Here is a 72,089-nt window from a genome sequence, read left to right as displayed (position 1 = left end):
TGGCTGCAGAACTGAAATTGTGCAGTAGTGCAGACGATAAAGTCTAAGGACTTTTTAATATAAGATACTACAGCCAGTGCGACAGACTGTCATTAAAAAAATTAATTTGGCTGTGGACGGACCACGGTGCAATGGAATATTAATTCTCATATTAAATAGTCACGATGGACCAACTGTCGACTGACGTTTCCACTTCTCTCTATCTCTTTGTCCTTATTTGTGATTAATATAGAGATATTGTACACATGATGTGTAGATATTGTTTAAATTTATGGTTTAAATACTTTGTGAATAGTTTCTAGCGCCGTCGTGTTTCAATTGTTTATTCATTCACTCACTTTTTGTGAATTGCGATTAACAGCCACTGAATGTGCTGAACGACTATTGGCGATTTTCAAATGCCAATTAAAGACAAAAAATATAAATGTCATGAAAACAAAATGAACGGACGGTGCGCCGAAGTCAATCCTGATGTACTGAGAAGTACGTCTGGAACCGTATCTGGAAAGTGTAGTCTCAGATTCAAAATGCCAAATTCTGTTGGCTGTAACTTCAAAACATTGCTTCAGCCGACTACTTAGTCCATCTGAATGCATCCCCGCCTTCATTCTTTCCCGGATCCTTACCGATGGCCTTCCTCCGTCGTTGTGGTCTGAAAATCCCAGGAGATGACGCACCGTCCGTGTGTGCAGCGACGGAGACTGAACGAGGCGGCCGCCTCGATACTACTGCGAGGTATCGATTGTGGTGACGCATTCGCCGCAGCGGACTGGAAGAGATACCCACCGCATCCTGTTCCAAATTCGATTTGTGCCGCCAGAATCAAATCTGGCAGACTGGGGAGACACCCGTAGAGACATGCACAGCTCGAGATACACCACGGACGGGAGTCCTCCCGATTCTCGTTCAGACTGCAGCTACGCGTGCCGAAATGCGAAAGGAAAACAAAATTGAGCGAGCCAATGAAGTGGTATGTGTTACTTCGTTACATTTGGTTAGTGCTTTCTACTTGTCTCCTATTATTTTATAAACAGACCACAGCGAAAAGAAAGGTACGGTCTCTTTTTTTGCCAAAAGCAGTATACGTAAAACGAACAGAACACTTAATTACAAAGAAAAGATACAAAAAGTAGATTTTATAAAATTATGACGGTACAATTGCTATTGTATGGGAGAGAGAGTTGGATATATAAAGAAAAACGACAGCAAAAGTCAAGCAGCTGAGATGAGATTCTTGAAGGAAGTAAATGGCTGCACAAGGAAAGATTTCATACACAAAGTAGATGTTCGAAATGTCTACGTGCTGTTAATGACGAAGGAACTGAACGGAGAGAGGTGGGAATAATATGCAAACAAAATCAAAGATGAACAACTGCCAAGGAAAGAGGTGCTGAGAGAGATCCCTGTGGAGGAACATCCAAACAGGAGGCAAATTCGTAGGACACATTTTAAGACACAATAACGGCATTGATACAATAGCAGAAGGAGGTATTGAAGGAAGAAATTTCCGGTGCCGAACTAGGATGTCATACACGCAGCAGATTATGAATAGCGTGAGATGCACTACATATGCAGAAAAGAAGAGCAAGACAGAAGAGGGAAATTGCGTACTTGCTGCAAATTAACCTCAGGTTTGGACACTAACGAGAAGAGAGGCAGAGAGGTAGGTCGACGAAGCAAACGATGAACACAAACTCTGTGAAGACGAAACAGGCACATGCTTAATCCTTGTATGTGAGCGCACGACGGTTCCGTTCGTTTAGTTTAAGGTCAGTATATTACTGTGCACGAGGGCCATAGAAAAAGAGGTTAATTACATAAATATTTACAGTTTTAATAAACATGTAAAGGGGAAGACGTTGCCAAGTCTGCTTCCAACAGAGGGAAATGCTGCATTGTATCATACTAACAATGGATATTTTTTATTATGCACTTAGTTAAATAGCTAGCAGTTGTCTTCTCCACTTCTGTCCTAATCTTCAGCCATATTCGGAGTGTCATTGTATGTATTATTGTTTGTGGAGCAATGTGTGTGTTGACGTAGCGTTCTTATTGGTGAGTCTTGGTGATCGCCGGTAGATTTTCCATTTACTTCTTTCTTCCTCAGAGATTCTGGGAGAAAGGTGCATACTTGACCGACGAAAATGTTGACATACCTACCCAACAAGTCGTGCTATAGAGCGTAAGTCTCATGAAAGGTTAAGAGACGCAAACAATAGACTCGTGGCACAGTCACGCGAGCAAGGCGAGTACTGCCAACTGCTAATGGACATGTTTTGACAATATTCTGGGACCAGAAAGGTGAAAGATAATTACAGATTTCAGTTCTTTAGTGCTCCCGAAGCACATGACCACTACTTCCACAACTACTACTACTACTACTACTACTACTACTACTCACTATCACATGAGTAATACATTACACTTCACAAAATATTAAATAACGTTTACAGGTTTACAATAACTGAAAGGTGAAATGCTTCGTATTTTGTACGTATAATTTGTTAGCACCCCTTAGCTGTCACTAGTTTCTATTGTGGTTTTCATTTATTATTAAATGCTTGTGTCGTGATTCACAGAACGCAGAAACGTCGTATCCTATGACTACGAGATCGGTGAGACACAGATGCTCAGTTTTACATTTCAGAACATTTAAACCAAGTTGCCAAACTTTGCACCACTTTGAAATCTAATAAAAATCTGACTACATATTTGTGTATTTTTTTCACACAGTTCTTTCTTAAAAATAACTGCATCATATGCGAAAAGTCTGAGATTGCTGTTAACATAGGACTTGAACAGAAAGGGACCCAACATACTTTCTTTGGGTACACCGAAGTTATTTCTACATTTGTCGATGACTTCCCATCCTCGATAACACGCTGCAACTTCCCTACTGAGAAATCCGCAATCCAGTAACACACTTCGCTGGACACCCCCGTATGATCGTACTTTCGATAGTAAGTGCACGTGTGATAGTGAATCAAATGCTTCTTCGAAATCACGAAATTCTGCATCTATCTGGCTGCCTTGATCAATGTGAGATAAAGTACGAATTGGGCTTCACAAGCCCGATTTTTTCGAAATACAGGGTGGTCGGCACAGAGGATGTTCTAATATTAAACAATAGTTTTTTCAAAGGACGAAAGTATTGTCGGCTGTAGTAACATTCAAACCATTTTTTGCCAACATCGTAAGGTCGATATTACATACTTAACATCGATGTTAGTAGTTCCAAATATTGATGTAGTATGATATCCAGCGATCATAGGCTGTGCTGACCATGCGCTGCTTCCACAAACTGCCTCAATTCCTTTCTGTTCTCAGCACTGTTCCCCCAGGTGTCTTCATTCCCCAGGGCTGCAAGGTCCTTCGCTTTGGTCGTTCTATGGGATATCTGGTGTTTGGTTTCCCCTCAGGCGCTTTTTCCACCTGTCTCTTCAGGCACACGGACTACATGGCCCGCCCACTGGATTCTTTAGGACTGTTGGCTATTCCATTAGGAGAGAGCTATCATCGTTCTTCCTCCACGTCCATTCATCTTTATCTAAGATCGGTCCCCATATCTTTCACATTGCTGTTCTCTCGAATATTAACAGTTTTTCCTTTTTCATGCTCCATGTTTATGAACCGTACATGGTTGCTGGACGTATCATTGTGTTACAGATTGTCATCTTAGTGTTGGCTGATACTGATTTTCATCTGAGCGTCTCCCTGATTCGCCACAGCTATTCTTCCATTAATGTTCGCTCCTATGCTGTTGTCACTGGTAAACCAAGATCCCAAGCACTGAAGTGGTAAACTTTCTTGAATGTCACGCGATCTATCTCACGAAATTTTTCCTGCGCTTGTCTTCTTCCTAACTGTATGAATTCGTTTTATCTCGATTCACCTCTAGCCCTGTCTTCTGTCTGTCTGTGATATTGACCATTTTCTCGTACATTTATTTCAACTCATGGTTTGACTCACTCTGTAGTACTACACGAACCAGTCATACTAATATGACAACCACCTACGTTCGATGTCAAAGTGCAAATACCATTCACAGACGACAGGTCGCAACAAAATGGTTCAAATGGCTCTGAGCACTATGGGACTTAACATCTGTGGTCATCAGTCCCCTAGAACTTAGAACTACTTAAACCTAACTAACCTAAGGACATCACACAAATCCATGCCCGAGGCAGGATTCGAACGTGCGACCGTAGCGGTCGCGCGGTTCCAGACTGAAGCGTCTAGAACCGCTCGGCCACACCGGCCGGCGTTTAAGTAGTTCTAAGTCTAGGGGACTGATGATCTCAGATGTTAAGTACCATAGTGCTAAGAACCATGTGATTTTGAACGGGATGCGCGTAACAGTGCAGTCGTTCTTGTAATATGGAAACGGAGCGATCTATCTAAAGAGTTTATCGAACGTCCAAAAGGACAGAGCAGTTGGCTTTCGGACCAAGGGTGAAAGCATTTCCGGACGGCCAAGTCTGTAAACTACTCGAGTGTTACTGTGGTTGAAGTACACCGTGATGGCAAAATGGCGCTATCCAAAACCGACGCCAAGACATTTGTGGTGCACCACGGGCCACAGATGACGGGGATGTACGACGAGTGCAGAGATGTGTACGGGCGAACACACATGCGACTGTTGAGTATCCGACCGCTGAGATGAAGCAGGGGCCCACCAACAGTGTCTCCTCAACGACCTTTGAACGAACGTTGCTGCGTGTCGGCCTCCGCTGTAGGCGCCTGTTTCGTGGACCCATGCCAACTGCTTTTCATCGGCGAAAGACTGAAATTCACACGCCAGCACAGCAACTGGACATCCATTGAGTGGCGAATCTTGGGTTTTTTGGATGAATCACTTTTGTGCTCCATCGATGTGAAACCTCTGAAAGCTAACCCTGTAACAATCGTCTAAAGGATCGAAGCCGGAGGAGCGAGCTTTATGGTCCGGAGAATGTTTTCGTGGCATTCCCCGGGTGATGTCGTCTTTCTGCAAGGACAGTGGATCAAATCACTTATGCATCCATCCTTGGGACCATGTCTACCCTTGTATGCAGTTTGCTTCTCCTCAGTACGATAGCAGGACATTGCAACGTCTGACACAGCTCGCACTGTATGTGCATGGTTGGAAGAGCACCAGCATAAGTTTAACTTGCTCCCCTGGCTTCAAACTCCCCGAATTTAATCACAATGGAGAATCTGAGGGACCACATCGATCGGACTGTTCGTGCCATGGATCCTCATCCGACAAACCTTGCGCAGCTGGCCACGCCACTGCATTTGGTATGGCTCCACGTCCATGTCGTTACCTCCAAGAACCTCATTCAATCTATTCCTGCTCGTGTTACAGCGGTGGGCGCTGGAAAAGGTTCTTGTCTGGCTTTTGACAGGCGGTCACATTAATTTGTCTGGACAGCGTATATCATCTGCATATGCCAGACAATTTAAATCTCTGTCCTTCTGTACGCCAGCCCGTTTCTGTGCCTACATTCCAAATACTTCAGTATCGATATCGAAACATCGATGTCTGAGCTCCCAACATCGAGGTTCGACTATCACTGAGGAGCCGTAGTTCCTTCTCTATGGACACGGCCAGTGATTAAATGTAGGTTCCCAGCCCGGTGTACAGCCGCCAGCAATTGTCTGCGCGGAGCAAGGGCTTCGACCTCGGCCACCAGCCACCCCGGTTGGCCCCCGACGTCGGTCCGCGAACCCGGCCCCCACCGCCTCCGCCGCCGCCGCCGTCGCGTCAATAATGCGGGGGCTCCCGCGGGGGCGGCGCCGCTCCATGTTGTCGCTGCATTTTTCACCACTCCACCCACTGTCCAATCTAATTTACCTCTACCCGAGATGGCTTTTTTTTACACGCGTTCTCTGGCCCGTTTTACAACGCGGAGGTCCGCTCTTTTTTATTATTTATTTAAGGAGATTACCTCGTAATTTACTTGTAGGCTCTCAGCTCTCAAACACTAAGCGGTAAGCTGCGCAGAAATGGAGCCTAGCCTCTGTTTACAAAAGCGACGTTCTTACGCAGCAAGAGGACTGGAACCTTAACTCTCAACTGAAATTCCCCACAACGCACTAATCCGTTCATGTATGTATGCATGTATACATGTATGTACATACTTATATATACTTATACATATATTTCGTCCTGTACCACTGGATCGATTTCAACCAAACTTGGTATACATACCACTAGTTAGAAAGAAGCACTAAGGAAGCAAGAATCACCTACTTCACATAGTTGTGGGTGTGAGGGTGGCAAAGGTGTACAGTCTGGGGCAATGTCAATCAAGTTTTATATATACCGGGTGATCAAAAAGTCAGTATAAATTTGAAAACTGAATAAATCACGGAATAATGTAGATAGAGAGGTACAAATTCACACACATGCTTGGAATGACATGGGGTTTATTAGAACCAAAAAAATACAAAAGTTCACAAAATGTTCGACAGATGACTCTTCATCTGATGAGAATAGCAATAATTAGCATAACAAAGTAAGACAAAGCAAAGATGATGTTCTTTGCAGGAAATGATCAATATGTCCACCATCATTCCTCAACAATAGCTGTAGTCGGGTAATAATGTTGTAAACAGCACTGTAAAGCATGTCCGGAGTTATGGTGAGGCATTGGCATCGGATGTTGTCTTTCAGCAACCCTACAGATGTCGGTCGATCACGATACACTTGCGACTTCAGGTAACCCCAAAGCCAGTAATCGCACGGACTGAGGTCTGGGGACCTGGGAGGCCAAGCATGACGAAAGTGGCGGCTGAGCACACGAGCATCACCAAGCGACGCGCATCTGTCGGACATTTTGTGAACTTCTTTTTTTTTTGGTTCTAATAAAATCCCATGAAATTCCAAGTATGCGTGTCAATTTTTACCTCTCTATCTACATTATTCCGTGGTTTATTAAGTTTTCAAATTTATACTGACTTTTTGATCACCCGGTACATGGCGCATTTCATTATTTGTATAAAAATAATGCGGGCGTAATATACTCCAACCACACTTAGGTGTGTGGATTTGGCAGGCTGTGCTTGTAAAAATATTCAATAACAATCGATATTTGTATCGAATCCTCCGTTTTCAGGATGGCTTGGCTCATTGGTGACAGTCCAGTCGACGTTTCACCACGAGGGGTAGGGCGGGGGTGGGAAAACGGTGACGTATCACCATATCTTTAGGGCCTGAAGCTATTTCTACCAAACTTTGCATACGTATCAGTCTCTATCTGGAAAGAAATTACTGTGACTGTAAAATACCCCTAGCACTGATGTGGCTGACAACGGGAACTGAAAAGTGGTGGCACAAGGCATAACTCAGACCGCTTGGAACTACTTTAACCAAACTTCGTATAGATTATACATGTAATAGCTGACCTGGAAAACGGTCTGTTTTCTGAAAACTTAATTTGTGGGAGCTACAAGAAATCAGTTGAAGATAAGACAAATTGATCGAGTAAGGACTGAAAAGTCCTGCGAGGAGACAATGAGAAGAAAAACACATAAACAACAATATGAAAGAAAGACCCAGTTGCTACGCAAGTACTCTTCAGGTGCAACAACGAACGCCATTAAAACATATTCTTTTATTATTAATATTTGCAGCCAATTTTCCTCAGCTGACACTTCATTACGTTTATCATTTAGGTAAGAACAAACATCGTCCGTCTTTTGCCACTGAGTTTTTGTAATACATTTGCCACGGGCTGTGGTCAGAAATCAAGTTTCAACCTAATGGTGGCTGTTTTCGACCTCAAAAATAATGATACCATTACCGTTATGTCTGAATGTATGTGACTGTGTGACGAAATTTTATACGTGTCCTAACGTTTGTGGAGATGTCCACTCTAAATTACCTCTACCCGAAACAGTTTTTTTTTACGCACGTTTTCCGGCCAGTTTTGCAACAGTGATGCCCACGCTTCTTATTATGCATTTAAGGAGATTACCTTATAATTTACTTCGGGGTTCTCAGCTTTCAGAACACTTAAGCGCTAAGCTGCGCAGAATCTTAGCCTAGCTCCTGCTTACAAAAGCGACGTTCTTATGCAGCGAGACAGTTGAAAACAAGTCTTTAACTGAAATTTCTGCACAATGCACTGCTCCGTGCGCACATATTAATTGGACAAATAACTTTGGAAAACGATGACATTTATTAGAAGTAACTTTTCAGGAGATACAGAAGGATCTGTTAGTCAGTTGGACTGATCGAGTAAGGAATGAAGACGGGGTCGACATAACAAATCTGCTTACGGTATTTATCAAAAGTATAGTATGTATGTGTGTATGCATGTACTTACATTCCACATCTTCTTCTGAACCACAGGATCGACTTCAACCAAACTTGGTACACATCACTATCTGGAAAGAAGTATTGTGCGGGTGAGAAAAGAGACAGGAAGGTATGGATCAACTGTAATCAAATTTTGTATGTACATGACTCATTTGTATTATTTGCATAAAAATACTGAGGGGGTAACATAACCATACCACCCATATGAATGAAGGGAAGAAGCTACGGCATGCAAAATACTCGATAACAAAAGGTATCAATCTCGAATCTATGATTTTCGTGGTTACTAGGCTCAAGGGACAGGCAACATTCCACCGAAATTTCTAAAATCATTGGAGGAAATGGAAACCAAACGTCTGCTCAGGTTCATTGACACGGGAGGCATACCATATTATCCACACAATTCCGGAGACAGCAACGGTGTAGAAGTGTGAGAATTATCGCACATCAGTCTCACAGCTCATGCATCAAGCAACTGACTAGAATAATGTATAGAAGAATGGAGAAGAAACGGAGGATCTATTTGGCTTTTTAAATGACATTCTGGCCTCCCTTGGCTGTAACATTATCTGTATTAAAATATAAAGGTGAAACGTTGTTAGGAAAAATCTCGTAAAGCTCCTGACCGATTTGCTTCAGAGTTTCGCTCGATAGTCTAACAAACATTCGTATATACATAGGCTATATATTTTGTAAACAACACTGTACAATATTATGATAAAACCGGCTCCAGGAAAGAAAATGCTGTGCTTTGGTAACGTGCGGTTTCGTTTGCTTCCTCGAAGGCGATTTTAACTGCGATAGCTTAAATTTAATAAGTAAATCGGTTGTTATAATTGGTATACGGCTATGAGAAATATATCTTCAGCTAATGGACCTGTGAGGGTAGTATCTTCAATGACATTATTTTGCGTAGTTTTAATCTGCAAACAGGTAGCATTACGAAGTTAACGACTATTCAGATTGCGTAGTGGTATTCTAGTCATTAGCCAGTAAGCCATAAACAAAACTGTGTTATTACGTTCTCACGAACTTTTCTGTTCTTTCTTGCAGTCTGTTTTAACACACATCTTGTACATTGTCATTAAAAAAATGTAGCCTGGATCCACCTGAATGTTTTTAAGAGTATTAAGTGAAAATTTAAAGTAAATCAGTAAGAGCTTTCCGAGATCTTTTTCATTCGTGTTATGATTTATTATAATTTCGAGTTCCATGCTTTCAAAGTGGACGATGTCGCAACGAGGGGCAAAAATTTAATTCTGACACAATTCCCAGGGATACCCCTGGTTAAGACGGATATCCATTTCCATACATGTGTAGCAATTACGAAGCATTTCCGGGTTCGCAAGTTTGTTTATACAACCCATTGTTTAAATTTCGGTCGTGTGGTCAGTATCAAGTGGAACTGATGCAAAACTGTGCTTCAGCCGAAAAAATATTTGATATCTTTATATGTCGTCGCCTCGTCCGTATATTGGGTATTTAATGTTCTCTTGTACATAAATGTAAGAGATGAAAACAAAACAACGTAGTTGTTATCTTCTTTCACATTCATCGAATTTTTAAACGCAAAAAGGGGTAAAATGTGCACATAATCTGTTTTCAACTCATCGATTCACCAAACAACTTCCAAGTTTCCTTGTTGTCACATCGTTATCTTCGATCTTGTTTCAGTTGGCTACTTAATAATCCAGAGGTGGATTTCTTTTAATACTTAATTTTAAGTACCACCTGGTGTGATGCAGAACGAACAGAACAGATGTGTTTATAGTAGCAGGAACGTGGGTTTTCCACCAAATCCAAAGCACTGATGAAACGTCGACCCAGAAAAGACTTGCCCAACTGTTCTAGAAAAAATTGCAACTGAAATTTCAGAAAATGTAACAATTACGTGACGTCTCTGCGAATGATTGGCAATGAAGAATATTTACGAGTGCAATCAATGCTGGAACCAAAGCCATTTTATTTTGAGCAACAAAAACAGCGATACAACAAATTAATTTGCATTTGATAAAGGCTACGTATTTCTACTTCCTTAGGTAAACCGAGGATTTTATGATTTTACAAAATGCTACGGTAATTCCAACATTGGTTGTACGCTATTAATGAGTCACACAAAAGAACCATCAATTACATTTTTTCTGATAATTTAGTCACCTACAAAAAATTCACAGCAATTCATGTACAAAATTTACGGCAACATTTTTCATCGCGTACTACAAGAAACTCTGCATGTAACACACACGTCCGCGATTCGAACGTTCTTTCTTTTCATGTGCTTATGAACGTTTGGTCATCAGCTTGAGTTAATAAATTGAAGAGGTTCTCACCAATCGTTTGAAAGCAGACCAGACGAAATAAATACGTGTTTTTATTCACATTCGTTGGCTCTACGAACTCACAATCGATATGTCACCATCCAACCTAACCTCGACTTTGAGCTACGCTGTATCTCAGCCGGCCACCACAACCTATATCTCAAAAAAATACACGGGCGCAAAAAAATCCCATTATTTTGATCTACGTTTCCACACGTATGCGGACGAAACCTACAACCGGTATTAGTTGGTCTAGTTCACTTTTTCAAACTGTATTAGAATACTGAAGAATATATACACAGATACTACTGCTTCCACGAGACTCCATCAATTAGTCAGGCATTAACACCATACGAGAATTCGAGCGAGGAGATTACATATCAAGGAAATTATTTTCGGCAACCGTCTAGGAAGTTTTTATACCCTCCTTCATATAGTCAATAGGATAACGACGGTATGCGTGCAAATTGAACATAACCAAATCAGCTAAGTTTGGAAATATGTGCCGGCCGCGGTGGCCGAGCGGTTCTAGCCGCTTCAGTCCGGAACCGCGCGACTGCTACGGTCGCAGCTTCGAATCCTGCCTCGGGCATTGATGTGTGTGATGTCATTAGGTTAGTTAGGTTTAAGTAGTTGTAAGTTCTAGGGGACTGATGACCTAAGATGTTTAGTCCCATAGTGCTCAGAACCATTTGAACCATTTTTTTTTTTTTTTTTTTTAAATTTGTGGTAAGGTCTTATGGGACCAAACTGCTTAGAAACTACTTAATGTAACTAAAACTAACTTACGGTAAGGACGACCCACACATCCAGCCCGAGGAAATCAGCTTAGTCTTGCTGATGATATTGCACTATTTGCATCTAGTGCAGACAAATTTCACATCGAGTAGAAGCAGACAATAAAATCAATTATAACGAGACTAAAATAATTTACAGTGAAACATCGAAAGGGAACAGTCTAAACTAAAAATACATTCACACAGTTTGATTAGCGGTTTACGTAGGTCTGAAACGAAACCAGTCGTGTTTTGAATATGACGATTCATTGTACAAGTAAGTAGTTTTCTAGCCACTGCAGGCATCAGCTGTAAGTATTACATGAATATTTTCTGGATCTTGTGCAACTAGCATCACGGTTGTTGTGCTAGCGAAAAAAAAAAGTGAAAACACACACACACACACACGCACGCACGCACACACACACACACACACACACATACACACACACACACACACACACGCACACACTTACGGGAGTTTGGCACACTTAATTTTACAGTAAATAGAGACTGAACATACAGGGAGTAAGAGAATGCTGGAACTCACATTTTGGTACACCCTCAAAAATTTTGTGCTGACATCCCGTGATTGTTTCTGCAGTGCCTGCGCGCACTGGCGTGTAAGCTGGTCAAAATACGCATTATCGAAAGTGTGTAAGCTGGCTAAAATGTACATGATCGAAATTCTATGCCTTCAGCACCACGTCTCGTAGCGTCTAGATGCACATGGTCCCGCAAATAATATTCCTGTAATAAATATACTCACCTGATGATAACCTGCAGTGGCTCAAAAGCTAGTAAATGGTACAATCAAATCTTACCAGCTCATTAGAAAACTTCATAAAATGCCAACTTAAATCACTTACAGTTCGTCATCCACAATAGGTATTATAAATAACTCATGAGTTTTCTGTTTTGGAGCACTTGACAACTACCGCATGGATAGCAAAAGAAATAAACGGAACGAGAGTAAAAAGAATGGCTTGGAGTGCTTGTGGTAAACTGAAAAGGGCTTTCAATAATAAGCCTCGAATTTGTTTGAAGCAGGAAGTTTTGAAAACTTCCGTGTTTCGCTAGTTTTGACTTGAGCAGTGACTTTAAACGCGAAAAGCATTTGAGGATTCCTCAGCGAAAAATTCAGAGATTCATACTGGGAAAGACAGAAAAACTAGGAAATATCTCAGACAACTGACTGGAGTGGGAGACGTAATTATGGCCTTAATGGGAACGAAATGGAGGTCAGCGGGAAATGTAGCCAGATGGATGTATGGTAGATAGACCAAGGAGGTATTCTGCTGAATTGCAAGAGATACGTAAAGAAAGAGACTACGATCTAATGACAGATGGGCAGATAACATTAAAAAACATGCAGGATTAGCATGGATGCTTATTCTTTGCGATGGTAGTGAATTGAAATAAGTGTAAGGGCGGCTTTTATCTAGCAATCGACGTCAAATACGAGATATTAATGATTGTGATGATATTTAACAAAGACGTTACACTTTATAACCTATAAGTATCGTCAGTAGAATGTATTACGTATTTCTCACACTGTCTGTCAATTGCCTTCCTTTTATGTTATCAAAACTGGTCGCTATTTGCCCAGAGGAAACTTAACATTCATTTAACTCACATGCACATTTCATTTCACTAACGTGCACATTTCATGCACGGTACTATCCATAATATTCCGAAAGCGATAACATCTTGGTTCAAAAAAATCAAAATACGTCCTGAGAAGGAATTCAGTTGTTTCAAATCTGGCACTGAGAGATCTGCGCTCGGGTCCCTCATTCTTCCGCAAAGAAGTTATCTCATTAACATTGTAGCGCAGCAATTCACAAAGTCTTGACTTCAGTAATTTTTGTCGCCGATAAAGTGGACTCTACAGTCATCACAATACCACCTCTTCACTGGCCACGACGCAGCATGTTGAGCAACAACGTGGATTTTAGAGAAGAGGTTGGAAGCTCTGTCACGGTCATTATACTACCGCAGACCTCCCTCTGCAGGCACCAAAGATGAGCTTTGAGCTTCATTGCCGAAGTTTACCAAAGCAAAAGTAAAGTGTGGCGTTAGCCAATACTTCAATATTTCATTTAATCGTAACTAAAATCGTTTTATATAATAACATAATCTACAATGATATTCCAATAGTGACAATTATTGCCACTTGTTATATGACAGAAAAATGAAACAGCATTCAAAATTGGCGTCAAAAATTTTTCGAGCTTAAAGTTTAGAAACGCACGAACACAGAACGCAACCGGCCTCAAAACTATCCGCCTCCAAACGTCAGATTTCTGCCGATTCGGAACGTAGGGTGGCAGACGCCAAGTTCAAGCCCGAGCATAGTACTTTTCAGCTATCGCCAGATCCTATGCTGGCCCAAGATTTTAATTTTAGTGCTGTTAAATGGTATGATTAGGCCAACGAATACCCCCATTTACTAAGGTGACCATATTTCTGGGTGCCGAAGCTGCGTCCAGTTTTGTAACTGCTCGGAACGCTCTGTAATTGTTATATATTATTAAACTTTGCAACGAACTAATAATATAACAAACATAATCTGTAACATAGGCACATTTGTACTTATTGGCTAATTACAATACACATATATTTTAAAAGTTAGTAACCAGAACTCAACACTTGCTGATGTAACTACACACTACGGTGTTGATGCTCCCATACATCTGTGATGAAGAAATTTAATTTAGCAGATGTTTTCATCCTATTAAGTTCAGGAAGTCAAAGAATGCCAAATAACTGTATTGCAAGTTAGCTTTCAAAGTCTCTACTTTCATTTGAGTTTCCTCAGATGTGCGTATTTTACTCATCAAAGAAAGGACACGCTGGACTGCTGCATTTGTACCGGGATGAACACAAATTCCACAATCTTTGAAATATTTTCATAAGGTATACATTTGGAGCTGAAGTGCTGAAACGTTTGTGCCCAACGCTTATCTGTGACAATGGTTTCTGTCCGCCATTTCTCTGTTTGCTGAGGTATGACAAACTGCTGCGTATTAACACACTCTTGAAACAAGCCATCATAATTAATTTTGCAGTTTCGTAACACATTTAGAAGAGACTCTTAGTATTTTTATATCTCATCCCACGTACATACGTAGTTCAAAAGAACTAATCTGTTGTCTGTAATGGCATTAAAATGATCCGTCCATGGCTGATTACGTAAAAACACAAGAACTTCAGAAACTTCATAACACGAGTTTTTAAAAATGTCTTTAATATCGTTGGGCACTTTCCTTCGATCAAAGAATATAATTTTAGTGATCCCTGGAAGTGCAAAGCTCTCTCCGTAGCTGGTACCAGTTTCAGAGCTTGAAGATCTCGAACTGGAAAGCATCATCAAGTAGACCGCGTGAACGCATTTCATAATACGGCGCGTAATGGCATGTTAGATTAGGAACCCGATATTGAAATAAAGTATAGATACTTTTACAATGCTAGAAATATAAAATGTTGTATGCTGAAACCTCACATGACCGAACTGAACTGATGGAACTAAATTTGATTTCTAAAAACTAGAACATTTAGGCGTCCTGATAGAAACCGATTGAAAAAAGGCGACTGGATTCCAAAAATCGGAACTGCTCCGGTCAAATCGGGACGTCTGGTCACTTTACAGTAACTCAATGCACTTTCTGTAAAACTTCCTGAATAAAATTTTTTTTAACAACGATTCACATTTAATAATTAAGCATTTTATGATTTTTTTTACCGCTAAATGTAATGCCCTGCCCTATACTGGTGTAGTGCTGAAATAAATATATTGTATTAACAGAAATACGGAATACTCGGGTCTCTAACAGCCAATTTCATTTAAATGGTAATTACATGATAATAACCTCGTAGTACGGGCAGAAAAGGCGAAAACATTCCTTCGTTATTGCACATAACGTAAAATCATGCTACTATACGAATGAAACACAAAACAGCGTATTTATACTAAGAAAGGGCTTTCGAGTATGCCTTCGACGACAACAAGAAATTATGAGAAAACAAACACATCGTAACAACCAAAGAAAGCGCACACTTACCTAAAAACATAATACATTTTGACTACATTTTGAAAACAATCAAGTTGACTGTTCATTTCACGTTATTTTCACACAGTCAGAAGCTTGTAGCTACATTTTTCAGCTCCTTCAATCTCCTCCAACGACAGAAATCGGCAACATGGTTGAATGCAGTCCACCAAAGAAATTCTACCGTAGATATAAGCTGGCGTAATGCACTGAAGAAATTAACAAAGACTAAAAAGATACTGACGCTATGGAAGAGTACGGAAAATTTAATGAATAAAGACTTCATTAGTTTCTATAGCAATGTCTCGGAAGTGCTCTGCAGCGAACAATAAATATTTGTTGACAAAAGTCAATGAACATGTTATTAATTAACATTCAGCAACTGAAGACATGTGCTGCAGACTGCCGATAAACATATGTGAAGTAATGCGTAACGCTAGAATATGTCCTACTGGATAATTTTCCTATATGTGTATTACTTCTGTGAAAAATGCTGATTATGTGGTGTACCCTACCCTACTACTACGACTTAACTGAAAGACTAAGACTATCTGAGTCGCAAATGTTGCGACGCAGTAGATTTATGCTTCGTCAGGCACGCTGCATACTATTCACAAACGCTGTTTACATTTCCAACAGCTAAAAACGACACCTGGTGGTTACGATTGTTTATTTCTGTTTCACACAAATACTAAAATTTACCGGTTGACGATAGCACATTGTATCATAATCGTTAGCCTGCAGCGGCAAATGAAATGGAACATTAGGATATACTGGACTATTGGGTTCGACTACCATTAATTCCCATACATAGTGATAGATGATAGTAACGAAAAGCATAATATTCAACTCAATAAAAAATACAATAAACAAGCTAACGATGCGTTCTCACTATAACAGATGTGCGATAAAATTCGTATCAGTAGTATTATAGCGATGATAATGAAAGAATGGCATGATATTGTAGCTAATCAATGATTCTGAAAAGAAAGCAACCGGACTTCAACCCAAGAGAACTAAAAAAAAGAGAAAATCTACCAAACAGCATTTTTTGTGGTACATATATGTATAAACTACGGAAGCATTCTGAGCAAAATAAATGACTGGTACGTGACCTGCGTATTGTCATTGTTAAGGAAGGATGTCCTCGTTCCAGCACAGCAGGTTTTAAGGGAAACAGGAAACCCACGAAGTGTAGTTTTACCTCAGTAATCTCCAGACCCATTAACAGACCATTATATGTGGGTGAAATAAATACAGAACTCATTGTCAATTAACGTTTGTTACCTATCTCACTGCTGTTGCCACACTTGGCGTATGGTTTTGCTCCTTGGCTCTATCGTCAATAATATCGGAGCTTAGGGTAAGCATTCCATCTCGTATCCCTCATAATGAAGGTTTTCTGAGACTAGTCATTACCATGGCATACTTTGTGACATAAATATATAGCCATAGCTTTTATATCCATATTTCACAGTTTTAAACCAATAACTGCTTGCAGATAGCAATTTAAAACACAGGGGCAGATCAGGCAACGAGCTAAGGTTAATTTTACCGCACAGTTCGGAAACGTAAGTATTTCGATATAGTTCTCGGCGCTAATTTCTTTTCACAATTTTCTCGCACCATTCGTGAGCTGACTTCAACAGAAAGTGTACTCTTCAAATACATAACTTCCACTTCACCCGTAAGGATCTGCGCGAAAATTATTTCCTAAGTCTCAATGCATTGTTTTCATTATAGATGCATCCAGATCGTAGTATGATCTAGATTTATTTAGATACCTTTAATTGCATTTTACAATTTATTTATATTTTATCAGACACTATCTGTATCACAAACCGCCACCGTTTGTTAAAACAATTCTGTTTTGTCTTGCTTTCGAAGACGATCAGCAATAACTTACTATCTTCCGCATGGATTTGTAATCCAGCTAAATGAACATTGGAAACAGAAACACAAAAATGGTGTTACTCGGATGGTGAATACAGCACGAATATACTCATGTATTATTCAGTTTATGAATATTTAATTCATGTATTGGAGCAGGATTAGTTGTGCAATCGCAAGCATAAAATTATTTTCCACCAATCCCCTCATTAACGTTAACGTTAATCGCGTGGGTTACAAACACAGTTGCAACATCTTTCTTACAAACATCGATGTTGCGTCATCGATGTACACACAGACAAGCATCGACATCAAAAACACATTGCTCTTAAAAACGATTCAACGACGTTTTTCCAATGTTTCGATATATTTTAGAAACATTAGGAAAAGCTCACTGAAATGATTTTGTTTTTAAGTAATACAGTAAGGAAGGTAACTTTGACGTCAGAGATGTCTTAAAACCCCAAGGAAATAGAGATAGTCAGCTATTTCTTCACAAACCCTCCTACACCTTTCCTGACTTTAACTTACACCAGGCGCAATGATACTGACTAATCAATTACGAAACTAAATAAAATGGATCTTATGAGGAAAATTCATTTGTTATGATCAAAACAATTTTTTAATTTAACAATTTTGACACAGAATTTAGGGAAAACAAGCATGGATAATCTACTCCCTAGAAGTCTGTTTCTTACATGGGTGAGGGTTGCTTGGCATAGACGGGGCGAAGGTGGGAAGATACACGTTCGCAATTTTTGCGAAAAGTGATTTCATGTTCTCCCAGATTTCAATACTGTCTCCTTTTATTGGTGTAACGGGAAACGACAGGTACACCTGAACTTCAGTGTCACTGATGTTTCCAGCAGACGTTGATGGCTTATTTTTCACGTTTTTGTGTGCCAACTACTTATATTTCCAGATGTCAGAATCTACATCTTCTTTACGCGACTCATCTGATGTGTCGTTCTTCATTATAGGTACATTAAAGTTCGGTAAATGTGCAATTACCTTTGATTTAGAGAAGGCATCTTTGAAGTGGATGAACTTGAGTCTTGTGTCAAGAGTTGCCGAAACTGCCAGAATGGGGCAACGTTCTAAGTTGTCGAGCCTGCTTATTAGTTGTTACATTATTTTGTTTTTAAACTGAACAGTTATTCTCGACTGCATCCCCAACACAACTGACTAACGAGACCAATTTGCTTACTGTAACGCAAGTGTCACCTGAAATTTCTTTTGTTAATTTTTGAAATGGTCGTATCAATTCCGCCATTTCTTTGATACACACACTATCTCGCTGCTAGAAACGGCAGGCGTAGGGGGTGCGGAGGGCAAGGGAGCCCCAGATTTAGTTACAATTATCACTCCCACGATGGACACTAACTCTGGGAATCATTCTAACCAAGTACGAATTCCATTGTGTGCAAACGTCAAGCATCATATATATATATATTTTTAATTTGGCGCACATTCCAAAACTTGTCACTTGCATTGACGCTACCTCTTATATGTTTGATAATACTTCTTATCAGTTTAGTGCTGTGCTTTGTATCGTCAATGAATTTCGTTACGACTAAGTTAATCCCGTGGGCAAAACAGGGGATACTCCTTTCTTCGCCAAACATATCCTGATTGATTTTGATAACAGTGCTGTCATTATCTATGAAAATAGCTGAACGTTTTTCAATTGAAACAGTCCACTCAGAGAAAACATCTATCAGTTTTTCACTGATATACAGTGATATGTGGTGTTCCGTCAGCTCAAAAACACCTAATGCCCTGTTGAGGAGTGGGACATGTCTAGCAAGTGAATATTAATGATCACAAATGATTAATTTTGCGTTGTTTGTGTCCAAATAGCATAGGAGACGGAATAGTTTTCAGTATTCTTTATGTATGTTTCCAAAAGACCAATCCTGGTTATTATTGTCTCTCGACTTCGCACCTTGTACAATGGACATATCTCTTTCATTACTAGTAAAAAACCTTGTTCTTCTACAATGGAAAATGGTTTATTATACATGATTATAAAATTCACAATAGCTTCAGTGATTTCCTTTGATTTTGCTCCATCCTGTGCAGTTATGCATTTAATGTTGTTTATGAAATCATCAACACTTAGCTGCATAGTTTATCAGAACTACGGTGACAATGTCTGACGATGTAACGACAACTGATTTTTCCAGCGAATGCGAAACTGGTATCTCACCACAAATATTGCAAGATTTGATCGAAACTGGCGTGTCATCACAAATGCTGGAGGATTTGGTCAAATAGCTGAGTTTTAAATCGTTGTTTGACGGTGTCTGATGATCGACTTTCCTTGCATAACTATTATCAGACATTGTGGTTATCCATTTCTAAATGACCAGAAATGCTTTTAACTCTTGACGCCTCGCTAGGTGGTACAGTAATCTTGCCATTGCAGCTGCGAGAGTAAATGACCACGAAGATTGGTCGTCCTGTTTGAAGCTTTTAGTTTATTATTACATATCTTGCACATAGCTTCTTTGTCACCAGGTTTGTTAAACAATTTCAAATTTTACTTTTAAATTTATTGGGTGGCAATGTTATGAATAAAGAAACAAAGTAGAGTTACCAGATGATAATAATCGTTAATAAATCTCCACCCAGCTGGCTAAGATGATAAAAGCTACCATAATATAAAGTGTGACAATTAAAGCATAATACTGCGTAAGATTAAGGGGGAAAATTGATAGAACTAAAATACTCCTTTGACGTCAGATATCCTGCACAAAATGGGGTCCCGGAAATATCTACCAGGACATTGATTCCTTAATCTAAAAACTGGGACTGTCTGTACAAACATACAGTTTGAAAATATTGTCTTCAGAATAAAACTTAGTTACTTAATGATAAAAAAATAATTACAGAGCATACATACATACAATTTACTTTAAAAATCACATTATCGGTGTAGTTATTAAGACATTATAATAAATAATATTACGTTCTCTGTAACATGGGCGAAGAAGGCATTGGGCTCCAAAAATGAAATTATCGAAATTTAATTTGTACGCGTTTACAAGGTGCTGAAATCGGTGCCAACGTAATAGTCATTTAAAAATTCTCATGTTTTGAAACCATGGTCAATGTTAGTGCAGCATGGAGCGCGAGGGAAATACGCCAACAATTTTTGGCGGTCATACTTCTCTCAGTACAGCCTTGGTGAGACGAAGCCGCATCAGGACCGTAGTTTTAATCGGTGTGTGTCGGAAGAAGTCAGTCAACATCGTATTCAGGCACTGCCACTCTTTGTAATCTAACAGTTTTATAAGACAATTTAATTTCATATTCGTCACTACTGTAAGAACGTAATCGTCCCACGAAAAAATATTATTTTCGTCCAGCATTTCTATCAAAGCAGATGATCAGTACGAAATGGAAACATTTCGTCTGTTGTTAGCAGAGATCAAGATGGAAATTGTTTTCCCCATACGTTTCCTATCCCTGCGCCGGTCATTGTGCTAGTTTCCCCATATTTGCACACCACTGAGCACACGGGACATAACATCGCACTCAGACTTTACTCTCTCTTATTACACAGTTTGCTGGTAACATGTAGATTCCTAGCGTGTATGCGGAAATGTTTAATTCCATCTCCAAACAACGGTTTCTGTAATACAAAAACGCATCTCTATGGAGATGCCACCAAAGAATTTACCTGACTGATTTCTGCTAGATGTGAATATTAATAATTCATCGGCAAAAGACCAATAATAACTTAAAAATCTTGTATATAATGGGTTGGGTTGTTTTGGGGAAGGAGACCAGACAGCGAGGTCATCGGTCTCATCGGATTAGGGAAGGATGGGGAAGGAAGTCGGCCGTGCCCTTTTAGAGGAACCATCCCGGCATTTGCCTGGAGTGATTTAGGGAAATCACGGAAAACCTAAATCAGGATGGCCGGACGCGGGATTGAACCGTTGTCCTCCCGAATGCGAGTCCATTGTCTAAGCACTGCGCCACCTCGCTCGTTGTATATAATTAAAGGCCGTTATGTGATCTACTAGAAATCCACTTTTTAAGATGCCCATTTTTTGAACCCCCATCCCCCTCCAAATTAAACCCAGATACAGATACGCCTATGTTCTACAACTTTGAAATTACCATCAATCCAAATAAAATACTACTAAAATTCGACACAAGCTTTAGACTTTCACCCAACTACCTGGTACAATTTCATTTTTATTTGCGTATGAAATCATCAACATTAGATTGCAAGTTACCCTACAATGTATTGGCAATTGATTTTTCTGGCGAAAGTGAAACTGGCATGTCATCACAAATGCTGGACGATATGGTCAAAGAGCTGGGTTTGATGGATGTGGTATTCTCTCTGTTTATTGAAGTGATACATACATGATGGACTCGTTAACGAACTATCGCAATGTCATCAAATGTTACGGCGCACAAGCACACACACAGATATCGGAATCGAGCACACACACAGGTACGGGAATCCGACAATGAGAATCACATACAGTAAGTCTTTATTTTGTATGCACTGTTTATTTAAACATTTGAACTGCAATTGACTGAGTATTAAGCAGAAGCTTAGTCCAGATTTGTCAATAAATGGTGGATATTTTCGCTATTAGTCTAGCACTGGAGAGTTGCTCCAGTTGACACCATTTCAAGTAAATAAAAATACTGGAACTTCATGTTTTACTTACCTGCTACTTCCGAAGTGCAAAACTCAAGAGGACAGCAGTAAATGTGGTACTGCACGAATTACGAGGCTTGACTTGTCGACGGCTAAGCATCCATGAACGGACTAAGGGTCCATTGTTGGATGATGTCGCTGTTTCCTGACTATTGTCGTCGATGCATCGGCGTTGTACCACCATTCAAAACGTCGATATAAACCTCGATGTTTTCAAAACTTCGATGTATCGTTGGCATCCCCGGTTACAAATGATGTGTGGCACTAGAAGCAGTAACAAGCAAACTGCAGTTTAGCTACCTAACTTTGTTCCTTTTCACTTATTTAAGTATCGAAAACAATGTCTGCTTCATTTCTTGAAGACTGACTTCCAAGCCGGATTGTACATCTATTCATTTCTTACCACCACAAACTGTCCATTTTGCTACGATAACCAGCTAACAAACTTTATTTCCCATTAAATATTTCAACATTTCTTACATCACTGTAGAGCATGTATAGGTTTTACGATGATAGAAGCGTCGTGTAACCGTTGATGTTACCTTCAAAACTTATGTCAGCATACTGATGCCAATGTGTCAACATTGGTAACCGTTTCGCAGTATTCGAAAATGTTTTAAATAAACTTTACATATTACAATATCCCAAAGAAAGTAGGTGTTGACAGATGTGAAAATTACCGAACTATCAGTTTAATAGGTCACGGCTGCAAAATACTAACACGAATTCTTTACAGACGAATGGGAAAACTGGTAGAAGCCGACCTCGGAGAACATCAGTTTGGATTCCGTAGAAATGTTAGAACACATGAGGCAATACTGACCCTACGACTTATCTTAGAAAATAGAAGACCTGGAAGAGCAGTTGAACGGTAGACTTAGAGAAAGCTTTTGACAATGTTGACTGGAATACTCTCTCTCAAATTCTGAAGGTGGCATGGGTAAAATACAGGGAGCGAAAGGCTGTTTACAATTTGCACAGAAACCAGATGGCAGTTGTAAGAGTCGAGGAGCACGAAAGGGAAGGAGTGGTTGGGAAGGGAGAGAGGCAGGGTTGTAGCCTCTCCCCGATGCTATTCAATCTGTATATTGAGCAAGCAGTAAAGGAAACAAAAGAAAAATTCGGAGTAGGAATTAAAATCCATGGAGAAGAAATAAAAACTTTGAGGTTCGCCGATGACATTGTAATTCTGTCAGAGACAGCAAAAGACCTGGAAGAGCAGTTGAACGGAATGGACAGTGTCTTGAAAGGAGGATATAAGATGAAGCAAAACGACGATAATGGAATGTAGTCGAATTAAATCAGGTGATGCTGAGCGAAGATTAGGAAATGAGACACTTAAAGTAGTAAAGGAGTTTTGCTATTTGGGGAGCAAAGTAACTGATGATGGTCGAATTAAAGAGGGTATAAAACGCAGACTGGCAATGGAAAGGAAAGCATTTTGGAGGAAGAGAAATTTGTTAACATCGAGTATAGATTTAAGTGTCAGGAAGTCGTTTTTGAAAGTATTTGTGTGGAGGGTAGCCATGTATGGAAGTGAAACGTGGATGATAAATAGCTTAGACAAGAAGAGAATAGAAGCTTTCGAAATGTGATGCTACAGAAGAATGCTGAAGATTAGATGGGTAGACCACATAACTAGTGAGGAAGTATTGAATAGAATTGGGGAGAAGAGGAGTTTGTGGCACAACTTGACTAGAAGAAGCGATCGGTTGATAGGACATGTTCTGAGGCAGCAAGGGATCACCAATTTAGTATTGTAAGGCAGGGCGGAGGATAAAAATCGTAGAGGGATACCAAGAGATGAATACAGTAAGCAGATTCAGAAGGATGTAGGTTGCAGTAGGTACTGGGAGATGAAAAAGCTTGCACAGGATAGAGTAGCATGGGGAGCTGCATCAAAACAGTCTCTGGACTGAAGAGCACAAAAACATTACATTGTCTACTACAGATTGTTGTAGCTTTAACAAAATAAACATATGAGTCATTCGGAATATAAGAAACAATGGAAAAAATCATTCACCAATTTGTCGGCAAAATGGTGTAAAGTACGTGAAATATTAGGGTACACATTAGAAAGATCAGTATCAAGACAAATGTTTCAAAATCCAGGAGTGAAGCAACATCATTTAACACCTTAAAATTTTTGAGGAATGTAAATATGAAATGCTTTCACTGCCGAAAACTTGCAGATCTAGTTTCCTGTGTTTGTAGAATAATACATATAGGGAAAATCGTAATGCCCGGAGAAATAAAATATAAATAATAAGGATAACACTCGAGGACACATATACATTGCAATTTGTGCTTCATGAAGGCAGTTTCCAAAAGACGCTATCTTATGCGTCCGCATTACAACTGGAGAAAGCTTTAGGATCAACAGAAAAATTCACATAGTTTTCGTAGGCACAAGGAAAGCATTAGACACGTCAAGTTGAATAAGAAAATGGAAAATCTAAAAATGATTAAAGTAGACTACAGATACAGGACAATTATAGAACTGTAGAAAGAACAAACAGCAATAGTAAAGATACGAAATACACCAAAATAAGTTAAATTCTTAAAGACGTTAGATAGGTTTTCGGATGACATAGGTCCTTTTGCTGATGGCATAGATCCACAAGGGAGAAATCTCCACAAAGAATCTTAGGGTTATGGATACAGTACTATAATAGTAAGGGATGAATACAAAACGACAATTAACTAAAAGAACAGAAACAGTCGTTTGCTCGAAAGAATCAGAAGAAGCAAACATTAAAATTAGAATAAAAGAAAACGAGCAAAAGAATACAGATATTTAGGAAATGTCATAACTGAACACATAAGACGCAAAGAAAATACGAAACAAAGAATTGGAGAAACAATGCCAATTTTCACGAGTAAAAAAAAAAAAAAAGCTTTGTTCACACAACGTAAGTACTGAAGTAAAAAGAAAGGTGGTTAGGAGCTGCATTTAAAGCATGACATTGTATGTTTTTGAAACATGGACAACAGAGGAAAGTGAAATGAAATCTCTTGAAGCATTTACATGGGAAGGTAACCAGAGGAAGACTGCGACTCTTTTTTTTACAAATAAATTATACGTAAAGCAGGAGTCTCTAATTCTTCCCAAATGAAGAAATGGGCTTCTAATAGATCCAGATGGAGTGCTGCCCGTCATTCGAAAGATGGTGATGAACATTTCATTGTACAAACAACTGCTTACCTCATCAAGAACCGCCAGACGTGGCGCTCTTCGACACAGACGGATCCGTACTGGGGACGCGTTTGAAGTGGGACGGAGTGCAGCGTGGGCCAGCCGTAGCCCGCCAGGGGCCCCACTTGCTCAAAACTGTGCTAATAACACCGGCCCACCGACCTTGGCAATGACAACGCCACGTCGCAGCCGCGGGCCCATTCGACGGACGGTGCTCCGCAGTTTTTAGCCAACACTTGTCTCATTAGGCGACATATCGAAACGAATAACGAGGTAACAGCAGACGTACATGATTCAATAAACCAGGCTTTAGGAGCTGCAAGACAGTATTCACGCTTTTCAGTTTGAAGTGAAGATATGTAAATAAGCCGAAGTGATGAATCGATTGTATCAAAACAAGACTCGGTAGTTTCCTCGTGAACCGCAGCGTCTTACAGGCGATATCTGTTTCCGTAATTGGTGTCGATTTACTTACAGGCGATATCTGTTTCCGTAATTGGTGTCGATTTACCACGGCGATTCGTCAGTCGCGAAAATAGTGACTTCATCTGCATACATCATCGTGAAGGTAGCGAATTTTGAGCTTCGAAAAGTTTCATAGAGAGATTCTACATCGCAGACGTCTGTCCGCTTACCACCAATGATTGAATCAAGAAATACGCAATGTGGCAGCCTCCATTGCCCAACAGTCTCCTCCACTTCAACACCACATTTCTAACTTCTTGTTCTGTTACTAACGCTGCAATCGTTTTATGACAAACTTATATCCCGTTACAAAGACATGTAGAAAGTACCTGGTGTTTATAATTAAAAGTACAGCTACTTACAGATGTCCAGTGTGAGGTGTAATTATAGTATGGCAGGAAAACTTGGTAAGTAGTCTAATGCGTTAATGGGGAACCGGTTTATGCTGGAATAAAATTGGTTCTAACTTTGGCCACCAGTGCAGGACTGGCACTGTGAATGTAAGAAAGAGCTATAGAAATGTTTCCTTATGTAACGGACAGGACGTGGGCAGGAAAGGTCAAACAAGTGACAAAGCTAAAATGTTGATTTTATTATTAACCGCCAATTACGCAGTCTGTTCATTGTAAACACCCGAGACGTCGACGACGAGATGCTGTGCAGCGCCATATTTGCACCTGGTGTCCAGAATTGGAACTTTTTTTCCAGCGTAAATCGGATCTGCATTGACGCATTAGCATATCTATCAAGTTTCGCTATCATGCGATAATTACAGCCCACAGAGGACCTTCGTGAGTAGCTGCACTTTAATTATAGCCTCCCGGTACAGAAAATCAAACTTGGTGACAGTATTAAACTTATGGCACGTTGGGAAAACTGACGCAGGAAAGACCAACTATGAACGGGAGTTGTCATGGCACCGTTTTATTTTTTTGGAGAGAGCTGAACTTCCAAGAACAGCTCATATCCAACACAATGCGAATCAGAAACACTACTAATGTGTTATCTGTTATGGGTTTGTTGCGTACATCAATAACCAGTTTTATACAGGGTGAGTATGATAGTAGCTCAAAAGTTTGTAAGACAAATACTGCATGGGACAACGGGGGCCATGATATGACGTTGCTTTTTTGTTGCTAGGTTGGTCGCGGCACAGATGTGAAGGTCAACCCCTTTTTTATGGGATGCTATAGTTTGGTACTTATTTTCTGATAGCGGCTATCGAGACGAATCCAATGTTGTGTAACAGTAAGGTCTTTGAAGGTCAACGGTGGTCACAAAGGTGGTATGAACGTCCATTTACAGAAGGTGTTCGAAGTGATGACCACTGGTGTCAATGCAGTGCTGCAACTTCTTATCATGGATTGAGTGGTATTCCTTATCACTTCGGCACTTATCAAGCACATGCTCTGACAATTCTTTCTCCTACATCGTGCAAATAGTAAATATTCACCGAATATGGCATATTCATCTAACATGCCATTGACATGTAAACACCATTCAAGAATTTCGCAATACAACATTAAGAGGTGCAGTAAGGTCGATATGCTTCTCATTTATGGAGAATGCCAATGAAATTCAGTGAGAGCATCAGACTTAAACGCTGAAAGATATCCTCAACATACTCACCATACACATCGTACATTTAAGTACGTGTGTGATAAATTGAGAACAACTGGATCTCTAACGCATCGGAAACATATCCGGTAAAGGAAAGTTACTAGCCGGCCGTTGTGGCCCAGCGGTTCTAGGCGCTTCAGTCTGGAACCGCGCTACCGCTACGGTCGCAGGTTCGAATCCAGCCTCGGGCATGGATGTGTGTGACGTCCTTAGGTTAGTTAGGTTTAAGTAGTTCTAAGTTCTAGGGGACTGATGACCTCAGCACTTAAGTCCCATAGTGCTCAGAGCTATTTTTGAAAGTTACTAACGAGGAAACGGAAATTGGTACTCTTGCCACTGTAGTTCGAGATCCTTGTGTTAGTTCGCGTCAAATCGCAAGGGAATCTGGCATGAGGCAGAGTAGTGTTGTTTGTGTTCTGCATCGCCATAAATATCTTCCTTACCATATCAGTCTCCAACAAGAATTAACTGGTACAGATTGTATGCGTCGCATTTTGCCGACGGGCTCAACTTCAGATTCTGAAGGATGACAGATTTATTAATTTAATTTTATTTACTGACGAGGATACATTCACGAACCATAGAAATGTTAATTTGCATAACATGCATTATTGGGAAACTGAAAATCCATGTTGGCTGCGGTAAGTTGCACACCAAAAACCGTGGTCGGTGAATGTATGGTGTGCGATTCTGGAGGACAGAATTATAGGCCCCTATTTCATCGAAGGGAATCTTAATGGTAGGAAGTACACCACATTCGTGCAAGAAACATTAGGTCTGTTATAGGAGGAAATACCCTTAGGAACAAGGAACAGAATATGGTATCAACACGATGGATGTCCGGCACATTTTTCGCTGATGGCTAGAAATGAGTTGCAGAGACAATTCCCATACCATTGGATTGGATGCGGGGGAGATGTGTCGTGGCCTGCTCGTTCGCCTGACTTGACGCCTCTGGATTTTTTTCTTGTGGGGATTCGTAAAAGACATTGTTTATAAAGACGTTGCAATTACACCTGAAGATATGCGAGAGAGAATTGTCAGAGCATGTGCTTCGATAAGTGCCGATGTGATAAGGAATACCACTCAGTCCATGATAAGAAGACTGCAGCACTGCATTGATACCAATGGTCGTCACTTCGAACACCTTCTGTAAATGGACGTTCATGCCACCTTTGTGACCTTCGTTGGCCTTCAAAACCGTACTGTTACAATTCATTGGATCCGTCTCGATAGCCGCTATCGAAAATAAGTGTGAAACTATGGCATCCCATTTAAAAAAACAAAGTTGACCTTCATATATCTGAAGCTGCCCCTCCTAGGATAAAAGAAACCAACGTCATATTATGACCCCCGTTGTCCCATGCAACTTTTGTCCCACAAACTTTTCAGCTACTGTCAGTTACTTCCGGAGTTATTCTTGGAGGCAACATGATGCATTCCAAGACGCTGTGTCAGGATCTCATGACATGATCCAACTGAAATGTTACATTCTTGCGCAGTTTCTCGAACAGTCAGTCTTCGATTGACAAGCACAGTTTCGTTGACGTTCCTGACATGAGCGTCGTCAGTAGATTCGAACGGGGTCCTGAATGAGGGTCATCTTTAACTTCCGTTCGGTCATTTTTAAACCGCGTGAACGGTTCGTAACACCAAGTACGGCTTACGCACTCGTGACTCATCACCGCAGGCTTCCTACATCATTTGGTGCGTCTCTGTAGAGGTTTTCTTTAGTTTCACACGAAATTTAATGGACGTGCCTCCTCCTCTACTTATGCCATCTCGAAATTCGCGAAGTGTGCGACACATTGCTCTGGTCAATAGAGCACTGAACAATTACTAACAGACATACAACAATGAAACTGCCGGCAGTTACATATTAAACGCAGAGGTGTACATGGACGTCATCCGCATTTTGTTCCTGCACACCATTAGCGCGAAATTACAGAATGTTTTTTTGAACAGATCTCATGCACTGGTACGCAAAACTTAAGGACGGAACGAACTTTCGCGTGATGTGTCACTGCTACGTAGCGTAGCTCGATGAAAATGCAACATTTTTACACAAAAAAAAAAAAAAAATGAAATGATCATATGGTATTGTTGGCCGGGAGGCCACATCAGGGGGGACTTCGGACGCTGTATTGGATGTCCTTTTAGTACACGCCACTTCGGCGACTTGCGGGTGGATGATGATGAAGGACACACAACACCCAGCCCAGAATCGAACCCAGGCCCGCTGCGTGGTACGCTCGGAGACGGACACAGAAAGATATGCTATCGTGTAGAACACGAGGTAACTGAAACAATGAGACGAAAAGAAATGACATTTTTACTCAGAGTTATAATACTGAAGTTTCAGAACGTGTCGTGCCAAAAGAACAAAACTTAGCAGAAAGTACGCAAAATTTACTCTGTGTCAAACGGCTAATACACTGGTGTGGAAAACTTGGGGACGGAAGTAACTTTCGCACAAGATGGAGCTGTCGGGACAAGGGGATATTCGGCGAATGGACTGGCCTGCTCGTTCCCCCGATTTAAATCCAACCGAACATACATGGAGACGTAATGCAGAACGTCCACGTCCACCAACGATCTTCGAACAGGTGTCAACCGCGCTGGCGAAAGGATGGAACGCCCTATAACAAGAACTCCTTAACAACGTTGTGGCCAACATGAGGGCACTTTGCAGAGCATATACTGCCGACCGTGTTGATAACATATCCTATTAAGAACTATGTCCTACTTTCTACAGTGACCAGGGGACCGTCATAAATCGCGGTAACTTAAGTGTGCTTATTGTCTTTGAATAAAAGTGTCATTTCAGTTCGTCTTATTGCATATTTCTTTCCGTTGCCTTCTGTACTATACTGTAGCAGTTCGTTCTTTGTATGGTCCAAATTGCATCGAGCTATGTTACTTAGCAGTGACATGTCCTACGAAAGCTATTCTCGTGTTTACGTTTTCAACTCCAGTGTAACACAGCAGTTATATATTCTTTTACATTTTACTGGACAGAATAGAAGATGTATGTTGTTGTCGGGAGAGTCATCTAACCACTGTCCAACGAATCAGTCACTGAACATCGTTCAGCACTTGTTCCAGCAAGACATAATACAGCCGTTTGATTTGATTGCCAAGAAGCTGAGGCCGGCGTTGTTTTCGCGAACACTGATAACTGGCTCTCTGTATTCCGATATTCACTTCTGATGAAAATAAATACTTGTAACTAATCATTATCATTATATCGATTGTCCGCCCCGGTAGCTGGGTGGTCAGCGTAACAGAATGTCAATCATAAGGGCCAGGGTTCGATTCCCGGCTGGGTCGGAGATTTTCTCCGCTCGGGGACTGGGTGTTGTGTTGTCCTAGTCGCCGAAGTTGTGTCAGATCGAAAGACTTTCACCCGGCGAACAGTCTACCGGACGGGAGGCCCTAGTCACACGACATTTTTTTTAATTATATCTGTTTATAGGTGTCGGCTACACACTCAGCCGCTACTTCGTTTATCCACACTTATAGGATCAGGTGATTACAGCGACATCCTACTCACTGAGCAACAATAATATTACAGACTCGATAACCGATCACGCGTAATCTGTGTGAGTGCTTAATGAATAAATCTGATTAAGGAAACGTGGGCCCCTTCAAAGGCAGGGTGAGTTCAGTTCCTGCACTGCAAAGCAAGCAAGCAGCCAACACATAAACGTCAGGAACTATTCCACAATTAAAAAAAAGAAAGTATAAAAAGAACAATCTACAATTTCCTGATTGAAATACAGCATACTGATTTTCGGGAAAACTGTTTTTATACTTTCTCAAGACGAACAGTAAAATTAAGACTTGAAAGACATAAATCATATCACGGAATGGTCCTATCTTTTTAGACGGCACTCCATTGCAATCCATTGTATACATAGCCAGTTCGCACCGAATGTTTAAGTTCAGCTCGCAATACCTTGTGGTGTTTTCTTCTACAAAATAATTATAAGATGTACAAATCTTCACTGTGTGTGTGTGTGTGTGTGTGTGTGTAGGACGCTCAACAACGAGAATATTAGAACCTTTGCTAGAATATTTTGTATGTCTTTGTTCCAGTTATACACCGCAGTTGTAAGAAAGACGTAATTAATTTCCGTCTATGATAACAGTCTTCAAGATCTACAAAGTAAGACGGGCAGCCTACTGTCAAATTTGGCGAACTACAAAGTGCAGCAGAGTTACAAAATAATACAGTAAGAATATTTTATACGCAAATATTTTCCTACTTGAGCACAATCACTTTTCTAGGACATACAGCCAACATCTGTAAGTATGGTAAAGTCAGAAAGTAATGAAACAGGACAGCTAAGTGTACAAAAAGTGAGTATTACATTTGGTACAGGTACGCTGAATCTATACATTACCTAGTCAGCAAGTCTGAGCCTAATGTGACAAAAGAAGTAACGCTAAAAATGCGCGAAATACAAACTCTCTTAAACTCAGTCACTCTCACACGTTCACTCAGATTCATCTATACAGTCGTGCCCAATGACACACAATGTAAAATTGCTGTCTTTGTCAATATTAAAATATACTGGTAAAATCATATCTAATTCTATATGAACCCTCTAAATGCCAAAAAAAGAAAAAATCAAGAGCCATCCAGGATATGTGTCAGAATTCTAGTTCGACACTTCGCAATTATTTTTATTTTTGCTATTTCAATTTTTCAGGAATCATATTCTTTCGCTATCTATGTTATTTTTTGTAGATTAAGTCAGCTAGAAAGGCATGCTAGAGTCGAGCTTGAAACTATTATAACGTGGTGAAAAAACAAAAGTATTTCCAAATTCTTAGCACAATAATTCATTCCTTTCCTAGCAACGTGCAACATGTGCATATAGGATCTCTGCAGGGAAACGACTAATGCTACCATCTGTCGACGAAATGTAGGACCTAGTGCCTAACGTATTTAGTAGTGCCCACCGTCCTGTTCTGAAGACAATTGTTCACGACTGACCAAATACAGATAACCCAAATCATAAAATCTTTTGTCTCTTGACGTTAACTCTGTCACAGTTACCAAAGACATTTTTGACTGCTCCAACTCTGTTACTCAACATACATTTTTTTAAAAGTCGAAACAGAGACGCGGAAATTTTGCCACGGGGATAGTTTATTTTAATCTGTTTGGTTGTACTAGATAATCCAGGATGGTTGCAAAGATTGCTTGGAAGTCCTCGCACGAGTGAGAACATTAGCTATAAATCATTTTAGGTTGTTGGACGTTGTGGTCAACATTTCGCAGCTGCTTAACATACATGTTTACGCCCCTTGTTTCAGTCAAATCTTATGATATATTTGCAGAATAGCAGTACTGAATTATATCAACGAAGATGGTTATCACCGTAGGACTACCATATGCTGGAGGCAACGAAACGTCAGTTTGTGATACTTATACAAAATGGTGCGACTTACACGGTTGTCTTTGTTTTATTTTTTTAATTTATGGCAAGAGAGTAGCAAAGCTGCACTCTCAAGATAAATCATTTATTTCCACTAAGATTTTAGCATTGTCGAAGATTGTAAGGGATGTTTATACACAGCAACACAACCCTTTAAGAATCTACCAATAGATACAAACCAGAACGAATTAAAGACTTATAGCCACTAGGGTGAAATGCATCTATACTCCTGAAATATGGAGCTGCATATGCCTTTTAATGTAATATTATGCGGGATACGTATATTCCCAGAACGGTTTGAAACACTGGAAGGTGATTTTCGGTAAGATACATAAAATGGTCATATGACGTTATGTGAATGTATGCGAAGGGTGCATGCAATTTGGTACATAGGTAGTACTCAAGAATTACGAACCGAAACGCTGAAGCAACTTTTTATAACATGAAAATATTAATTTTTTAACTGTACTCAAGAGCTCCAGAAAAGAGAAATGCAGTGGCACAATATTTGTTAATACTTCCTAAAAAGCCTTCTGTAAAACAAATGTGAGCAATGTTTCAACTATGATGGTCAAGGTATCCGTACGAGCCGCATTCAGCGATGTTCACATTCCAGTACTTACAGTCAGTTTTTGTTTACTGTGATACCAAGTTCAACTGAATAGCGGGTGTGTTTGTAAGCTAGCCAAAATGTGCCCAATCGGAATGAATTTGTCATGGATACGACGAGGAAGTGCAATAACCACGATCCTTGCGCCTCGCTTCACATGGTCCATAAAATAATGATGCTGCAACACCTGCATCTGATGTTGAGCCTGCAGTGGCTCGAAAATTAGATAGTCGAACAATAAATCGTATCAAATTCAAAACGTGACTCGTTGTATATAATACCCACATAAACCGCTCCCTATAAATGGCAGAGTTAAGTGAGTGTAAAGATCGCAGAAAGAATGGTAATTGCACTTCAGTAATACCCTGCATAGTAACGGTGTTCAAATCAGCCTCCAGTTTATGTCAGCCTTACAGTGAAAATTAATGACAGTAGACGGCAGTTGTAACTACCATAAATACTTGCTGACAGTTGATGTGAAACTAAATTGACTTTAACAAATACGACTCATAAATGTGCTTTTGTTGCAGCCACACTATTTTCTAAGGATCTCCTTTCTGGAATACGCTAAACAACACTTTTTTTCTTATTTTGGTGTTCAGCTGTGAGACCACAGTGTCCGTGCGTCATATCATGGCTGCGTGATTCACAAATATCTTTGCATTTCGTCAGCACGTAAACTGCATTTACTCATGCCTTTAATTAGTGTTATGTACGCAGTTGGGACATTTAAAATATGGTAAACGTGGATCGAACATTCCTGCACGAAAATACTCCGTCACTGTGTGCGTGACGCCGCAAATCACATACACAACTCTGATATTTTTTTTTCAATCAATCTTCTATTAGGTTTGATGCTGCCTACCAATTACAGCCCATGTGTCCTGTAGATACAATGTGTGTCTTTAAGCCAGTGGTTTTCATTTCCTTCTGTGTCCTCATGCCATTGATCATTCCTGATTCTTCCGCCTTTTAAAGGCAGTTTAGTCACTCTAAGGGCCCCCAATCTCTGTTCGCTTCTTAACCCATTTTGATAAGGCCATTGGCAGGACGGGGTGACTCCTTATACCAGAAATCATCGGCAGTCCGTGCTGATGTTTTTTGTTCAAAATTCAAGCACTGGTTGAGACTGAATCGGAGACCCACTACGTTTAGATTGCTAATAAAAGACTCTATCCCCTTTCTTTTCTTTTCTTTTTTTCTTCAAACTAATCTTATAGTGTCGAGAAGAGTGTTGTATCTGTAGGTGCTGTTCCTAAAAATACATAATTTTTCCTAATGGGTACTGCAGTTAAACATAACAGAAGCTTTCGAAATGTGGTGCTACAGAAGAATACTGAAGTGGACAGTTGTATCAAACCAGTGTTCGAACTGAAGACTAAAACAGCAACAACAACAACAACAACAATAACAACTAATTTTAGTTTCATATAAGGAATGTGCACTAGAGTGTAGTAGTAGTTTCCGCTATTTTATATAGTCTCCGTTGCTTCTAGATATGAAGTCGTGTTTTTTGCAGCATTTTGTAAATATTTAAAGTTCTACACATTGAAGTACTGCGTAATATATTCAAGCTATTTTGAATGTATTGTTTATTCATCGTTATCAGTATTTTATGGCAAGTATCGTTCAATATACTTTTAAAACGAGTTCTATAGCGTGGAGGTGGTAAAGACATACAAAACGTGCACCATTTTGTACCTTGAAACAGAAGAATGTCTTTTACAATGGAATAGGGCTCATCTGCAAGTTGACTGAGTTTCGTAATGTTTTAACTGCTTTATCTGTTTTGACAATGGAAAACTGTGTTAGTTTCCAATAACTTCTATTTCAGAATGTATTCAACTCGTATCTGCTTTCCGATTATATTTCTGCTTAATTTGATTTGCCTACTGATTATTGGTGTGTAGCAGAATAATAATGTAATATATAGCCTACTAAATACAGTATTGATAAAATTTTCTCGATTGCACCGCTCATAAATTTCCATAGGTTATTTATTCCTAAGTACATGCCCACATTCAACCTTGGTACATGTTTTTACTTTTGGAAAAACCTAAATTTTGCAGAGTATATTTTTTTTTTATTTTCAGAAGAAGGCTGCAGCACATAAAAAGTGAATGCCATCATTTACAAATGGAATAAGGAAATATATCAAATTTCTATTACGGAGCTGGCAAGAGTGTCCCAAGGTGCAAGACTATCCTCTACTGAAATACACAGGGACTGATGACCTTAGCAGTTAAGTCCCATAAGATTTCACACACACACACACTGAAATACAACGAATTACAACGTTTTACAAATGTTGGTGCTCAGCTTAACCATAGCCAATATATCCCTCAAATTACATTAAGCAAGGAATTAATAGTATTATTATTATTATAGAGTATTATAGAAACTGGAGAGTATTGGCAAAGGACCGAGAGAGATGGAAGGAAATTGTAGAAGAGGCCAAGGCTCATCATGAGCTGTAGAGCCAAGAAATAATAATAATAATAATAATAATAATAATAATAAGGCTGACTAATAGCAGTGCACATATTGTAATCATGAGCATAAACTTTTTTACAAAACAACATAAATTGTTTTTAAATTCTTCTTCGACAACGTTTCCTTTATGCTATGGTTACATGTTATTTGAACTGCTTAGAGAAATTTAACAGCAGAATTGGAACAATTTCTGCAAGAATTTTTTTCCTAGCGCGTAAGTATGAATGAAGGAAAATAATCGTGGACATTATAAGAACATAAAACACACGCGTTTGGCATGTTCAAATGGTTCAAATGGCTCTGAGCACTATGGGACTCAACTGCTGTGTCATAAGTCCCCTAGAACTTAGAAATACTTAAACCTAACTAACCTAAGGACAGCACACAACACCCAACCATCATGAGGCAGAGAAAATCCCTGACCCCGCCGGGAATCGAACCCAGGAACCCGGGCGTGGGAAGCGAGAACGCTACCGCACGACCACGAGATGCGGGCGTTTGACATGTGGAACGAAAGATGGATACCATGTGTAATCTGAAAGGAGAGCAGTCGACCCAGCGGACTACGATTTTACTTCTGTAACGACTTGTTACCGCGTATTTTCTTCTTTTTCTCTTGATCATTCACTCATAAATAAGTACATATTTCATGACTCAACTCAACCTCGCCTGAGTGCAACTTCACGTGGCACAAACGCTAAACTGAGACCACCAATGCCAACGAACATGATAGGTGTCCGATCTGTGAACGACAGTGATGAAGTGTGGTAGGGGGAAGAGTGAAAAGTACGAGCTTAACATGACTACCGCCTGTTGGACCCAATATCTGCGCATAAATATGAATGAAGCAAATTAATCAACGGCAGGAAACACGCGTAACGTGAGTGATAATTACACACGAAGCTGTTTTCGCGATCCGCTGTGTCTCGCGAGCGTATTGATAGACGAATAAATATATAAGGGCCTACACCACAACGTTTTAAAAATAAAAGAGGGATTCCAGTATCCCAAACTTAAGTTGAGACATAGAAAATGACTTATCATTAGACGATCATCGAGCAGGGGTGGATGTATACAGCGAATGTGTAAACTCCTCCTTTTTTAAAAAAAATAGTAAAAAACGCAAAGATAGTTTCTGACATTAAGATCACTCTAAGAATATATCACGAACAGCAGCGGAGAAAGCTAATTTTCAAAACTGAAGTTGACCAGAAACAGGCCTCAAACCTTCATGTATAGAAGACAGGCTCAGTAGTTTGGTTGGAAAAATATTATGAGTGGCTTCAGTACTATTAACCTATTTTATTTATTTAACGTATGGCAGTAAGGCATAAATGACGATACAGTTAGTTAAAACTGAGCATAATTATAGTATTCCTTTTTGAGTCTCATTGATTTATTAAATCATTGCATAGTAAATTTTACATAAATAAATAGTAAATATTAAATGCGTTACAGACTTTCAGTTCGAAAATAGCTCTAAAAAGGATTTTTGTAGGTTAGCATCACAATATTTTTCCTGGTAGGCCTACATACAGTTCAGCCTATAGATTCTAAAATATGTCCCTGACCGTGACAGTAAAATTTTGATGCTTTCAAGAGCAGAACTATAATATGTAATGCATGTCATTGCACAGTGGGACGTTGCAGTTTGTGTGGAATAACGAGGACAGCTGTCAAATGCCACTAATGAAAAGCAGCATAAAACCAATCTTGTAGTTGATGACCGAACTTACATTTATGCAACAAATTCAACGTCAAAAAAGGAAGGGAGAGTAGGTTTTAACGTCTTGTCGACGACGTCACTAGAGCGCAAGCTCGGGTTAGTTACTGTTAGGTTGCTGTGGAGATGGTTGCTTGCTATGGAGATGAGTGCTCATCATGAAGATGGTTGTTCTGAAGACGATTGGTTGCTATGATGATGATGGTTGGTTGCTCTGGAGTCGATTGGTTGCTATGCTCTTCGAAAGGAAGTTGAAATACACATCCTAATTTTACTGCTAGGCCAAGAAATTAGTACTTTTTTTTAATACATTTTTATTATATTATATTATACATTTATTATATTATACATATATTATACATGATATTATACATTTTTATACATTAGGAGGAAGTCGGCGGTTAATTTCATTATTTATTTCACGATTAAAATTTAGAGACCCTCTGAGTATAGATAAATTACATAATGTCAGTTGTTAATCTCTTTAATAACAACGTATTGTCACGACACGAAGAAGTGCATGCACATCTTCGCACTGGTTTACACACATTTGAACACTGTTTTCGTGTGTGTAACTTTAGTCGTCATAATCACCAAATCAAAATAAGTATGGCAACACATTTTGTATCTCCGCTAATTTTGGTTCAAAACTGTAACCTCGTTCGCAACGTACTTAACCATCCACGTGCCATCTCACAACTTCCAGTAACTCTCGGTAGGTGGCAGCACTATAGGCGACTCCTCTAAATGGCGTGAGCAAGTACAGCCGTCGCTGAATTTCCTTTCATGGATAACCAGACCATCACAAATATTCACTGGCGATTGCAGTATCTCTAAGTTAAAGGAGGTTAAGTCGCTGTGCGAGGCATCTGTTGTCAAGACATCCCACTCGCAGCCCGGCCTCACACAGCTGTATATTTGCAACGAGCGAACACTCTTTCTCGAGAAGGGGCGAACATTCTTATTCGACATGACCGACGAATAACAGTCAAGCAAATCAGTGATCAACGTGCCTTATCAGTTGGTAGTATTAACACACTTGTTTACTAGTTAGCGTATTCAAAGGAACCCACTAAGTTCACGAAGACTAAAATGAAGAGGAAAGAAGGAACATCTTTGCCGAACTGCTTGCTCGCTATGAGGTAGACGGTGACATTTCTGGTCAAACATTGTAACAGGCGATGAAACATGGATTCACCACCTCGAGCCTGAAACTAAATCGCTTGTCCATACAGTGGCACCACACAATGTCTCCTTCGACGAAGAAGTTTAAAGTAGCACCCTCAGCTGGTAAAATCATGACTACAGTCTCTGAAGGGATTATTCTGTTGGATGTCCTCCGTCATGGTCAAACGATCAACTACGAACTCCATTGAGAGACACTAAAGAAACGGAAGGAGCGATTAAATGTGTTTGTGGCCACAAAAATGCGAATGCACTTTTCCTTCTCCGCATTAACGCAAGGCTACATACGAGTCATCGCACCCGAGAAGAGATCACAAAAGTTTGGTGAACTGTTCTTCGTCATTCACCCGTTACACCTCGGATCTCGCAGCTTCTGCAGCAAGAACGTGGCTGTCACAGAGACAGGAAGAGTGGTGCTAAGAAGGCATGCAGGCTCTCGCGTAAGACCAGAGAAATGAACAGAGATTACGTTGAAGAACTGTATTTTATAATCAAGGAACTGGGGAACAATATGGCGTATTTAAATCATGAATAAAATCATCCTGCTTTGAGAAAAAAATATGTTGCATTACTTACTGAACGGCTCTCGTAAAAACACGATACTCACGTATTTATCGTAATCATCCACACGGAACGGTTACGACAGTGATTGGAAGCCGTCGAAGGAGCAAGTACAAAGATGTGAATCACACAAACTTATCTGGGAGCATCCAGTCACTCAATCAGAACGAGAAATGTGTGGGAAGAGATGTATGGGTAAGATGTTTTATAAATTTATGAATGTTTCTCAAGAACTGTTTCTTCCAGGAATTCGGAAGAGCAAAAAAACCTGCTGTTTAGCACTTGGAGAATATTTCGTGAGTTCGTATAGCTTCTCGATCAATAATAAGCAACTGAGATATTATCCACAAGGAAAAACAAGCAGCTTCTCGCATTCTGGGGTTATTATGACCTGTTATTAATGTTCTGTATATTACATAACTCAGACGGGTAGCGGATTCTACAAAAGATATAATGAAGTCCACAACGTTCTACGGCAGCAACAAGAATTGAAATACTGCACAGATGCACTGGCACTAGACCACAAATTCGCTAAAACAAAAGCAGAAATTGAGGCATTGCACAAAGTACAGAGCGGACACAGTTGATAGATAGAGCGCCCAGACAGGAATGAATTCGTATAACGAATTAGAGGTTTATGTATAGTCAAGGAAATATAGTTGCATCTGTTAAATTAACAAAAATGGAAAACTAACATTTTCACAAATTTATAAGTCATTTTGAAGCAGGTATGAAATATAAACATCAATATGTAAAGAAGCTTTGTGCAGATTTCGACGCAGATTCAATTGAGGTGAAGACAGTCTTTGTCGGGAAACGTCAGTTCTCAAACAAAAAATTTTATTGTAAATTCAAGGTATTAATTAGATTTATGGGAAGTTTCGAAAACAGGGCATTAATATACCGCAGTACGGTGTGCAATCTTCCACTGCTTAATTTGTGATAAATTTTCAGACACAAACGTGTTTGTAGCTTCTCGAAACTACCTACGTTCACTTAATCTGCATTTGGTGATTGAGTGGTCTCATATAAAGAAGTCTGTACCGAAAATCACTGCGGGAAAATAATACTGCAAACTCTTCACAATTTCCTACAGGATGTGCGTAGTAAAAATACAAAGAGCACGAAATATTTTTGAGACATCAGATTTTTTGATAGCATTTGCAGGAACAAATCAATGAAATCAATGAAATAAGATTGTGAAACACGTAGTTTACGCGAAGGAAGAAATTGTTCCAGTATCTAATGAAGTATTGCAGTCTCGTGCTTGTATGGTCATTCCCGACTTCAGAGATTGTTATACTTGTAAACAATGACATACGTTTTATAATCTTAGATGGTTTAATCACGTGCAGTTCGATCGAAATGTCTTGTCTAAGTCCAATATGATGCAGACTGCAGAAATCTACAGACTCACTGCAGTTCTGTTAGGACTATGGTTCTATACTTCTCCTTTTTTTTAAAAAAAGAATACAATTTCACATCCAAAGACCAACGTTCCTACTCTAGGCGCAAAACCAGCGATAATGACTCAGAATCTGCTGAGTCTTTCTTCCGAAGCTTTTATATTTATAGTGTCAAATACAGTAAGTGAATGTAGTCGTTGATTAACCTACCCTCGGTGTGTCAGATCTTTTCTGGGGTGAGTACGTAATTAAAATGTAGCTTTTTTTCCGCTATTGAACCGCTGGGGAGCATCGTTTAAAGTTACGTCCTAATGAAGAGATTTAAAATATAATCCAAATATACTGTATACAAACTGAGATTTATGGGAATTGCAGAGACAATTAAAGATCTCATGAGGCTCGTAAAGGAATTCTCTACTGCCGCACGTTGGAGATCTGCAGAATAACAGAAATGAAGCTAACATTCCGGCTGTAATGTCTTCCAATACGTTCCACGGAACAAACGAATAGTTAACCGCAGCACTTAAACAGCAGGAGTTCTGACAAAGTCCGCCGTTCTGAATGTTTGGAGGAACGTAACGGAAACTGTACGAGTTGTCGTTGAGTCTGTGAGGCACTCTCATTCTTTTTCACTAGGATCATTTCACGCCAGTTCGGATGATTTTCTTAGGTGTAGTCGCACCCTGTGTATGAATATAACTCTGTTCCTGTCTGATTAACTTTCTTATAATCAAAACGATTAGGCAAAGTGAAAAAATTTACTATTTACGTAATTCCAACACTGTGTTGGCATCAGGATCAGCAACTCGATATACAGGGTGATTCAAAAAGAATACCACAACTTTAGGAATTTAAAACTCTGCAACGACAAAAGGCAGAGCTAAGCACTATCTGTCGATCTGTCGGCGAATTAAGGGAGCTATAAAGTTTCATTTAGTTGTACATTTGTTCGCTTGAGGCGCTGTTGACTAGGCGCCAGCGTCAGTTGATGCTAAGATGAAGACCGCTCAACAGAAAGCTTATTGTGTTATTGAGTACGGCAGAACTGAATCGACGAGAATCCGCGGGAAACAACTCAGTATGAACGTGACTCGCCTAAGGTGAACGTTTTCTGTGCCATTTCAGCCAATAAATTTTTTGGTCCCTTTTTCTTCGAAGGACTACAGTATCTGGAGATGTTAGTGAATTGGCTGTTCCCTCAGCTCGAACAAGAAGTGCAACAATTCATATTTCAGCAGGATGGAGCGCCACCACATTGGTACTTATCTGTCCGTAACTACCTGAACGTCAACTACCCGAGGCGATGGATCGGCCGCCAGGCAGCCCGTGACAGAGCACTTCATCACTGGCCTCCAAGAAGCCCTGATCTTACCCCCTGCGATTTTTTCTTATGGGGGTATGTTAAGGATATGGTGTTTCGGCCACCTCTCCCAGCCACCATTGATGATTTGAAACGAGAAATAACAGCAGCTATCCAAACCGTTACGCCTGATATGCTACAGAGAGTGTGGAACGAGTTGGAGTATCGGGTTGATATTGCTCGAGTGTCTGGAGGGGGCCATATTGAACATCTCTGAACTTGTTTTTGAGTGAAAAAAAAACTTTTTTAAATACTCTTTGTAATGATGTATAACATAAGGCTATATTATTTTTCTTTCATTAAATACACATTTTTAAGGTTGTGGTATTCTTTTTGAATCACCCTGTATTTGTATTTTATTAATTAAGGTTTCCAAGAGAGTAGCAAGTTTTATTACTGACTGTTTGGCGGGCGTTCTCTTTCATTCTCAAAACATTACCTAAGCTAGAAAGTACAATGTTATTAACAAAAAATGAAATACTACATTTTCAGACACTTTGTGTGCACAGATTATAGTAATGCAACAAATATTTTATGACATACCCGCATTTGTAACGTTTCACTGTACATGATACATTTGTTTTTACATCACGTAAATATAACAAATCTCAATCTGAGTGCGTTACGATTGTCTTGGTACATTATAATCTCTGAGAGACGCAGAGAGAGAGAGAGAGGGGGGGGGGGGAGAGAGAGAGAGAGAGAGAGAGAGAGAGAGAGAGAGAGAGAGAGAGAGAGCGATATGAACGCATAATGACCAGCAGAAGGCGCCTGTCAAATTTTTATATACAAACAACCAAACACCCTATCGAATTCTGATTGTATCAAGACATTGTAATATAGTCAAATAACATTTGTTATATTTATCTGATGAAAGAAGAAAGGCATTATGTAAAGTGAGACATTACAAACGCAGGTATGCCACAAAAGATTTATTGCACCGCTATAATCTGCCCACATAAAATGTTTGAAAATGTTGTACTTCGAATTTTGTTAATAACATTGTTCCTTCTACTGTAGATACTGGTTTGAAAATGAACTAAAATGTTCGAATCTAGCGCTAACAAAAATATTATTTGCAACTCTGACGGAAACCATAATTAATAAATTACAAGTATACTATTTGTTAATAAGTATTAAAACCACAGTGTTTTGGGTTGATTGCTAACACAGAAATAAAACTGGAAGTTTTTCTGTGAAGCTGATGGTGCACACTTTCTAGTGTGCTACTTACCCGTTTCTCAAGCTGCAAGTAGTAATTATACACGATCATTAGGGTTAAAATTATTTCGTTCATAATGGCCCCAACGACAAGAAAATTGTAGAACAGTCTCGAATCATTATCATTTTGCTGCCACCTGTCACTTTTCTATCTTAATACAGAATATCGTCTACGAGTCTTCATACTTCTCATCTCAGTGGAGAAGTCAGGCTTATCGCTATAATCAGAGATAAAAGTATACCTTATGAGGTCCAGAACAGACAGACGAAATGCTGCTACGAACCTGCTTTATGATTAGAACACCAAGGTATCTTCCTACATGTCTACTACTTGGAAAGGTATTGCCTCAGGCAATCAGAGAGCCATCGCATGCATTCACTTACGAGGAGACAAACAATGTAACGTGCAATCCAAACCACGTCACGTTGTAACAGTTTTCACATGCATCGTACACAAAACGTACAAGAGACTACTATGGCTACATTTTTACAAGCTGTGAAATTTTCGCTAGTGAAGACGATGACCCAGGAAGTATAAAATGATCAGAAACAAGTTGTTGCCCGATTATCGCTTTCGGCCCATAATGACATTCTTTATATCTGTCAGGAAAATAATAAGTTACAAGACAATGGAAAGGTACTAATTTCAGACATACAGAACACATGAGACTAAAAATACGACGCAACATACCTGATTAAAACAGAACACGCCTTACATTATCTAATACGATTAAGTCAAAATGACGTCGTTATAAGATATAAAGGAATTAGCTTCGCGTCCCTGGCACTGTGGCCTGGCCTGTACTGTATTATTATACGTCTTATGAGGATGACCCTTTGGCTTAATCGCTTCAGGATAATGTGTGGTTTCTTCTGCTTTAATCAGGTATGTTTCACCACATTTTTAGATTCGTGTATTCTACATTATCAGATTTGAAGATGCTCATTGTAGACCGAAATCGACAGCATGACGACAATTTCTGATCACTGACTGGCACTAAAGAAGTTCTAAAATAATGGCAGAATTCGTCAACGGAGATGTTTGGTGACCTAGATATCAATAAGCGTATTAATTAAGTTATCGCACCTAGCGTAATCTTAATGCGCACACATGGTTAAGCACTTTTGTCTCACCATTAGAGTGTTTTTTTTTTTCATCTCTGCAAAGTCAACTAACACAGACATAAGTTTAAAACTACTCAAATCTAACCACAACCACAGAAGAAATCTTCTGAGTATAAAGGGCAATAGCAGAAGCTTAACATTTAATAAAGCTATACACCACCAAGCAATGTCAGACTGACACATTAAAGGAGCTACGCAAACAAGACACACGCACTCACACAAACATATAAATAAAAATTGACACGGACACACACACACACACACACACACACACACACACATATATATATATATATATTCTCCTGACTAGCCCTAATAGTACAATTTTTTCCTCGTGTTTTCCACAATAAATGTATAGAGCTGCAACCAACGTGAAATTACGCCAAAAACATATTACTGGTTGCACTGCTGACATAAGGATCTGATCATACTCCTCAAATACGATAGAAGATTTTGAATAAATCTAATTGTAAGGTAATTCATAATCAAAATGGCTCTGAGCACTATGGGACTTAACTTCTGAGGTCATCAGTCCCCTAGAACTTAGAACAACTTAAAACTAACTAATCTAAGGATATCACACATATCCACGGCCGAGGCAGGATTCGAACCTTCGACCGCAGCGGTCGCACGGTTGCAGACTGCAGCGCCCAGAACCGCTTGGCGACCCCGGCCGGCTAATTCATAATCCACCGTCACTTATTTGTAGTGATATGTTACTTATAACCCGTCTTGATTGCAAAAATGTTTATTCACATGACCGGTTTCGGTTCCTCTAGAACCATCTTCGATCTGAAATGGCAGTGATACTAATCTACCATTTCACAAATGCAAACCTATTTCATCCTATCCGATCAACATCAAATGTACCAGAACATAGATAATCCGTTGTTTATCATCAAATTATTTGTTAAAGTTAGTTATTATTGGTTTTTCCGTCTTAAGGTTTACTGTAGTTTAATTTAAGATAATTTTACGTCAGACGGGTTTCGCTTTAATTAATGAGCTATTGCTTTGTTTAGGCTTTTGTATTAGCAAAATATCCTAACGTGGTATCGAATATTGGTGGATGATTTCCTATGCTGATGCGAGAGTAAAGGATTGTAGAGGTACTGTACATTGCTATCCTCTCAGGTCAACGGAATTACGGTAAAGGTGTGACCTGAAACTCGAACTTAATATAAATAATAATGATATTTCTTTACACAATAATTTATGCATAATCTTTATTTTATCGGGTGCCGCATTGAACAAATAAATACAGATTTATCGGTATCTTCAAAGACGGATTTGAAATATCTTTAACAGTCGGGCACATCTATGACTTAAGAGACGAGACAGATGTTGCAACTTTGTATTTATCAGATATGTTCAATGAGGGTGACTACTAATACAGCACATTTGAATCCACACACGTCTGTGTTCTGCCCTTCCACAGCTCAAGACATTTCTGTATGTCTTTTTTCTACAGGCTTGACAAAATCATGTTTGTAGTAAATTGGCCGCTAAATGCCAGTGTGTTTTTACATATTGACGTAACCTGTCATCACTTGAGGATACAATTCAAAGAAATGTAGACTTTTTCGTATGGTGTGTTGTTAAATGTATTTATTCATGATCATGATTTAGACCTATTACGCCATTCTCAAGTGACAGCTTACTATGAACTTAGTGAACGTATACTCGTTCCTTTTAGAAGGACACTGTCTTCGTATCAAATATTTTTACATATTCGATACGCATAATAAGATAGGAGTCTTCGCCATTCATCTATATTACTAAATCCCTAAAACAGTAAACCGATCCCAGTTGCCGGACGCCTATCTGTCTTGAGTTTCACTATTTCATACACTCGTTGCCCAAATTTAAAAATTTCAAATGTCGTCACAATCTACTGATTAAGAGGTGTAAACCTGCTTTGAAGGTTTAAGGCAAGAAGTATTAAAATTAAAAACTCTGTATGTGTCCTGAGACAATGTTAAGTCACTGCGCACAAATTATCCAGACTATATTCATCAGTAAGCTACGAGAGAACTTCGCGACTTTCAATAAACTTTACACAAAATTTCAAACCTTCTAGAAACTTTTTTCTTGCTGATCCACCTCCCTTACCCCCACAAAATAATGAAAGGAAAAAGACTTATTTCTTACCACATTTTCGCTTTTCATATAGTAGAACTTGAGTGTAAGGCTTGACATTTTAATTTATAACTTCTTTACTGCGATGTGCGCTAAATAGTATTGTTAAATTGCGATTTAATGATCTTGCTTTTATAGCTTTTGCCGAAAAGAAACTGTTTGACACTATGCATTATTTGCCAAAAGGTCTTACGTGAGTAAATAACGCGGTTATCATTTATTTTGTTTGCCAGATTCGTTAACACTAACTAATAAAACTAATAAAAGCAACATAAATAGGGTTTTGCGTATGAAACCAAAAAGGTTTTATACGCTTAACGTTCAATATTTAACACATTAACTCATCTGAATGTCAATTACACGTTTGAAATTGTTTTAAACATGGTAGTTCGATTCCGTAAAGAATCGAGCGTAAAAGGGGGTGGGGGGAGGAGGAGGAGAGAGGGTTACTAAAAAGGGAGACTGCTGTATCTTGGTACACTTCTCAGACTTTCGCCTAATGGAAATTTAATACGTTTTCATATTCCATTTTTAAATGATTGTGTTCACTTTTTCAGTGCTGCCGTCTTTTACTGAAACTACAAAAATTACTCTGGAAAATGAAAGTGTTTTCCAAATCTGGAAAATTGTTCCAAGGTACAACAACGTTAGGCCTATATTCTACTGAAAATTAGAAATGTTGCAATCGAGAAAAACTTGTCAGTAATGCATTTAGTTGTCCGTTACATTATTACCCTGCTACACACCAGCAATCAGTTTGTGAAATCAAAAGTAAAGAGAAACATTATCCAAAACCAGTCACAAGCAAAACACATTTTGAAATAGAAGCTATTGAAAACCAACAAAAATTCCAATTTTCAAGGCAGAAAAAAAAAACTGTTTAGACATTAAAGAAACTCATTTAATTTGCAAGTATTACGTGTTCCATGGCAAAAGACTTCCTTCTACTTCAAGGTAATAGAGGGGTGCGATCTATGAAGTATAGATCAGCTGTTCACATGTTCTGTAAATAGTTCTAAAAATAAACAGCTTTTAACACACCACAAAATTCCGTACCTGAAGAATTAACACTATATTCCAAATACTTTTTGTATACTATACAGCACTTACATGCGTATAACGCGAAATATTTAAAATTGCTGCACAAAACACAGCCTTATGGCTAACATCAACGAAAACTGCAGAAAATGGTGAAAACTTCTTATGGCGGTCTCAAGTGCGCCTTCTTTCATGTGATTCCAAAATTAGTCACTAGATTGAAATACCGATAAAAAAGCATCATGTGTTCCTAGGTACACCATTCTGTAGTTACAACAGTCTCTCCTTGAAAAGAACGCAGCACTTCATGTAATAATTAATGTTGAATTCATGTCATCTGAAGACTAAATTTTCACCATATGTGACATTCGTCAAATGTCGATTGTTACCAAATACGTTTGACATTAGTCCAGGTGGCAAACGTTGACGTTTCTAAGATATTACAGAACTGTGGACGTAAGGAAACAGAAAACAACACGATTCAAAGTCGAAAAACAGTTGCACACTAACACTTTTCGAGAGGCAGTTCCTCAGTAATGAGGACCGTTCCTTTTTTCTATTGTTGAAGTCATACGTTTATGGGGAACATTATAACAATCTCTTTTCTATTTCGAATGCTGACCTGTCATATTACTTTTCCTTATTTCTGTTTGTTTCTGTTACTACGACTAACATTTAGATGGCTGTCTATCGCTAATCTACTTGTTGTTTTCCTATTACATACTTTTCCATTCTCCGTAGAGTGTTCCTTTATTGTCACATGAATATAACCCATACGTTTGCGTTATTTCAGAGTGTTTTTACCATAGAGGTAAAAGAAGGGAGGTGGCACTACAGACTTACGCTTACATTGTTTGAAGCCAGAGTGGGCGGGGCTTGCCCCATTTTAAGTAGCCCAAAACTACTGCTTACGACTGCTTTTTGTTCAAAAGTAGAGAGCTTACATGAATAACATAGTGTCATGAATGCAATTTCGTTTTTCTGATCTCGATTGCATACTTGCCCTAGTAATACGTCACATTTCGCCTCTTTAATGTAACTTATTTTTTTGCTGCTCTATTTCGGATAACCAGAAACAGAAGGAAGTGATGTGAAAAGCATGCTGTCGCAATCCATTTAAATCCACTTTTACATATTTGTATCGATAGCAAATGAAACTGGAACTCCGAAACCAATGCTTGCTTGCTTACTGGTATCGGTACAGCTTCTTGTTTGTTTCATTTTCAGCTTTCAACACGTATGCACAACATTTTTAGTGCTCACGTTTGCAAAAAACTTACCTAAGTGATCTATGCTAGCCCATAAACGTGTGCAATGAGGAAAGAAGCGAGGCATGCTATCGTATTTTATGCATGTCAACAAAGTGAATGATTATTGAAATGTCAAAGAAACAAAACGGCATAGAAATATATCTCCATGCAGAACAGAGTTGTTGTTTTATTATTCTGTCTGTTCGGTAGTCTCACTGTAGTTTGCCCATCTTCTCACTTTGACGTCTTACCTATGATGCGTCATTCAGGGCGTGGCCAATAATAGCAACTTGCAGGGTAAAAACGACTATATAATTTTTTAAACACCTTCCAGCAGTGTGGAATGCTTTAAATGTGAGTAAGGGAATAGTCTCAAACGCTTAAGACACCTTAAATTGGATATTTTGCTTTAATGTGTATGTGAATAACTTTTTAGTAATGACAGCCTAACCTGTGTAAGATGGAGGCCTACCTTACCAATAGTAGCCTATTTGGTTATGTTCCCGGAATATTTCTCGACAGTTTCTCAGAAATAACCAAACGTAGCACAATTGAAATGTACGTCTACTTTGATCATCTGTTTGATTTTACTTTTGAATTTCATTTTGATGATTTCAAAGTATATAAGTATATAAGTAAGCTTTGTAAGACACCGGTAGTTAGTTGCTTAGTTCCATGTTCCATGTATCATTTACGCAATAAATCGTAATGATATGGAACGAGAGATCATATATTGACATTAATTTTTTTGTAGATATGCCTCCAAGCTGATCATTATTAGTTTTTACATATTTTATTTAACGACAGACACATGTTAGTCATTAACTCCTACCCATCGCCATTTTCACATTACAGTAATAAATAATCTTTCACGGAGTAGAAGGCATTACCAAAGAGAAAAGTTTTCAGTCTAGTTTCAAATTTTACTTTGCTGTGTGTCAGGCATTTTATATTAATGGAAAGTGATCAAAACTTTTGGTTGCAGCATTGTGAACCACTGTTTGTGTTAAAGACAACCATAATGTAGTGTTATGAATGTCAGTTTTTCTCTTTTAGCATTGTAATTACATACATCACTTTCCTGTTGAAGTGCGGTTGATTATTTACAACAAACTTCATGAGGGAGTAGTTGTACTGTGAAACGGATTGATTGCTACTCACACGCAGAGCACAAGGCAGAAAAGACGAAAAAGGTGTTCACAGAAATTTGCAACCAAAGCCTTTTGTCAGAAAGGAAGCGCAGCACACATTTATACACACAAAACTCATGCACAGATGTCCGCTGTCTCCGGCTGTTCCACCCAGAATCATTTTTAAGGGGGGAGGAAATGTGAACAATGAATAATAATTATCGGCGGGAAGAATTTAGGGCATAAGATGCTGCCCCAACAATCAGTGCGGTTACGTAGCGGTGTGTTGTGCTGCAATGAGTCCGTTGATACAGTGTGGCTCGGATGCTGGAGAGTTTGCAACTTGGAAGGCAATGAAAAACACAGGAAAGAGGAGAAGGAACGGACACTGAGTAAAGTAAGGCAAATCTAAAGTCAAATGACAGAAATGAAATCATTACAATATAAGTAAACAGTGCAACAATAATTCATGTATAAAAAAGAAATTATTGCATGAATTGCTCCATTTACGAATGAAATGTGATTCCTTTAAACTCCAAATTATGATCGGGTCGATTGGTACACCCGTGAACAACGCAATCTGGCCATTTTTCGTGAAACAACTACGTTTCCAGAAAATCAAAGCACCCAACACTATCGAAACAGGCCACGAGCGGGTCGGAGTGATGCAACGCGGAAGTATCACCGCAGTTTACCATGGAGGTATGAATGCGGTGAACCTAATATTTTTTCCTACTTGAGATGGCGGATATAGACTTCAAGTTTGTGACGTAATGACACCTTCCTTCTTTTTTTGCCGCCATGTTATTAACTAACTCTTATATTATCTTTAACTCCTATTATTATTAGGGTTACTAAATCAGTATGGTTGCAAATATTACTGCTACAGTAACAGTAACACAACAGTGACATACATTTGTAGGCCCTATTACTACTTTCTTCGCCCCGACAACTATTACTACTAAAACTTAAGTTTCAAATAATAATATTGAAACGTACTTCTGCTATAATTACTTTTCGTAATGTTTGGATAATGGAGCTCCAGAGCATAATTAAGTCGTATACTGATTTGCGTCGTTACCCTTCATTTGTCTTCGCTGTGGTCTGAGATGCACACACACACACACACACACACACATACACATTGTACTACGGTCGCATTTATCTAGTTTCCCTAGTTTCTCTGTACGTGCTGTACCATATCAAGCAAGATAGGAGAAAAAAAATAAGTAAACAGAAAAAGTAACAACAAGTGACTGGAAAAGTAAGACACAGAAAATGACACAATTCGAGGTCGTTTTCGAGGTCAACATGCAGTTGCACAATAAACTCGCTTCGAGAAGTAGTTTGTTAGTAGTGAGGGCAATTCCACATCTCTTGCGTTGAAGTGGAAGTCGTACAGTAGTAGCCTGCACGGGAGGAAACAATCGAGCGCTACTGCGCACTGTCAAGACAAATTTGACATAATTCAGCTGGCATGTTTGAATATGACTTAATGAGCAAAAGTAATTACGCTGCCAATAGCACAAAAATAAGCGTTTCGTTATTTTGGGATAAACACTATGCACCCGTTAGCCCACAAGATCATTATAGAAAGTGACACTGTTACACCTTAGCTGAAACAGCACTGAATAATTTTCTGTAAGTCTTCCGTGGTCGAACTTCGTGCGTATACGCATTACATAATACACTCGGTATCTCATTCAGAAGATCGCGTTACTACGAGCGTATTTCTCATTATGTGCTGTTTCCTTTTACATCGTAGGACGGGAATGCCACTGATTAATGATTAGTTTTCCAAGCTTAATTGGTTTCCATTAATCACTTCAGTCGGAATACAAAACGTACGTACAACAAGGCCAAGGTCGATTAACTCTACCATCCTCGTCAAATAAGATCTAGTTCTCTCTCTAATGATCTCGATGTCGACGGGGCTTTAAATTCTGACTTTTATCCACAGCCGTGAATTCATGAAAGGCAAATAATGCAACGTAAATCAGCTACTGTTTTTGTATCAATGTACAAATTAATTTCCTCTATCTAGCAATACAAGAATTGAAGATACAATTCATAACTACAAAGGAAAAGCACAACATTGTGGATGTTCTCTAGTATCTGTGTAATTCATTATTGGTCTTTCGCCCTTCAACCTATCATCAGACTTTAACCACAGTCTACGACAAACAATCGCGAAAGTCTAAAAGAAAAAGAAAAAAAATTCAGCCTTTTGAGTACGCTTTAGCTGTCTAAAGTTTTGACAACTAAAGCGACGCTAACACTTCAACTGGCTAGTGTGTAGTAACAGAAAAATGGTATGACATAAACAGAGAACTTGCTAATATTATTGGTGTTGATTCCATATATGTCAGTCACTATACGTGGCGGTGACTTTTCTAATACGGAAAGGAAAACGCAATTAAAGTTAATATCACTTCTCCTGTTAATGCCAACACATACTAATGAAATCTCAGTGCAATACAACGTATTCGGTTCATAGTAGCAGAGTAGCAATCCTATAATCGAAAATCGTTGAACTGTGACCTGATGTGTTTCAGTTAGAAACAAACTGTTTACGAGTGCATACCCATGCTTGGCACGTACTATCTGAATTCTGATGCTTTACGCCAATTGTACTTCGTTTAACAAATTTCTTTGGGGATTTTGTACTCATTTTAATACATTCAATACTAGACACTTTTTATACAATTTTGGAGATATTTTTTTAGTGCTGCTATAATTTATAGCGGAAGAATTTACTCCAAAATACGACCTCATTTGCGTATTGAACGCGCTTCCACGCTTCATATAAAAAAATACACAATCGTTTCGCAGTTTATTTGTACATGCTAGCCACTTGGCATCGCTGCAGCAGCGGTCGCATAAAAACTGCGAGACAAGGTTCTGCGAGAGATTCGTGACTGTCATAGACTGTGATTTGATTATCGTTGTCAAAGAGGATGAAGTAATGGCGAAAATAATGACAAATATGTTAGGCTTTGACAGTTAGGAACAAACACTGAGTAACTGTCATCTTTGACAGTGCATTGATAACATTAACTGAAAGTATTAAACAGTAAATAAACATTTGTTTTGATTACTGATTTAATTTAAATTGTCACATAGGATACTGGGTTGGTTTACCATATGTATATTCTCTTTTCTGTACTATACACTCTTTACGCCGGATGTCAGTTAAAGGATGATGGAGTTCTCTTAATCTGAAAAAACGGTTAATGAAACAATTTAATGCTGTAAAACATCCACTATTTTGCGCTTTTCATTTGTAGTTACGAAATTCTCTTACCAAGAAGAGACAGAACAGTTAGTTAACATAGTATTCATAAGAGGGAGCCGGCCGCGGTGGTCTCGCGGTTCTAGGCGCGCAGTCCGGAACCGCGCGACTGCTACGGTCGAAGGTTCGAATCCTGCCTCGGGCATGGATGTGTGTGATGTCCTTAGGTTAGTTAGGTTTAAGTAGTTCTAAGTTCTAGGGGACTGATGACCACAGCTGTTAAGTCCCATAGTGCTCAGAGCCATAAGAGGGAAAAACAGTAGATGACGACATCACAAGATCGGACAACAACTATTTTGTTTTGACGACAGAAAATTTGCTCTAATTGAATGTTGGCTAACATTGGTAATTAGTTGCTGGGTGTAATTACAGCAGTAGGTTTTCCTCGTACGCATGAGAAAAACTAAATAAAAAACTAAATTGCGTGAATACTGTCATAAAGGATTAAGTTGTGCTCACCTCTTTTTAAACAAGCGAATTTAATTACCCAGTGAAAATATTCTACTTGTGTAAGAATATACGTTTCAACATTCCTAATGTATACCACCGAGACCAAGATTTCAGAACTCGGCATTCGTTTAGACTCCCATCAATGAATGAAACATGGTTGTTGCGTTGATTACACGCAGAACCCAATGATATCGTGCCCATATATGACTTTCTAAATAGCGGAATCGCAGAGATGCTGCTAACTTATAGCGTAAATAAAGAATAAGGGCTTTGAGTGGACGCTGAACAAGGTCGGAAACTTTTGCCAGGTATGGCGACACTGTAACACACTTTTGTTCGTCGTGTGGTTAGCTCTTGGTGGCGATGGGATCCTTTCTTATAAAAGGAAAACATTCCGATATCAAGTTCACTTGTAAACGATGTAATAAGAAATTTATTTATAGAGCAGTTTTTCCTCACAAAATCTCAAAATTATAACTGACTTGTGAAATGCCTCAATGTGTTTAAGAGCCTGTCGAGAGAAATTGAAAACTTGAAAGCTCCACTGTAATGTGTGTTGTAAATGCAGTATTATACTAAATGAGAATCACTTGATATACGTCTCCATCTTCATCGAAAAATACCTGAGAAGGTTCAACAATGATTTATTTAATATTTTGTTTGGCCATTTTAGTCGGGAACTGTAAACGGGTACGCATTCCTTGAAAGTTTTTCAAACAGCTTGCTGGGGGTGTATTTGTCAAGTACTCTTCGTCTTCGGTGAAGTTTACACACCTGAAAATAATTAGAAAATATGGTGTTAAAGCGTAACTCATCTTTGTATGGAACAATATGGTAGTTCCGCGGCTGGCGCAGACCTATTACCAAAAAGCATGGTTTTCGACGACGCAATATTAACAGACTACTAAGTTGTACAAAACCGTCCCCATCATAAAAAATGTGCATATTTAGGCTACATGGCTAAAATTTTGTACGCTTAACTCGGAAACATATGGGACATCTAAAGAATTTGTTCCTGCTATCGCAATAAAATATTGTTGCTTGCTTCTTAAGCCACGGCAATACAAAATGTCGTATGTACCGTTAACCGTTTTCTAAAAGCTGTCTTGGTGGAGGTTGCGTTAAACGTCACTGAATTCCACAGGACGTTGACCCGGTGTAATTCAAATGCCCCTGCCTTGCTCAGGCTTCTTAACCAGTTTACTCAACCATTATGCAGAACAGCGCTAGCGGAGAAGGGGGGTATTTGAAACTCCACAAGGGAGCGGTCCACTGACGTGGATACGGCATTTTTCTCATACGCGCCTGAATGCTAATAGCCCTTTAAATTATACCACTTAATTTCTCCACGTGTTCCTGTTCACTTTACAGACAATCCGACAAAGTATACACAGCACTTGGCCTGAAGCTATTGTCACTATAGGATCAAACTTCTTTGGCATACTATAGAATACTTCCTTTTCCTTTATAAAATTATTTTATTTATTGCAATTATTTGTCGGTACTCCACAATTGCGCAAAGGAATATTTCATTTATAACACAAAAAATTTATAGCGTAAGAAAAATGAGCTGTGCGAGGGGAAATATTTTCGAAACGCATCGCGACCAATTTAAGGAAAATTGTAAAATCGTGGCTGACACTAGCAAATTGTTTTAAGATAAATTTTCTGTTAATTTGTTAAAGTAAAACTACTTACTCAGGCTACGCGTATGCAATTCTTCAAAAGTTTCACTGCATCTTACGTACAAGTATGTAACATTGTTAAACAAAAAAATCATTTGAGCAAAGGAAACGTGATGACGAGAGGCGCTTGTAAATAACTTACAAGGGAACCTCCCCATCGCACCCCCCTCAGATTTAGTTATAAGTTGACACAGTGGATAGGCCTTAAAAAACAGAACACGGATCAATCGAGAAATCAGGAAGAAGTTGTGTGGAACTATGAAAAAATTAAGCAAAATATACAAACTGAGTAGTCTATGTGCAAGATAGGCAACATAACAGGGAATTGTAAGCATAGGAGCGCCGTGGTCCCGTGGTTAGCGTGAGCAAGTGAGGTATGAGGGGTCCTTGGTTTAAGTCTTCGCTCGCGTGAAAAGTTTAATTTTTTATTTTCAGACAATTATCAAAGTTCAGGCACTCACACATAATCAACTTCGCTCTCCAAAATTCCAGGACATGTTCAGATTTGCTTGGACATATGCAGGATTTGGCGGTCTACACACGGAAAAATTTGAAAACGTTAAATACATATGTTTTGACAGAACACAGGGAAAACTGTGCGACTGTCAAACTGTTGCATTCATTTGTTACAGTTTATGTGACAAACTCTTATGTTTTCATCACTTTTTTGGGAGTGATTATCACATTCACAAGAAAACCTAAATCGGGCAAGGTAGAAGAACCTCTTTACCCATTCGCCAAGTGTACAAGTTAGGTGGGTCGACAACATATTCCTGTCATGTGACGCACATGCCGTCACCAGTGTCGTATAGAATATATCAGACGTGTTTTCCCGTGGAGGAATCGTTTGACCTATGACCTTGCGATCAAATGTTTTCGGTTCCCATTGGAGAGGCACGTCCTTTCGTCTACTAATCGCACGGTTTTGCGGTGCGGTCGCAAAACACTGACACTAAACTTATTACAGTGAACAGAGACGTCAATGAACGAACGGACAGATCATAACTTTGCGAAAATAAAGAAAGAAAAATTTTTCACTCAAAGGAAGACTTGAACCAAAGATCTCTCGTACCGTAGTTGCTGAGACTATCCACGGGACCACGGCGCTTCTGAGCTCGCAATTTGCTGTGATGTTGCCTATCTTGCGCATGGACTACTCAGTTTGTATATTTTGCTTATTTTTTTCATAGTTCCACACAATTTCTTCCTGTTTTCTCGATTGATCTGTGTTCAGTTTTTCAAGGCCTATCCACTGTGCCAACTTATAACTAAATCTGAGGGGGGTGCGATGGGGAGGTTCCCTTGTTAGTAAGAGTTCGCTTTCTTGGCGTACAACGATTAAATACCAAGTTGCGTTCGCTTTACCCATAATCCAAATATCTATTAATGTGGCTATGAGCTGCAGTTCAAAAATAAACATCGTCTACAGTTAATAACCGTTTCTTCTGGATCCATCTTCGGGCGCTGTTTACAGCTGTAACACATTCGTGCAACGGCTCTGGATTACTTCTACGCACCATCTCTTCGCCATTTAACTATCGTGTTTACTCAACACCGCCTATAAGCAAGTGTATATTTTTTTACGTTTTAAAACGTGCAGCAATCGTGAAATAAGACAAAACGAATCCGCGTAATGGACTTAATGGCTGAGCTTCTAAACAAGCACGAGAACTGAAAATGGAATTCGAACAAATCGCAACAGATGTAAGATCAGTATTATAAATAAGAAATTAACGTTCTCTATTTTAAAAAAAAATTAGCTAACACCTGAAAGTTCGAAATGAGTTATGCAGCTATGACGAGTTCTGCAGCTGAAAATTGTGGTTATCAGTGAATCGGAACATTATTTCCGGAACCGTTCTGCGTTTCTATAACCGAATCAGGTACGTAACCAAAATGTGATGTGGTTACAGCATATCAGCAGCACCTCATTCACCGCACATTTGATCTCCTCCGAAAAAACTTTTGACTCTAAAAGCAGGCTTCCATTTTTTTAAATGTTTGTAGTGAACGTAATAATTCAAGGCTGGATCTGACATATAGAAAACCACAACGCAAAAATTTGATGTTTGGCCTAATTGTGAATGTTACGAATTAGACATTGACGTGTTTCGAAATTTAATACTTCCATCACTAGTTGGTTTTTCGGCACATTACTACCAACGAAATAATTTTCTTTGTCTGCTCTTTCCAATTTCAAACAATGCTACACTTTACAAATAAAGAAAATTGCACAGATTCAAAATTAATGGTATACTAACAATGGTTCAATGGATGACGTGGAAATGCTACTTCGAAATATGTCTTATAAGTGTGTAGTAGAAGTACACATAGTGCTTAATGAAATTCAGACAACAGCTGCTACGATTTTCTAGTTTTGTCTGTTTCAAAGCTGCAAGATTTACCGGCAGATGACAGCAAACGTTTTCTACGAAGTCTTCCATGTTTCTCTAACATGGAAGTTTTGCGTTGCTGTGGCCCGAATCCACGGGGAAGAATAAACAATAGAAGACATTGCATGAATAATGGCGATGAACATTTAAGGTTCGGAATCATTAATAGCCTTGTTTTGACAAAGTAAATAGTGCCATGAGAATGGTGCTTTGAACAAAGCACTGTTTTGTTGTGTGTGTGTTTTTTCGATCCAGACACATTTATAAGTTCTGTGGCATTGGCATCATCATTAACAGGCTTATGTCGTTTACTATGCTTCATGTGCGGTTGTGCGTTCAGCAGTTGTCTGTTATGGGTGGACCAGACGCATTTTCTCTACAATTTGAATTTTTCGCCGATCTGATGTTAATATGATATTTTGTTCATTGTTGGCGCTTGTACCATGACCGGGATTCGTATGAATATTTTAAGAAATAGTCCATAAGTCACTATTATTTATTGCTCAATACATTTCGAAGCCTTTGGCTTGATCAGGTGCATTTTAGTGGAAGTTGCAACTTCGTTCTGCGAAAAAACGAGTTGGTACGCTCACATTTTTTACATTAAATAAGAGAAAAATTACGACATGCAAAGAAATTTGATGACTATGGTTAGAAGTTATGCACAGTTCTTTGCCTCGTGTCATAATATTTTTAAAAATTATTTTCGTCTGTATCACAATTCACCAACCACATAACGCACATTTCACTGCTGGTACACTTGTAACCCATGTTAAATAAATACTCCTAAGTAAGAGACATCATTCTCTGTCACATTGTAAACTATTTGTGCTTTTCTCGTTCCTTCCATCAAATCTGCTAGTGTTCCCTATTATTTCCCGTTCTTTCTCTGACGTGTCAACTTCTTCTCCACATGGATACCTTCTGTGCTATTGTCACACGTTTCTCTTACATGTCATTACTCACATTCGAAGAAAGTAATAAGGAAACTGCATCACGTCAGTAAGACTGTTGTTTCTGAATGTCCATACTTTCATATTGTTACTAATATTATTATCATTATTTTACTCATGTACTATACAATCTGTACTATTGTCTCACTAACCAAGTCTGGTTGTATATAAGAGAGGGCCTAAGGCCCTATTCGTGCTGGGTGAAATACATGCGAAAGTAAATAAATAACCTATCTTCGATAGATGAAGTAAGTTCTTAGACTTTTTATTATTTCCTTACGTGGGTTGCCGTTATGTGTTTGGTGAACTGTGTTACAGATGGAACTAGTTCACCATATTTAACGACACAAGACACATAACTGTAAGTAAAATATACATGCTTATGCTCTAACCATAGGTATAAAATTTCTTTGTATGGCGCATTTTGTCTCTCATTGCTTGTAAAAAAGCTTACTAACCAACTTACTCTTTCACAGAACAAAGAACTAACTTCCACTAAACTGCGCCTGATGATCAAGCCAAAGGATTCGAAACGGTTTGCGCAATAAATGATAGACTACAGTGACTGAATGAGGACTTATTAACTTAAATTCTTTTATTAATATTTTGTTTAATCAGCTGCGTTATCTATCAGTGCCTGACAGAACATGACATTAATATCATAAATGAAATGAGACACTGAGAACATTAAGGACCGAAAGCTCAGAAACAAAGTTTTGAGGAAAACAGACGTTTGTGAAAATCAAAGTTATACCGAATCATCAGTCAAATAGGTCTAAACAGTTTTTCAACCAAGTCTCAGCGTTCTACACTAACTATGAAAAAATAACGGACCCATTTTGTTTTGAAATATTAATAAATATTATGTTTCTTGTTAATGTTTATTCAAGAAAGTTCCATACATCGCTAGTTAGAGCCAGTAGCGTCTTTTGACCATTACAACGTTTGTAGTTAACATGAAAGTAGAATTAGAAAATTCCGCATGAGAAATGTTCTCAGCAATTGCTAAATGCTCCACACACACTATTATCACCTATTCCAACACTTCGTGGTCCTCGTTATCATCATTTCCGTTGAACACATTCTGTGGCTTGAGGTTCAGATAAAACTATCGATACACTGTATTCGATTATCGTTTACGATACATACATGATGTAGACACTAAATTACGTTATCAGCCCTAGACAACAACTGAGAAGCACAGAGAAACAAACTAATGCTTTTTGCTTTGCGCCCTTATGGAATGAATATCCGAGAAATCGATGAGACAACTTCTCGTGAATGTTCATGAATACAGTGTGAACAGTCGTCAGGGGATGCTACAATCTCAAAATCAATGATGGTGTGCTTCAGGTCCTTATAGTTCTTAGCGCCTCAACTACTTTCTGATGCTCTGCAACTGTTATTTATTTAAACACAAACCGGTTTTTGGCTTCTGATGCCGCCGTCAGGTTACAATTCAAGGTGTCGGTGGAAGGAAGTACTAACTTACTAGAGCGTATTTTGAGTCATTCCATCTTATAGGCTCGGTTAAATTTACAGACACGTAACAATTCATATAGCAGACAGTGCTTTCTAGCGGTACATACGGGAGAACATGTGGTGTATTCGAATACACCAAGACCGAGCGAGATGACGCAGAGTTTAGCACGCTGGACTCGCTTTCGGGAGGACGGCGGTTCAAATCCGCGCCTGGCCATCCACATGTAGGTTTTCCGTGGTTTTCCTAAATCACTTCATGCAAATGCAGGGATGGCTCCTTTGAATGAGCACGGTCGATTTATTTCCATATCCTTCCCTAAACCGAGCTTGCGTACCGTCTCTAATGACCTCGTTGTCAACGGGGTTTTAAACACTTATCTCCTTCTCCTCGTCGAATATGCAGGAGATAAAGTGTTGAGGCTAATCCTTCGGCCAGCAGTTTCTTCCTCTAGCCTCTTCAATTATCGGTTGGCACGTGAGGATAGCATAAGAAGCAGAAAACAGGTATGCAATTAAATAAACAGTAGGTTCAGAACAAGAAGAAAGTTTTTTCCCTGTATGAGAATAATATTTTATTTATTTGTGTGCAGACATGCATCAGATGCAAGTTTTCGCAAGTGTTTCTGTTTATGTGGACGCTCTTGTGGCAACCTATACCTCTCTACACAGAAGCGCAGAGAAACGCCTGTTCCTTTCCGGTGTAGACATCCACATAAAAATGTCGAAATGAGTAACGAAGCAAATAAAACGACATCACTGATGGCACGGCAACAGCACTGAAATACGTATGAGACAAAGTGCAATGAATGGATGTTCTTGCGGAATCCTGCTCGAACTACTTTACTGTGATGGTTGGTTCAAATGGCTCTGAGCACTATGGGACTCAACATCTTAGGTCATAAGTCCCCTAGAACTTAGAACTACTTAAACCTAACTAAGCTAAGGACATCACAAACACCCATGCCCGAGGCAGGATTCGAACCTGCGACCGTAGCAGTACCGCGGTTCCGGACTGCAGCGCCAGAACCGCTAGACCACCGCGGCCGGCTTTACTGTGATGCAAACACGAATGTCTATAGTGAACTTCAAGAAACAAGTAAATGATAATGGATGGTTGTTGTCGGATGTTTAGCGCTGTCAGTTTTCGACGGGGCATGAAAACAATAGTTAATATTTCTTAGATAATTTCGTACGCGTCAGTTGGCAGACGAACTTATCAAAGCTATGTAGCAAATAATTGGTTTCGAATTATGAACGTGCCTCAGGAATAGGTGCTAATATTAGTCTCAAGTGGTTTGCACGACGAACAAGTTGAGTAGGGTTATGTCCACATTCGTCGCATAATTGACGTGTCTGGCGCTTAGAAGGCAAAATTGCGCGCAGCTACTGCACATTGTTATTGCTTTAACTGTTTCTGTGTTCGAAAGCAGCTCTTTTGAGTCAAATTGTTCATTTGATGGAAATGGACAGCGTTTCAGAACACGATCTTCTCGCCGAGAAAGAAATCGTTGCTCACTTAAAAGTAGCGTAAGCAAATGGAGATTTGGTTTTGAGGATGATTGACAGCTGTCAGGCATTGCACCAGCAGTTGACACTCAGCAGGTCTTTCTGCTTTTCACCGCAGCCACATGGCTTTGCAACCTCCTTACACACAACAGCATTTCTGCGAACAGTCCCACGGAAGCTCCGGTTAAGCGGTATTTCCTTCTCTCGCAGACGAGGCATTTACTCGTTTTGTACCTCATTTGACTTAAAGGTATTCTTTCAGCTTCATTTTCATTGTAGAGAGTTGGAAATCCGTCATTCCAGTTGTTACAGCAGGGTACGCCAACAGACGGGAAACTGGAAAAGTCAGTTACGTATTATTGTTTTGGTTTTTATTTGTTACAACTTTATGTGTCTGGCGAACGCCTGTAAAAGCAATGGCTTTAATTGTTACAAAATAAGATTAGCTGCTGCTAGCCACGAATTTCCTTTATGAGGATGCTTCGACAGTATCCTTAAATAGGGAAATAAAATACTGATATACCCATATGAGTAACATAAGCGAATAGTGGGTTAGATTACACAAGAAAAATGCCTCATTCACTACAGAATTCTATACATACTCTGTGAACTATCTGTAGCATCATACCTCTGTTGAGAATATGATAACATATCTTCGTAACTATTTATTAATGCCGGCCGCTGTGGTCGAGCGGTTCTAGGCGCGTCAGTCTGGAACTGCGTGACCGCTACGGTCGCAGGTTCGAATCCTACCTCGGGCATGGATGTGCGTGATGTCCTTAGGTTAGTTAGGTTTAAGTAGTTCTAAGTTCTAGGGGACTAATGACCTCAGATGTTAAGTCCCATAGTGCTCGGAGCCATTTGAACCTATTTATTAACGCATGTTTATTTTTTTAACGTGGACTATCAACTGAACAAGCGATGTATAGCATGTGTGGGTAAGTAAAAATTGTTTCCAAATTCGTCATTATATAAAGAGAAGCATAAACCACGAATTACAAAATTGCGGTTTTTGTGTTACTCTGAAGGCACCTGATTGACTTAGTAGCTGACTCATCGCAAAGAACACTCCAGAAAATGTCATACCACACGAAAAACGGACTCTAAAATGGGAATTATTTCCCTACACACGTCGTGCAGAAAGTAAATAAAGCAATAATGTCACTGGCAGCAGCAAATGCCACTTTGTAGCAAACAAAGCCCACACTCTTCTCTGACTCCCTGCATACAACTTCTAGAGCTGAAATCCCGCCGTCTGGACGCTTGGAACCCACTACCTACTCCCTGACACCTGTTCGATCGACATTCTACATTGCTATCCGCCTTTCCCGATAACCAGACCAGCACTCTCTCAGTGTCATTATCATAATTTGAAGTCCCAGTGGTATAAATGCCACCAAATTACACAGAATAAGTGCACAACACACACACACACACACGCAGACACACACAGAAAGAGAGAGGGAAAGAGACCAGCAGGGAGGAACTGTCGATATGTTGGCAACACTTACATACACAAATAAAAAAAAGAAAGACCAAGAGAACGGAGAGTATTAACGAGAGAAATCGCTCACAGTTCTCCTAAAATAAATCTACAGTTCTTCCCATGTAAGTTACGAACTGTATCACAGCATTTAACTAGCGAATAAGTGAGTAAGAAAAATTTGAAACCAAAAGATCCCTCTATGAATAGTGCAAAATATTCGTTGAATGGTTGTGCCACCTGTGACCTATGACCGGATTAAAGGAAACGCAGATTTTGTCATGATAAACGAATAACTATGAATAACAGTTTGTTCACGTAAAATTATACTGAGGACTGTTTCGAAACTATGTAAGGGTGGAGTCAAAACTGTTAATCCATTGGGTCAACTGAAAATGGCGTAATGTAAATCACGAAACGCGTCTGGAACGTAAATACATATTAGATTGCAGCTAGAAAAAGATGTCTGGATTTATAAAACGAAATCGAGGTTAGGGTTGGCAATCCATGTGCGGGGACAGCATGTCACCGGCTCGGGGCAGCGCGTTATGTAAGGACACGGTTCAGGGTCAGGCGCGGTCACAGTCGGGTACCCGCGGAGACGTCTCCCCTCAGAGTACTCACCGGCAAGTGCGTGTGACGTCACGCGGGGCGGCGGTAGCTTGGCTCGCAGCAGAGCAGGGCGAAGGCGGCGCGGACAGTGCGCGGCAGTCGGCCGCCGAGGTCACCAGCCGCCGCCGGAGGGGAGGGCCGCGCCGCCGCCCCTCCGCTGCCCGCCCCACCCCGCGCCGGGACTGGTTGCCATGGCGACCGCCTCCTGCCGGCCTGCCCCCGCACCGCGGCGCTGACGCTGCCACTGCCGCTACAGTCTGCACCGGCTAAAAAGAGACTGCCACCACCGCTGCACCGTCAGGCACGTTTCCTTCGGCCCGCCGCCGACGTCGCCGTATATATATTCCGCCCCCGCGCGCCGCCAGAACGACGGCGGGGAGGCGGCGTCGGCGGCCGGAGGGGGGAGGGTGGTGACCCTAATACCCCTACAAAACCCACGGCGACGGCGTACGCGCCCCCTCCCCTCCGCGGTCGGGGCAGCTTTTGCTTGTTACTGGCTAATATTACGTGGGGCGTGATCGGGGGTGGCAGGGGCGGTGGCGGGCTTTGCCGGCGGGGGCGGCGTAATGCGTTTTCCGCGGCCGCCGGCTGCCGGGTGGCGAAAAATTCCTGCCTCCCCGACACCCCCTTCCCCTCCTGCCGCTGCCTTGTTCTTCGCCCTCGACAGGGCGTGGGCGGCCCGCGTTGCCAAGTTTCCAGGAAGATGCGGAACACCAGACACAGACTATGCATGGTGTCTCAGTCTCATAGAATTACTCTCCTCTTGTCCTTGGTTAGTACTCGAAACGATCCCGTAGCTTTCAGAAATACCACCAGACTGCACTGGAGAAATTGCGTTGCTTTCCGTAAGAAGCATGGACGGGGGATAGCCACTTGCCGCTTCGAAAAAATTAAGTTACTAAGTAAGTACACAAAAGTGAGACACTGCAGTAATCATCTAGTTAGAGTATCTCTAAAGGACTGAAACACTCATTCCAAGCCGGCCGCGGGTGATTTCCCTTATCCTTGGCCTTCCATAGGCTACATGCGGACATGTCGGTAGTAGCTATTAACATGGTCTTTTATTCTAAGCCGAGCGGTTCTAGGCGCTTCAGTCTGGAACCGCGCGACCGCTACGGTCGCAGGTTCGAATCCTGCCTCGGGCATGGATGTGTGTGATCTCCTTAGGTTAGTTAAGTAGTTCTAGGGGACTGATTTAAGTAGTTCTAGGGGACTGATGACCTCAGACGTTGGAAGTCCCATAGTGCTCAGAGTCATTTGAACCATTTGAACTCATTCGAACAGAAAACCAGGCATTAACCAATCCAAAAAGAGAAGCAAAATAAAGGAAAATTGTATGTTACAATTATGCTCAGTAAGGGACATAGAGATTCAGAGCGAATACATAAACGGAAAACTTAACATGAAAGTTTTACGGGTATGTTACTGCGTCACATTGGCAGTAACTAATACTGATGAAACCAATGTTTTGTCCATAGTTCCAGTGCCTACTTCTGGGTCTACTGGCTAAGAGAGACCAATTTTGTCAACGTTCTTTTTATAAATATTGTGACGTAATGTCATTCTCAGTAGAACTATCATGAATAAATGTGATGGACCCTGGACAACGATTACACCAGTTGACCCCGTCAGGAAGGCCATAGTTCATACTAATTGACCCAAAGTCATCGAGTGCAACATGAGTAATATCTAGCGTTCCCCAAGGAGGGCGTTATAAGTCCATCTGTTCTTCTTGATCTATATACATGATTTAGGAGACAATCTAAGTAGACATTTAGTTCAAATGGGTCTAAGCACTATGGGACTTAGCATCTAAGGTCATCAGTCCGCTAGAATTATAACTACTTAAATCTAACTAACCTAAGGACATCACACACATGCATGCCCGAGGCAGGATTCGAACCTGCGACCGTAGCAGCAGCGCGATTCCGGGCTGAAGCGCCTGGAACTGAGCCCTGTTAGGTTGTTTGCAGATGCTGCTGTCGTTTACCGTCCTGTAAAGTCAAAAGATGATCAAAATCAGTTGCAAAACGATCTGGACAAGATATTTGTATGGGGCTAAAAGTGGCAATGGACTCTATGCAACGAAAAATATGAAGTCATCCATGTGAGAACTAAAAACAATCCGCTAAGTTTCGGTTACACGGAAAATCACACAAATCTAAAGGCTGCGAATTCAACTAAATGCATAGGGATTAAAATTACGAGTGACTTAAATTGGAAGGATTACGTGGATAATGTTGCGGGAAAAGCATACCAAAGACAGTGATTTATTGGCAGAACACTTAGAAAATGTATCAGGTCTACTTAAGATACTGCTATGCTTATCCGTCCTCTTCTGGAATACTGCTGCGGGATGTTGGATTCATGTTAGGTTTGGCGGAGGACAACGAAAAATTTCAAAGAAGGCAGCTCGTTTTATATTATCGCGAAATAAGTGTGAGAGTACCACGGATGTGATACGTGATGTGAAAACCATTAAAACAAAGGCTTTTTTCGTTGTCGCAGGATTTTATCATGCAATCTTTATCAGTAAATTTCTCCTCCGAATGCGAAAATATCATGTTGGTGTCAACAAACATAGGAAGAAATAACCATCATAATAAAATAAGATAATCAGAGATCCCACGAGAAGATTTTAAGTGTTTGTTTTTTGCGCGCGCTGTTCGAAAGTAGAACGATGGAGAAATAGCTTGAAGGCGGTTTGATGACACCTCTGCCACGCACTCGCTGTGAACTGCAGAGTAATCGTGAAGATGTAGATGCAGATGTAGGCCACTGTAACCGTGGCCGAAATGCTGGTTTCATCACTGGTAGTTATTTGCAAAACGATGCTGTACAATACCCCAGAAAACTTTCATATTAACTAACTTTGCCCGTGGAAGCAAAAGCATTTAAATTGAAAAGTATGCCAACATTGTTCGGTTCAGAGAAAAAATTATCAAGCTAAAATTCTGTGGGTATATTAAAAGAATGGAACCAACCAGATTAATCACACGAATTTATTTTAGGAATACAACTGAAACAATGAAGTGGATCGGAGCTGCAAAAGAAGACATGAAGAGAAAGAGAACAACATACCTTGATATAGCAGATAGAAAAATTTTTAGGTGGTAAATTCACGACTATGCAGCTGACCTAGCAGAAAAATTACTGAAAAGCTGCTCCAATTGATTAATTTGAACTTTGTATTAAGTCTACATAGTGTCAAATGACTTTGCTTCTCTACAGCGTATCTTTCAGATACACTTGATAATGGCCTAATATAAAGACCGAAATCTGTGGAATTACCAAAATTCTAATTAAGCAACTGGAGCGCCTTTTCATTAATTGAATAACACTTGTGAAATCAGTTAGTATTATTAGCAGAAAAACCCGAGAAGACCTGAATAATTTGGTCTGAGGAACGAAACGAGCCCGCTCTGACAGAATGAAAGTAATGTGCCACAAATGAAGGCTAAAAAACAAGCTGAAAATGCCCTTTGTTGTACATCGCATGGTGTAATAAAAATTTTTTTGCTTGTTTTGAGGAGCATGTCTACTGTCGTTGTACACACTTAAATTCCCGCAATTCAGTACCGTAGCAAGCCGCTAAAGAGGAAAAAGAAACCTTGGTCGTCCACTGTATCTTAATAATTCCGTGGTCGAAACCAAAAACAAATATGAAATGCATCGATTTACATATTTTCCTGTGCTCCATCTGTCAGCCACATTAATGACGATAACACTACAGGCATTTCTCTTTCTGGAAATCTGGGTAATGCAGCAGTTCGCACGCTCCCCTGTCACACTGCCCAGTTAACAGTTCACTTAAACGCCTGAAGATGAACAGAACATGTTCGAAACGCGTTGCATTATGGTAGATTAAACATAAAATAAAAAGTGACTGGTAACAGAAACTTGAAATAAATAATCACTTAGTGTTGTTTCTGCGATCCTATCTTAAGAGACCTTCACAGTATTTTATGTTTAGTCACGATGTGCTTTAGCAGTGTGTATGTTTTCGAAAATGTTAACGAGCAGAATACACAGACTGAAGCCAGTTCAGCGGAAGACCAATTTGACTTCCTCGAAGACAGGGGCGCAAGAGAAGCTATCCTATGTGTTGCAATGAAGGGGAAACTATTTATAGGTTCTACGTAAACTGTTATTCCATGGCATTATGAAATATCCTTAATTTTTAGCGTATTATGACTACTTTGTAAGACTCTAATATTGATTATATAAGTTATGAATTATTACTTTTTCTCAATTAGTAGCATTAATGCGAAAGAGGTTACAGGTTCCTCACATAGTCCACCCACACACACATATGTTGTGCTTTGATGCATACATCGCTGACTATAAAAAGGAAATATACACATAACAAATGCTAAATGTCTCAAGAAAATGGCTTCTCCAAGTTGTAGATAGTACCTGCAGTAGTCCAGTAATTACTTCATTACTCGCTTCGAAACCCATAAATGAATTAATTGACAGCACGACACAGAAAGTAAGTACATAACGGCCACTACAGCGCTTACACAGTATTATTATTACTATTACTATAACTGTTACTGGCTATGGTCAGACATAAAGCATTAACAGCCTGAAGTCTTCCAGTCTCTGTCAGTTCAAAAGTAAGGAGTGCAGCAATCAAGTGATTTACAAACAGTAAGCATAGTGCACGCATTTTAACTTGGTTGATTTTAAAGGGGTTTGCCGTGTACAGATAAAGCAAATGCTGCAATGGAGAGGAGTAATGCAAGGAAGTATGTTTTGTAACTAGTGCCTATCCTCACTGTGGATAGTTAGCTTTCTTATCTGAGGAAGTGTTGTAAGTAGCATTTGAGATGCAACACGAATTCGTTCGTCGTTCATTCTAACACACACACACACACACACGCACACACACACAGACACACACACACAAACAAACAAACGAAATATCAGTCATCTTTCTTCATTTAAAAACAGAATTGTTCCAAGAAATATCTTTCATTCTACATTTCATTAGATGCTGAAGTTGGTGATAATGTGGGGGAGGGGAGAGGGCAAAAGACAGTGGTGTGCCACTCGGGGATAATGGTCTAAGAAGGGTTGGAAACCACTGGTATAAACAGAACTGTTATAGGATCACTTAGTTTTCCTTCCGCCTATTTGTCTGTCCTACAGGTGAAACCTCTTGTTCTCAGGAAAGAGTAAAGATATCAGGCTGAAATGCATGTCACATACTAAAGTCTTCGGTTCCTTGGCAATTCGAAAAATGTAAGCTTCTACGTCAGTACAATCAAACGACAAGGCCATTTATCCCATGTACTTCGATACTTGCAAAGTTACTCATCAAAACACGTAGAGCACTTCCAGTTGACTTAGAACCATGATATTTGACAATAAGCAAAATGTCACAGTGCAAGCAAGAGAAGAAATCTAAAAATTGTTCATTTTTAACTATATCACACATTTTTTTGCCATTTGTTTCCTGTCTGTCTGTCGCTCTGTGGCGAGGTGCCGGGGCTAGCAGTGTATTTAACACTAAATTCTTCTCGAATTTTCATATGGAAATGATGCTTTAAGCCCCCCCCTTTCCTAACTCCTACTTTTGCTGTTGCACATGGATAAAGAAGAAACGCGAACTGACTGTAATAGACCCTGCAAGTGGAGTAGAAAAGAGTTTGGCACCAGTAATAATTTAATTTGATAGACATTAATTAAATAAAGGAAAGTTTCAGTAACGTAATGAGAAATGAAAGGGTTGCTCTACCGATTAACAGAATGAAAGTTCTGTCCAAAATAACAATTTGATTTATTATTACTAAACTCGAAATAATAAACAAAACACATGAAATATTTACAATACATCAAATTGGCTCAAATTGGATACTCAAATAAATGCTGTGAAGGTGAAGTTGTCCCTAAACTAGATTGGGACATTTATGACGAAGTGGTATGTGGAGCCAATTCCCTGCAACTCAAATCTTAAGAGAAACACACAGCCAACCCAACATTAATTGCTGCTACAGTAGTGAGAACTCAGACAATGAACATCCAAGACAGAACAAAGTTAGAAAAGACGAACAGGCGCGCTCTGCTGAGCTCTGATTATCGCCTAGCAAAAGTGCCAGCTTTGCCGGTGCTGCAGACGTACGTTACCAAGCTGTCTTCTTAGCTGCAAGGACACGATCTGGTGTACTGGAAGCGATGGCTGGTTGCTTCGACATCCCGTCGTGGTGATGATAATGTCGCGAGTATAGCCCGAAACAAATTGTCCTGGTCTGGTTGTTCCAGACTAAAGACTTCCTATCAATACAAATGCACCTCTGAGGGAGACGAAGAAGGCTCGTCACACAATCACTGACGGTACAGTGATTGATTTTCACAAGCGAAGTCACACAGTAACTCCGATACAGTCAACTTTAGCCAAAACTGCCCAAGACAGACAACATTGGCCGCTTGTACGCAGAACGCTCAATTGCCAACTGTACTCGGAAAGTTACGTTGAAGTCGAAACTTCAGCAACTTTGTTAAACAGTTACAATCAAATAAAAGTATATTAGACAGCCAACGGAAGGCAGGCTGTCCAGAGCAGCGAGAGCTCAGTCTTGTAACCTACTCCGACCGAAAGGCGAGAGACGACTACCCACAAGAGCACCCGTACAAACCGAACACAGAACATTCCCGCCCCCACGACAGTGGCCGTGGTTAACCATTCCAATCAGCAACTCGAAAACCGGCGGAAAATTCCACTCTATTGCCGGAGCACTACCATTCCACCAATGGAGATTCTTGGCGCCAATTTCTGCGCTGATTTTGCTACGTCACGGAGCTATGACCTGAGCAAGCCAATCACAGTTACGATTTTGCAGAAAGCGCGGCAATTTGCCCGCCACAACTGCCTGGGTACACAAGTCATTCCTACACCTCGCTGGTAGCCCACCGGAAAGTGTTTTTGCTAAGTTTCTGCGAAGTAATGGAACCTCTAGCCCAGCCACTACTTCAGGCCCCTGCGAGCGTGTCTCCGCCGCTATTCTACAATGTCGGCGTCTGGAAAGCATTCACTCGACTCCCTCACACCCGTCGGCTTACCCTTTCAAGATCAACAGAGCCCGCCTGTCACCGGACCACCCGGGTGACAAGAGACGCTGCGTGGGAAGTCCACGTGTGAAGGAATAGCAACTTTTCACCGCATGCAATTAGAGAGGAAAATCGTAACATAGAAATATGAGAGCGGGCTCATGCCACCTCTCACTGTTAACACCCCTTCTTCTCAGGAATGGTATAGGATTGAGTTGAAATCCAAAACAGGTACTACGGTCTTCGGTGCCTTGACGGTAAAAAAACTTTAAGATCCTAAGTCAATGCAGCCATAAGATACAACTATATATGTCACATACTTTGGTATTCGGAATCTCACTCGTGTAATGGTGAAGCATGTCCCTGGCAATCAAGAGGTCGCGCTACCGAATCTCAGACGGATCACAAATTTTCGAGTCTTCGTTTTCGAGCCTTCACCTTTGAAAAGTCGCCAGAAACAACACGTGGTTTGGATACCACATTAAGCTGTAGAGCCACTTTAACAGGTTGGATAACTGGGCTAAGTGAGGGACAGACAATTCTACAAAGTGGCGTCCAATAGAAAGACTAAAACCAGGCCATTAAGCTATAGGAAATTATTATTATTGAGTTTGTACATAACCATCGGAGAGTAAGTCCTATTCGCATTTATAGAATTTTTATAGAAAGCCTTTGTAATTCGTTTTTGTTACTGATTAGTTCCTGCCCCCCCCCCCCCCCCCCCCCCACGCCGCCCCAAGAACCATAAACCTTGCCGTTGGTGGGGAGGCTTGCGTGCCTCAGCGATACAGATAGCCATACTGTAGGTGCAACCACAATGGAGGTGTATCTGTTGAGAGGCCAGACAAACGTGTGTTTCCTGAAGAGGGGCAGCAGCCTTTTCAGTAGTTGCAGGGGCAACAGTCTGGATGATTGACTGATCTGGCCTTGTAACACTAACCGAAACAGCCTTCCTGTGCTGGTACTGCGAATGACTGAAAGCAAGGGGAAACTACAGCCGTAATCTTTCCCGAGGGCCAGCAGCTTTACTGTACGGTTAAATAATGATGGCGTCCTCTTGGGTATAATATTCCGGAGGTAAAATAGTCCCCCATTCGGATCTCAAGAGGATGTCGTTATCAGGATAAAGAAAACTGGCGTTCTATGAATCGGAACGTGGAATGTCAGATCCCTTAATCGGGAA

This window comes from Schistocerca cancellata, chromosome 7 (assembly GCF_023864275.1).
Source record: "Schistocerca cancellata isolate TAMUIC-IGC-003103 chromosome 7, iqSchCanc2.1, whole genome shotgun sequence".
In the NCBI taxonomy this organism is placed as follows: domain Eukaryota; kingdom Metazoa; phylum Arthropoda; class Insecta; order Orthoptera; family Acrididae; genus Schistocerca; species Schistocerca cancellata.
The sequence above is the reverse complement of the archived record's forward strand: the minus strand, read 5'-3'. Positions refer to the sequence as shown.